Source organism: Triticum urartu, chromosome 7A (genome assembly GCF_056163025.1).
Source record: "Triticum urartu cultivar PI428250 chromosome 7A, HENAU_Tu73, whole genome shotgun sequence".
In the NCBI taxonomy this organism is placed as follows: domain Eukaryota; kingdom Viridiplantae; phylum Streptophyta; class Magnoliopsida; order Poales; family Poaceae; genus Triticum; species Triticum urartu.
This window is the reverse complement of record NC_141879.1, coordinates 301253407-301325495: the sequence shown is the minus strand read 5'-3', so window position 1 is coordinate 301325495 and position 72089 is coordinate 301253407.

Genomic DNA, 72089 nt, shown 5'->3' with positions numbered 1-72089 from the left:
GTGTAGATTCACTCATTTTGCTCCATATGTAGTCCATGGTGGAATCTATACAAAGATTTGTATTTAGGAATGGAGAGAGTACATATTAAAGAAGAACGAAAGAGGAACATGGTAAAGAAGAGCAAGCAGATTTTGGATAATAAAATGTTGGTTGCGCAGTGCCCACACATGATGAACCAGAGCGCATTAAGAATGCAACTCTTCTTCTTCCCTTCAGGCGGTTGGATGAAGATCCTATGTCTCCTAACCCTTCTTCTTCCTCGTCTCTGATTCTTCCCATACAGAACACTGCACGGGCCGCTGGCCAGACCACCGGCCCCCACCGCCTGTGTTCCTCCGCCACCCCCACCCCACCCCCACCCCAACCCCCACTCGCGTCGAGTTTTCTTCGTTCGGCGAGGCCCCACAACCACCCGAGCCCCTTCGATCGCACCGGCGAACTCCGGCGAGCTCTGAAAAATCGACTGACCCAATTTTGAAATTTAGTCTACTGTGATTTAACTAGTGTGGAATATAAAAGGGGAAAACCATAAGCATTGCGAGTATGATGTTGAGCGTGCCATGGCGGATCTGAAGGTGCAAACGGATAAAGGCAACTTCGCAACCAAGACAAGAAATCAGAGTAAAGCAGTGGCGATCTATTTTCTTGCTGCGATAAATAAGTTGAGCAGATACAAAAGAGTACCGCCTTTGGTGCGGCGCCGTGTAGGCATCTGCTGAGAATTTGATGGTGCTGCCGTAGCGATGGATGTCGGCGGCGTGGAAGCAGATCTAGGAGGGTAGACGGTGGCGGTGGGGTGCGGTGGACGAGACAGTCGTAGGAGCGGCGCCGGCAAGGTGGACGACGGCGGGGATGAAGCGAGAGGACGGGATGCAAGGATCCCGGTCCGAAGCCGTGGATGAGAGAGGTCGATCTCTTGTAATGGACGGCGGCTTCGGGGTATCAGCTCCGACATGGTGGAGGAAGACGGCGGTGGATGGGGTGGCGGACGGCGGCGGACGGAGGAGGGTGGGGTGGAGAGGGTGTTTTGGCTCCCACGGAGTACGAATGGGGAAAAGGGAGGTAGAGAGGAAGGGGGAACCATGTATTCAGGGCGCGCTTGTCTCAAATGCGAGGAAATTTACAAACTTAGCCCCCGTTTCAAATTTCTACTACATCACAGCAACACTAGTTGGTCGGGGATAGGATGGTAATCTCGCATACACCGAATATTTGCCGACGAGAGTTTGTTTTTGGCGCCCACCATGTATGAATATGAATTGGGGAGGGAGTCGATTTCGGCCGAGGACACACTGTGTTTTGGCGCCCACCGTGTATGAATCTGGGTGAGAGGCGGTTACGTCACGTTTGGGTGAAATTACAAACCTACCCCTATCGAAACCTATAGAAATCTAGCATATAGGCTTTGCGTGGCAGGGATAGGCAGCAGTGATTTCCATCTCGCAGATTTTGGTTCCAGGCGGTTACTGCGACTTTCCCCGCTTCGTTCAAATTTTGCAGAGTGCACGTTTACCGTGCCAACTCAATTCGAATTCCGTTTGTATTCTATTTTTTTCGGGCGGGATCCATTTTCAATTGGAATTACATTCTATATACATCATTTTTTATATATAGTTTCAAAAGCACAACACCATTTATACATAAATATGGTTTACAAATGGCATGATCTCAGATTCATAAGGTTGTATCCATCAATTTGGATTTTCAAATATTTGAAACCACTTTATGTTGAAATCCAATGTATGCATTCCTCGCCAACTGTCTCCAATTAATGTGTGTTTCATGCGGTTTTTTTTTACTTCTCAAACATGTATAATGTGTTTCACACACGCAACATATAGTGTAATCCCATTTAGACATTAATTGCATATAAACCATGCATTGTTTGTAATTGAAGAATCTATGGATCACCAATATTGATAAACTATATAACATTACACGTGTGCCCAAATTCAAATGAATATGCATGTTTGATACACCAATTTGCGTTATGATATTATCGATGTCGTGATCTCCAGTTTAAATATTTGAATCCCCTTTAATCCAGATATTCGTCTCATATAGCTATCACTCATGCTTATATAGGACTATCTCTCCGGACCTATACACATTCATCGTCTCTCAGGTATCTCTCGTGCTACCTGTATGTCGACAATGATCTTTTATCTTCGTAACACACTGACGGTACTCTCTCCCTCGACCTTCATCACTCTATCTCTCTCTAAGTATATCTCGCTCCCTGCTATGTGTCTCTAACTATGATTCTCCATGTGGAATCTCTTTCTCTCACACAAACACAAAACTTTGTCTCCTGGGGTCTCATTTCTCTCTACTATTCCCATGTGTGCCACTCGCGCACCCCTCATACAGAGATGTCTTTCGCTCCTTAGATATGAGAACCTACGACTCTTCCTCTTCAATATCTCTTTCTCACACACAAACACAAACTCTGTCTCCCAGGGTCTCATATTTCTCCATTGTTCTCTTGTATTTCACTCACACACACCCTCTCTCCCTAGAGATATCTTGCGTTCCCTCGTATGTCTCTCTAGCTATCACTCTCGTTGTGAAATATCTTTCTCTCTCGCAGACACAAAACTCCGTCTATCTGGATCTCATTTCTCTCTGATATCTGTTTGTATGTGACTCACACGCACCCTCTCTCTATCTCTCTCACACCCACACACATAACCCAGCCTTCTGATCCACTCGACTCCTATCTCTAACGCACACTAGCTAGCATCTTTATCTTTATATTTATCTATTTCTCCATCAACCTTCTTTCTCGCCCTCACTCTTGATTCCTATCACGCACACTACATATGTTTCTCTCTACAGGCAGTCAAGTGCCCTCTCACACACATATATAACTTCACCCTTTGAACCACCCTACGGTCATCTCCAACACCCAAACTAGCGGATGTCCCTCTAGCTAGCATCTCCATCTCTGTATCTATCTGTAGTTTCTCCGTCAACATTTCTTTCTTGCACGGAGTCTTGCTTCCTATCACCCACACTATATATGTCTCTCCATACATATGCATTTATAGGTTGGTCTCTTTTGCACAATCGTTGCGCCTCACTCCCTCTGCTCGCCATAGATGCATGCTCCAGCCCACGCCACTATCTCTTAAAGACAAAAACACATGCTCAATTGTCGGGACTTCTTCCATGCATTCTCACATGCATGCATATTGTCATATCGATCCGTCTCTCCCATGTCGTTGATCTTATGACTTATGTCTTCTTTCTTTTATCTCGATCATGCGCGCGCACACACACACACATCCAACGTATACATGTATACCTCTCACACATGCACGTTCAAGGTCTCTATGTCTCCATACGTAGTTAATTACCCTCAATCCTAACGCCACATCGAATCATTCTCCTCTTTTGTGCACATAACTTCCGCCTGGATGGGTAAAACACACACACTCACACTTAACAATCTCCTTCTAGCTACCCCCCGCCTCTCACTCTTCCCCTATATCCTCGAAACCAATAAGACCATCCCTTAGTTTAATTCCCGCCTACATGCACCATCGATATATAGTAGTCTTCCTCGGTGTCTCTCGAACAAACACGTTCTCTCGAAGTCGACTCCTCTCACGCGCACACACCTTCTCTCCCCTCTCTACGGGAATTTTCTCTCTCGCACCCCATCGTTGGTGGCCTCTGCCTTACACATCACCTCTCTATGATGAAAGCCATGCACACTTAAATTACATCCGCCACAGAGGACCCCGCGACACACACACACACACACGCAAGCACGCACGCCCGCCCCCCACACACACTAAGACTCCATCTCTCTCCCTCTCTCTCTCACACACACAAACTAAGACTCCATCTCTCTCTCCTCTCTCTCTCTCTCTCTCGCACACACACACACACAGACTCCATCTCACACACACATGCTCTAGGCGGAGCATTTGTTCCTACCACCCTTCATCCAACCTTACCCGTATGATAAACAATCACCTTTATTTACTTGCATAACATGGACAAATTCCACTTTACTTTAGTAGTCAGCAAACTTATCATCTGTACCCTTATAAAAAAACGAGTTGGTGGTGATGGTGTGCCTGCCATCTTGTAATACAGACCGTATGATCTATATCTGAGGATAGAAAGCAAACTATGATAATTTTACAAAAGATACTGGCACCTCTATCCACATCATTATCTCTCGCAACCTCATTGCTCAACAATTAAAAAAGGAATAAGTCTCTGGAACAATCTAGCATGCATGGTGGCCGCTGCCGCCTGCCGGCGCCGTCCATCCCCATGCCTCCACCCATTCTGACCACCAGTCACCACCACGCTCCACTCCTCCTCGCCTTATCTCTCATCCTTCATTTTTTTGATGACATTCTCGAGATACCAGTTTTCCGATAAAATTCTTGAGATATCACTAGTTTTTACACATGGGATTACTCCTGCATGGGTCAATCACAACAGGTGTTTTGTAAAAAATGCATATTGATGTTCCGTGCAATGCACGAGAATCTTTCTTGTAATTATATAACGCAAATCACGAGCAGGAAGTGACATTTTTTTGACACAACCACGTTAACATGGCCAGGTAAATCACTAGCTAAAGTAAATACCATTATACTTATATCCCGATGTAAAAGGTTGAGTACATGTCCGAAGAGTAGAGTCGCACACACGCACTCTGTCTCTCAGAATCTCTCTCACACACACACCAGTTACGTGACGCCCACTTAAGCAGACGCGTATGTTACAATTTGTGCACCCGCGGGTACACGTGATGCTGCACATTTATTTAAGCCGGAAGGCGAACCCAAACAGTAGCTGCATTCATTCCCCTCCCGCCGCCTCTTCTCTGGTCGCCGTCGCCTGGTAGCCATGGGACGACCGAAGGTAACAACATACGCCATACTCCCGCCGGAGCGGCGCTTTAATATGGAAATTTTAGTGGTTATGCATGCATCTTTTTGTGCTAGCACTCCTATATAAGGGTTGACCGGTTGCTTTCCGCGGACGTGCGCGGGCGGTGGAAGAGGAAGGAGAAGGGAAAAGGGCTGTGGAGTAACGTTTTTTTACCACAATTTCTTAGGAAACTAAGTGCAATAATTGAGTAGTTTTGCAAACTACCAGTACTACACCTGAAACGGTTCAAAACCTATACTCCCTTGCCAGCGCGCGCTTCCCGCGTGGAATGGTTAGCGTCCCCCTGGAGCGTCAGTGCCGCATTAATGCCCAGCCAGAGCGGAGGCACCTCTCACTGGCGCCGGCTTTGAAGTGGCGCGACGGCCGAGAGAGCGCTGCTTCCCGGTGCACGCGACTGCTCCGCGTCGAGACTGGCCATAGGCCCTATTTGGATCCATGGGTTAGAGTTAGTTTGAGCTAGTTGGGGCTCAAATAGCCCTAAACTATCCAAGCATGAGGGTTTAAATTGGAGCAAGTTGCACCGAACCCACCAAAAAAACTATCCCACCCAAGAGGTGCTAACTGGAGATAGTTCTCATTGGGACCACTGAAAAATCACTTTTCTCTCTCCATGAAGTGCATTTATTGTCAATCTAACCCTGTTACCCAAACACCTCTTTGGCTACAGTTAGTTCAGGGTTAGTTATGACTTAGTCTAACCTCTAGCTAAGTTAGAGTATCAAACAGGAGCAGTATAGGACATGCAAGTTGCTCAAAGCATACATGCAAATTCGTACGTGAAAGGATTTTTTTTGTTTTTGAAAACGGAACGTGAAAGGAATTTTTTTAGAATGCTCTTGGCATGTCGCTAACATGTGATAGTTAACCGACCTCAATAGACGGCAGAAACACCAGCCCGCCGCACTTTGATAGAGACGAGGAGGGAGAAGCGATACAGGCTGCTGGATTTCTAGAGATAGGTGTCGCACGGAAGCCAAGAAATATGGTGATAGCGTGGGTTAGCCATGTACTAGTATGATACTACACTGGGCTGCCGTGTTTCATACTCTTCCAGTCCACTATGGAGATGATTGGTTAATTTTATATCGCTGAATAATATTAAATATTATGAGTGCAGACGCTCCACCACGAGGTTCCTTACTCCTTCTCGGTCGTCCGGAATCTATGTTCTTCCACTCTATTTTTTTTACGTGAGCTTTGTTCATCCTTTTTCCAACACACGAGACATCTAGCATCAAGGTGCACGTGTTATGCAAGGATCATTCCATCTATATGAAGAACACGTGGGACTGGAACTATGAGACGAACATGTACCCAGGAGTGGACGTACGAACCTGAGTAATGTAGCGCAGTAAGTGAAGTAGAAAGGCACAAATGGTATGAACATGCGTGGCATATAGGGTGTGTTTGGTTGCGTTCTCGTCTTAGCATAGTTGTTCCCTCTTCATGCATGCTCAACTCAACACCCCTATTCATGCATGCTCTCTTCATGCATGCTTCTAGTGTATTTGTGCTAAACTAGTGTGGACTCATGCACCCCCATACACTCTACCAAACACCCAAAAGTAGGTCGAGAAGGGAACTCTTGGGCGACATTTGTCTCTTACTACGTACTACCACTAAATGTTGTACGTGTAATGCACGGTGATGTTATGGAGTATGTGCCTAAGTACTCTACTACTACTATATTAGTTGGAGGCACACATTAACTTTTATATTTGTTTACGTGTATGCCTCGAGACCTTCCAACTAGATGTGTCTTTGTCTCCAGGTTGCACTTTGAATCGTTCATACCACTAAGTACTACTACGTGTGGTCTCCGACCCAGAAGTGGAAGAAGTGGAGACGCTCTACCAAACTGTTTTTTTACGCTGGGCTCTACCACGCTGTTCATGTCCCACTCCTTTCGCTGACGTGTGGGACATCCAACACATGCCGTGTTTGGCACCCTTCGTTGTAAGAGTTGAAACGCTAGCATTCATCAGAAATAAAAAATAATTATAAATAGGCAGTGATACTATTTTTTTGCGAACCAATCAGCAGTGATACTATACCACGCGGTTTCCTTGCTCCTCGATATCGGAAAGAATACTTCCGTTCGCCAACATGTGGGACGTCGACCATCCTGGTCCACTTGCCATGCACGCAGAACTCCAAGGGAGTCACACAGGTTGTCGCGCCGCATTAACAATGACTAATGAGCCGTCAAATCACAGGCCCACTTCCCACTTTGAAGTTGCTTGGACGAAGGAACCATCATGACTTCGTTGAATTCCGCTTCTTGAAGAAAACTACTGTACCAGCAGTACTGCTAGCTACAGTGTTACTCCAACAGAGGCCTCCTTTCGTTCATAGGATAGGAATATGAAAATCATAGGAAGTGAGATGACATGCATCTCAATTCCTATAGAGAAAGAGATGCCATTTGATGCTTAGGATAGGAATTTTTCCATTTAGTCTAGGCTAATGTACTGGTAATTTGCTCTAAAAACTACAGTAGTAACTAGTAGTACTGGTACATGCTCGTACTCAGACACACACACACACACTAACTACTAGTACTACTACTTCTCACATGCTGGCCAGACGCCATCGTTCTCCTTCCCGGCTTTGTCGGCGACACCCCACCGTGCTTGGATCTCCGCCGACCTCTCCACAGCAGCGCGTGCATCCTTTTCTTTCTTGTGGCGGCGGCCTCTCTTTTCTTGAGTGCTTTCTGACTTTTCCGCTCCCTTTGTGCGGCTTTGGCCGCCTCTTGCTCTACCGCCCATTCGGCCTTGGCATCTTCAAATTCCTCCCACATAGTTGTGAGGTCGCGAACGGCGATGAACTCGGCATGGCGGGATGCCATCGCTTCCCTACCATTTTGTGTGCGGTCATGGGTGGCGAGGAACTTGGTGCGGCGGGATGCCATCGCTGCCTTACCGGTTAGTGTGTGGCGCGGTGGCATGAACGACGCTTGGTGAGAGCTCTGGGGTGGAGTGGCCGGACAACCGTATAGTGCATTGGTTTGTCAAGAGCTCAAGGACAGAAGATGAAGCAAATTTGGATTCCCCTTCAATCCTGGTCATTTATTACCGAGTAAAATGCATTGGCGGTCATCGAACTTGTCTTGATAGCTCACTTTTATCATTGTATACGAGATATGGTGATTATACGGTCACTGGCTCAGGGTATAGCTCCGTATTTGTCTGGTTGACCAGTCAAACAGTCTGCATGCGCCTCATCAGCTCGTGTTCTTTATCTATCTATGCGGGCCTACCTGTCAATGGAGAAAGAAATACTGTAAAAACCAAAATTATGCTAGAGTCCGTACCGCTTCCGGAGCCCGCTCTCACCACCCTGGCCCCTCAAGACGCCAGCTGCCCGCCGCATGCATGCATAGCAAGTAGTAGTACTCCTTATGTGGAGGAGAGAGAGGCATTGACAAAGTCAAGGAGTGGGCTCTGCAAGAGCCCGTCTCTACACGTGCTCCTAGGTATAAAAAATAATTCTAAAAAAGGCATAAAAACAATTGTGTCTTAAAAAAAGAAAGGTAAAAAACATTTGAGAGGAAATAGATAGAGAGAAAGTGAGAAAAAACTGTAACCTGGGCATTACATGAGGAAGGAGGGAGTGGTGCACATGCCAAGTTCACTGGGCTTCCGTGTTTCACACTCCTCCGTCGTAACAGTGGAGACAATAGCTTTCATCAAAAATAAACAATGAATACTCGTTGCTCGTCCTCTATATCGGAAAGAATACTTTCATTCGCCGACATGTGAGACGTCGACCATCCTGGTCCACCTGTCATGCACAAAATTATCCTGGTCTACCCCGGTCGTATCGCAAGCCCAACCTTTCCCACTGTAAGTTGTTCAGACGAAGGAACCATCATGACTTCGTTGAATTCTGCTTCTTCAAGAAAACTTACTGTACCCGCAATATTGCTACCACACACGAAGACTGGACGGCACTGTACCACGTCATATCACTGAATCCCACTAGGGCAAACTAGCCCGCCTAGGTCATCTATTTTGGAACGGAGGGAGTACGTCTCTGCACTGCTATGATTTTGTGTTGCACGTCATATCACTGAAACCCACTAGGACAAACTAGCCCGCCTAGGTCATCGATCGCTAAGCCTACAATTTTAGGAGCTAGGGCTATTGGTCGATTGACGAGGGATAAGTATAAGCGTACCACAAGCTCATCAGCCCCAACGTTTCTCTTTGGTGATTGTTTTGCAAGTACTATAGCTCACACAGTAGCTAGCCTACTAACACAAAGAATCATCAAACAAGCCCTGCTGATATGATAAACAGTTCAAACTTACATCTAATCATGCCATATATTACATCAAAAGCTGGTGAGGATACATCTGTTTCCATAACTCGGAGAGGGTTCACATGATTCATCGCATGATTCACTATCAAACAAAAGTAGCAAGATCCGCCCACACAAGACAGTGCACTAGCCCTAAGATGGTTTGATAACACGCATCATTCTGGTAATTAAACACTGGTCAATGCAAACTACCCTGAAGGATTAGCCCGACCAACTATTTCTGGTCATCGATCTCTCGGGCAATGACCACAGCACGGACAGCGGCATGGGAATCGATTTCTGGGGCGATGTCCGCAGGACTGACCGCGACATCGGAATCGATCTCTGGGGCGATGTCCACAGGATGGACAGCGGCATCGGAATCGATCTCCGGGGCGATGCCAACAAGACGGGCCGCGACATTGGAATCATCAAGGACGTCCACCGGCACCTGCACAACCCTAACATATTAGCAAGCACATTGCAAATAATCAAAAACCACAACTATGGTAATAAGCCATTATTTTTTACCTTGTGCAGCTCACCGGGGGATCTCATCCCTCCGGGGGCCATCTCCTCGTCCTCGATGGGGGCCATCACCTTGCCAGGGGAATACTGCTTCTCAACGGCGACTATCTCCTCAAACTCGGTCTTGAGCCTCACATAGGTGGCAATCAGAGTTCCTGGGGTAGGCACGGTGGGGCCCTTGCCATTCTTCCAACTTCCTTTGAGGAGTTCGTTTGCCAACGTCCTCAACTCTTTGGCCAATGCTTGTTTCTTGGAGTTCTTCGTCTCCATGGGTTGGCCCGCCAACATGGTCAACTCGTTGGTCGATGCTCGCTTCCTGGAGATCGCTGTCTCCAGTGGGTTGTCCGCCGGCAACTCTTTGCCTAGTGCTCCAGGATCCATCAATGAACTGGTAAACAAAAAGCAATCGAAAGGAAACCACAATCGCAATGAAAACGAGAAAAGAACAGGATGTGAGAATCGGTCGGTGCTTCGCAAAAAGAAGATTCTTGGAATGAAAATATAGCAGCATAACTGATTCGCCCACCTTTCCTTCGTCGGTACAGAAGAAAAATGGCAGAAGTGAGTAGCCTGGAGTGAGGTTTTCTTCAAGAAAGGGAAGAAAGGGCTTGAACGAGCGTTCTAGTGAAATGATGGTTGCTTCGTCCAGTCCAGCTTGGAGGCCACCTTACCACTGCTGGTAAAGGTGTGGGTTTTGTGATATGACGATTCATGAAGGCCACACCGAGGTTACAGGTGAGTCTCGACTGTAGTACCTCGCTATGATTTGGTGGATGGCACGCGGGCCCGGATGCTTTGAAATGTCCCGCATGTAGATAGAGCGGCTAGTCATATAGGAGTGCTCAATATTGTGCACCGCGACCAAGGCGGAGAGGAAAACAAGAGAACTACGTAATTAATGCATGAGTTTAATTAGGGTAGTTTTGTAAAGTACAAGATACATTCCTCCAACCGCAAAATGCCTTGGTTCATGAGATTTGAGATTTGAGCCCTATAAACCGGAAGGGAGGGAGTACTGCACACGGTGTAGTCTAGTCACTTGTTGAAATCTCTAGAAAGGCAAATACTCCTTTCCGGTTTACAAGGCTATACTATTCCCTCCGTCTAGGTGTTTAAGTCATCTTAGGCTAGCCATAGTGGGAGTAACTTAGGCATGCTTTTAATGACTTGCAATGGCTAGTTCATTGCATACAATGCTATTAATTAGCAAATAAACATTGGTGATCCCAGGAGGAAACGGTGCTAAGCGCGTGGACCTATGCAGAATGAGTATCAACCAATGGATAATGGAGTTTAATTGTTAAACAATAGCAATTTTGTCTCATGCAAGAGTCTGGCTAGTACTCCAAGGAACCGCACCACGTGAGCGTTCACAACTGCCACGTTCGGGTTGCGCTTGGCTCTTCGCCTCTTCGAGAAGATGAACAATAATGATTACTCCTACTTCTACAGTATCGAATGCACTGCTGCATGTCCGTCGACCTCGTGCGGGAGGGATAGCGAAAGCTTCAACTTACTGCTCCTGCCTTTGCGTCCATGACAGGTGGGCCCAACAGGTGGTTGGCCCTCCTGTCATGCAGCCAAAGGCAGGTGCAGTTAAGGCACCGGAGCTCAGTCCGCGAGGGAGAGGGCGTTGTAGTAATGAAATTTCTCGGTCTTGTACGAGTTGACGAAGATAGGGGTTGCTTGCTTGCTAGGGTTGCTCACTACGTATATATAGGCTGGAGCCTCCGCGCTTGCTTGCTAGGGTTGCTCTATTCACACACTCTCATCCTCTCCAGATTTAAACAAGATAGGGGTAGTAACACCGTCTTTCTCCCTTCAAAAAACACTGGCTTTCTATCCTCACCGCTGGTTACATATCTGGACGTATCCCCCTCCGCCGGTGAAGGGGAGGAGGGGCAGTGTTTAGGCCGTCGTCGACAGCCAAGGAGGAGACCCACTGTCGGCCGCACCGTTATCTCTGGCCGAGCGCTGGCGCGGGAGGTCCTTCGATCCCTTCATCATTGCCTGCGGATCCGGCCTCCTGCCGCCCACCTATCCACATCCCGACGACCTTCAGGTATATCTTCGTCCGAAACCGCCTTAGCTCTACTTCCCCAGCTCGCTACGTTGCTGCATGTGCATCATTTTCTACCTCTCAGCCCCTCTCGATCGGATGGTCCAACGTCACATATTTTTTTCTTCTATTGTTAGAGGTAAAACTACTTCATGGAGTCGAATCTTGTACTCCCTCCGTCCGAAAATACTTGTCATTGAAATGGATGTATCTAGATGTATTTTAGTTCTAGACACATCCATTTTGATGACAAGTAATTCCGGACGGAGGGAGTACTTGGTTCAAACAAGAAATAAAGTGGGGGTGGGGGAATTTAGTATGTACATCCAGTGGCAGAGCTAGCACAGGATCATTGGGAGGGGCAATGGCAAAATATGGCTTTATGAAGGGGTAAAAGTCCCTATTTTTCTCAATCTATGACATCTTAAACTACCAAGTTTGGGGGGGCCACAGCCCCCTCAGCCATACACATAGCTCCGCCTGTGTGTACATCGGACTTGGTACAAACAGGAAGGAAAGGGGGTGAAAGTAGTACAGACTGGTCATCCAACCGGTCTCTTGGTCGAAAAGGGAAATATAGGGGTAACGCTGTACACAGTGGTATGACCAGGACTAGATTTGCTATCCACACATAGGAGTAGGTGGCTAGAGTGAACAAAAATGGGACCAACCCAGATATGTTTCTTGGATGTTTGTTTCTCGGGGCAACAAACTATGAATCACCACTTTATGCCCATGTTTACGTACATGGTGCTGGACTACTGGTGCACCCACTGTTATAAGCCATGACAAGTTTAGCCAAATGTTTTTGCCTGTAATTGTTTGAGACTCTGACTGTTTCCTCTGTGCCTTTTTGCACAAACAGGGATATCCAATTCACCTGGTTGCTGTTGTGACCTTTTGGTGCACTGCACAAAACTCTTCTTAAAAGAAGTGACTTTTGTGCTGTTTAACTGGAATGTCAGAATGGAACAGTTGGTTCATTTTGGTGGAACTGCACAAAGGGAGATCTGTGTTCCAATCCTCATCATCCATATTGGCGCCATAACCTTCCTTTAGGTAAGAATGATATTTAATGGATGTGTTCATCTCTATTTTCCGACTGCCATGAGAAAATAATGTTGTTTTTTACTAGTACACTTGTACTCCCTCACTGACAAAACCAATTCTGAATTAGAAGGCCAATCATGTACTTGGTTTCACCAACTGGTGAGGAGAAAGAGAAACAGAGCATGAAGAGGAAGAATAAGAAGAATAAACAGTGCCAAGGCGATCTTGCTGAAGCCAGAGGCCTCAGTTGAGGCCATTCAAGGGCTCCGGCAACGACTACCTTACATGTGAGACGATCCTCCAGGGAGCCCTTCCACTTCTGCTGTCTCACTTAATTAATTAGGAGTACTTAAGTACCACTAATTTATTACTGCCTAATTTTCCTGTTGGAGTTAAACAAATCTTTAGTAGGACCCTATGCTGAATCATGTACGTGTGTATGTTTGTCTATGGAGGTGAATCATGTGGTGGAGCAGGGAGGGAATATTATTAGTGTCATGACATAATAGTGCTATTGTTTTGCATGTCAATTTATTGCCATTGGTTCAATGAGGCAATGTTTTGCATATTGTCCATCATGAATTTGATGCTACTGGTTGAGTAATATGCTAATGTCTTCCTATCCTTTCTCACTAAGCTAATGAAGATTTCACCTTGTTCCTACTTGTGCAAACAGCGATCATGTTGTGACAATCATACATTAAATGGAACTACACAAGACAATACAATGAACTGTATCCCAGCCAGTGCTTTAACTCTGCTAGAAGTTCTTGATAATCTTTCGATATAATCTCAGCACTGGTAAACAAGAGTGATTTCAACCATACATTTGAAGTGCACAAAAATATATACTATTGTGTGATTCCAGTGAGTGCTTTATCATATCTTATGGGACTACATGAATAAGCTTTTTTTCTCAGGTTGGTATGGGCCTAAGGCCTTCATCCATATTAGTTTGTTGTCATCTCTATTTGTATCGTGCTACTTTCATGAGAAACTCCTTTATCTTTGCACATTAAAGTTTTGCAACCTATGATAAATGGCAATGCTTTGAGTGTTGAGTTGAGCTAATTGGCACTGATTAAATAAACTAATACCTCTCTTTAAGCAAGACTACTATGTTGCTAACTTTACCCATTAAGATAATGAGGGTGCTTCTATTTGTTAGTGTATGTTTCATAAACTAGTCCCACTATTACAGTAATCTCACTCTCTCAATATATGCGCCAATAGGGATGCTCAATTTTGGTGGAACTGCACAAAAACTTTGGGTGCTTCATTGCCTCGACAGCTTCCGTCCTTTGCTATCAGTTGCTAAACTCCGCATGCTTTCTTCCTTTGCTGTCAGTCGCTTGGCTTATCTCGGCTTCCAGTCAAAGGAAATATTAATTGATATGCTACCTCACACAGGTTGGTACTGGTCTTTATCCTGATTATTGTGCCTGTCATATGTATTGGTAATTTGGTATTGTGCTACTGTTTGCCGATTTCATAAAGGAGTAATTTGGAGCCTGAACTCGTAGGCAAATCATTACATCGGGTGATTTCAGTAGAACTGCACAAAATGATCAGATGGACAAGTACTTATGCTGCTGCTATGTACTCCAAAGTTCACTCAGACAAGCATCGATGTTGACAAGAAGTGCCTATATTCATTCGAGTATCAACCGACGTCAACCAATTGTCAAACTCCAAGTGTTAGGAGAGTGAACGCCAAAAATATTGCTTGGTGCATAGCCCAGAAAAACGCAGTACAGTCTTTGGTCCCAACTTGTGCCTTTTGGTTATCGGCACATATGGTAGCGAACTATATGGCATGGAGTCTAAAGATTCCAGACAAGTTGGTTGACGCGTATATTCATCTGGCACTTAATCAGTCTGCACGCCAAGGATGCTCCATTTCAGTTGAACTGCACAAAAAATTTGGGTGGTTCATTTTCTCAACCGCCTCCTTTCTCATCTTCAATGTAGAATTTTGGCGAGATACAGGACCAAGATGACCCAGTAAACTGGTTGGATGAAAGTAGTGGCCAAGTTGCTCAAACCTCCCTGGGCACGAGGCCACTATTTGAGGATAAACCTACAAGCAAAGTTCAGATTGTCTGTGTTGCCTCTTATGTTCTCGAAAGTTTACTCATACAAGAACTAATTTTAGCAAGAAGTACCTCCGATTGAACACCATTTACCAGTCTGTACCCTAGGTAATTAAAGTTCATCCATGGATCATATTGGCTGTGATCTCAATCATTTGGATGCATAAACATACTGAACATGCGTATATCTGAATCTTTTTGTAAATAATGTATGAATATTGTCGTGTGATCTATCAATCATTTGGATGCATAGATATGCTGACCTTGTGTATATATGAATCTTTTGAGTTGTTGATTGTCAATGTTGGCTATGGATATGAACGTGTCCTGTGAACCTGAGTTTGATATGAATGTTTACCTTTTCTGCTGTATTTTTGTGTGAACTTGTTAGTATGCCTACTTGTCGGTGTTCTGGGAATGGGGGTCCCCAGACTTGCCTGCCTGCGGCCTGCGGCGTGGCTCAAGCGGGGGCCCAGCGTGGCCCATCTTCATCAGCTCAAGCTCAAGACCCTCGCGAGGGGCCAAGCCTCGCTGGCCGGACAACAGGAAGCTTCCTCAGAGGTAGCCTCATCAGGCAGGCTCGCGAGGAGGCGAAGAGATCAATGCAAGGGTACCTCGTGAGGAACCCGTGATGCAAGCCATGACGATCGAGACCACGCGGGCGCCAGGCGGGGGCCGGCCTGCGCAGTGTCCTTGTTTCCCCTTTGGTGCAAAGGGGGCAAGCACAGGCCAAGGCATCAGGCAAAGGTTACCATTTCGGTGCAACGAGACCAAGACCAGCCGGACGGCAGGACGGAGGTCACCGTGGAGCCCAAGACGGCATCATCGCCAGTGCTTTTGGCAGCCGAAGACCACCTTTGGTCAGGATAACTTGTACTAGATGTTCCCCTTCGAAATGGCCAATTGTTGGCGCCCTTCCCGCTCAATTATTCGGGGAGAGGCCCAGGGCCTCTATAAATAGAGCTAGCCACCACAGAGTAGAGACATCCAGAAAAACCTCGAGACATCGAGAAGGGACGGACACGACGGCTGGAAATCTGGTAGTACCATAGAACAGAGAGAGAGAGGCGACTGAACTCACCCTAGCAGTTCATCGCACCAGCTCAAGAACACCTCTCTCGAGGCTGTTCTTCCCTTGTAATGTTCATCACCAGCCCCAGAGGCAATCCACCACACCACACACTGGAGTAGGGTATTACACCACAATAGTGGCCCGAACTAGTATAAACATCGTGTCCCTTGTGTTGTTCATCATTTTCATCTTAGTTCGCACGAGAGGATCGGACGTAGACCGGTAGGGGGGAGATCTTCGCGTGCACCCCAGTGTTTGAACCTCAAGGGTCTGCCGGAACCTGAAACCCGACATTTGGTGCGCTAGGTAGGGGGGCACCGGAATCTTCCTTCCGCTGTTCACGTGTGATCTTCCGTCATGTCCATGGCTGACGCTCGCCGGGCTCGTGCCGAGCGCCGGGCTGCTCACGCCGCTTGCGTCGCCCAGACGGCGCCCGTCGGCGGCCCCCCTCTTCGTTCCCCGTCGCCAGCCGCCAACGCCACCACCGGCCCGGCGGGGAACGAGCAGCAGGCCTCGTCCTAGCACCCATCGGTGCGGCGGAATGGCCGCACCGCCACCACGTCGCTGACTCCAGCTGGCTTGTCGTCCCACACCCGTCGCGCACCCATGGATGCGCATGCCTCACTGCTCTTGGCGTGGGAGCTCCTGCACTATCTCCCTATCGACGACCTCTACGAGGACTGGCTCGCCCGCATCACCGAGCTCATCAGTGCCGCAGGGGGCTCCCCCTTGCGGTCCCTCTCGCTGCCTCGCCCTCCGTCCCGTGCAGGGGGCGAGGATCAGGAGGCACCTCCGCCGCCTCCTCCCCAAGAAGGTGCCTTGGCTCCAAGGCACGCAGCACCAGGGCGAGACCCTCCATGTCCGGTGCCCGCGCAGCAAGAAGGGAGCTGCCAAGAGATCCCACGTCCCCGAGAAGGTGCTCGCGCGCTCCCAGCGCCGGCGCGCCAAGATCGCGCCCCAGCGCCTCCACGACAAAACCCCGCGCTACTCCCAGTGGCGGCGCGTGGTGACCCGCAAGAACGAGTCCAGCACCAGCAAAGGGCGCCGGTGGCCATGGCAGGCTCCCTCGTCTTCACCCCCGAGCTGCGCGGCGTCACATGGCCAGGCAAGTTCAAGCCTGACTTCCCTCCCCGCTACGATGGCACAACGGACCCCGCGGAGTTCCTGCAGCTCTACGAGCTGGCCATCATAGCCGCCAACAGAGACGAGAAGGTCATGGCGAATTGGTTCCCCATGGCGCTCAAGGACGGCGCCCGCACCTGGCTCCTGAACCTGGCTCCCGGCACGATCTCTTCCTGGAGCGAGATGCGCGCCCGCTTCATCGCCAACTTCCAAGGCACTCGCAACCGGCCCCCGGCCATGAGCGACCTGCGCCGCATCAAGCAACAGCCAAGAGAAACCCTGCAGAAGTACATCCAGCGCTTCAACTACGCTCGCCTCAAGATCCCCAAGGTGACTAAAGAAGCCATCATCTCAGCCTTCTCCGACGGCGTGCGCGACGTCAAGATGAAGGAAGAGCTAGCAATCCATGAAGACCTGCGCACATCCCTGGAGCTGTTCAACTTGGCGACCAAGTGTGCCAGGGCTGAGGGAGGGCGTCTCTCCCTCCTCGAGCTCCCGGCAGCCGACCCGGAAGAAAAGAAGCTCAAGGCCAAGGACGTGAAGCGCAAGGGGGCTGCCGTGCTAGCAGAGGAACCGGACACCAAGCGAGGCAGGGATCAGCCCGAGTCATCCAAGGGCGGACGGTACTGCGTGTACCACGACCTCCACACCCACAACACCAACGAATGTCAAGAGCTCAGAGCCGTGCGAGATGGGCGAATCGGCCGACGCCCAGAGCGCAACGACAGGGGCTATGGCCGAGGAGGAGGAAGAGGCGGTGGACGATGGGAAGACCGTGATCTTCGCCAGGGATGGCATGACCGCCCTCGCGAGGACCACTGGCAAGACCAGCCTCGCGAGGGAGGCTGGAGGGACCAGCCTCGTGAGGACCGTCCCCACGGCAACGCAGGCCTCCCTCCTCTGCCACCTCCACCAAGGAGGAACAAAGACCAACACCAAGACGATGGGGCTGGGGGTTCCAAGAGCCACGTGAAATTGCTTGCATCTTGGGCGGCGCCTAGGCCCCAGCCTCACAGCGCATCTTCAAGCAGTTTGCTCGCGAGGTGAATGCAGTCCTTCCCAAGCTTGAGGCCATGCGCCCTCTCAGGTGGTCTTCGTGCGCGATCACATTCAGTTCCGCAGACCAGCTCAAGTGTGCGGCAACAGCAGGAGTCCTCCCGATGCTTTGCTCCCTAGTCACCAGCAACGTGCGGGTCACCAGGACCCTCATCGATGGCGGGGCAGGACTCAACGTCCTATCCGTTGAGACGTTCGACAATCTCCAAGTGCCATACGACCAGCTTCAGCCAACCAAGCCTTTCTCAGGAGTCACCGATGGTTCCACTGTTCCAATTGGGCAGGTTCTCCTTCCGGTCACCTTCGGGCAACGCAACAACTACCGCACCGAGCTCATCGACTTCGACGTCGCTCACATCCTCCTACCGTACAACACCATCCTTGGGTACCCAGCCCTAGCCAAGTTTATGGCAGTGACTCACCATGGTTACAATGTCCTCAAGATGCCAGGAAGCGGTGGAGTCATCACCGTACCCTGTGAAGAAAGGGACGTAGTGTGCTCGCTCGAGCATGCGTTCCAAGCCGCAGCAATCGAAGACCCAGATCGCAGGAGCGGGGGGCCTCCCGAGGCGGCCCTCAAGAAGAAGAAGTCCTCACATGGCCAGAGCCACAAGGAAGCAGGCACCTTCGGAGGTATTGCGTCAGGATTCGCGCCTGATCAGGGAGCGCCGCCCTCTCGCCCATAGGAAGGCGCGCCCGGCGCCCTCCTCAGGCAGGGCTTGGGGGCTCTCTCTTGGAGAGCCACCGACCTTGCCAAGGTCGCGGGGGAGGCGCTCGAGTACCACTTGGAGGGGTGCTTTCAGGCACGCTTCCCTCAGAAAGGTACAAGTCAAAGGAGACGAAACCCTTAGGAGTTCATCGCAAGGAATACCCAAGAGCTACAAGAGTCCAGAGTCATGCGCGGCAGCCGCCGCTTACCTGCCGTGGCCCCGCATCCAGGCGAGAATGGAGGACTGCGCGTCTGCGTCGACGTACCAGGGCTCAACCGAGCTGCGTCCCAAGAGCGCCTGTGGCCTTCGGCCGTAGGGCGCTGCGTGGGACCACCCCACAGCTATGTTCGCATGCCCTTCGGCCTGCCGAGTGCGGTCGCCGCACATCAGCGCCTGTTGAGGAGCATTCTGGAGGCTCAGGAGGTCAGGCATCGTGCGATCCTGGCGGAGGTGGCGATGATCCCCGAAGACCTGCACGTGCCACTAGAGCCTCCCGAGGCCCCTGGGCCTGGGGGCTCATGAGGGCCGACGTCTTCACCGCGCATCGCTCACTTCCTCAGCATCACTTCATCTTCAACAGCACCAGGTGACATCTTTTAGAGTTTTACTTTCAGCTGGGAGCGCCCACAGGGCTGCACCATTCCTAGGCCACATGGGCCCGTCCCCGCGGCATGTATCCATTTTGGTTATGCTCTTTACTTACCCTGTTGGGGGCGCCCCTCGGGCTGCATCATCCCCACACTGCTCGGGCCCGACCCAGCGGCGGTTGCTTTTACCCGCGCTTGCTTGAAATTGGGTTTCCTCCTATGTTCTTAACATACCTGACCTAATCACCTGCTCGATCGACACCTATTTGAAGAGCCGCTCGCTCTGGCACGGCGCGTGCGCACGGGTCCGTCCCTGCAGCGTTGATAAACCTGAGTGGTCGAGCTTTGGCCACGACAGCCCCACACGGCGCCACCTCACCAAGCCCTCAGTGCCCTGACCGCTCCCTCGGAGTGACCATAGGCTGGCCGACGACCGTAATGATAGGCCTTGTTTCTCCTCATGATTGGTGTGCAGGATCTACTCGAGGAGCAACATTGGGGGCATCGTGAGCTCTCTCTCCCTCTCTTCGGCACGGACCGCTTGCACGTTAAAAGGGGGGGGGTACCTGAGCATCGCGACTCATGGGCTCTTACTGGCTCTCCAGCCCTCACCCCCTGGCCTTGACCCACGGCATCGCGACCTGTCATACCAGCGGCGGCTGAGCTCGCTCGAGGGCCGGGACCTAAGGACGTAGAGCGTTAAGGAAAGTGCGGGGGAGTGGGAAGAAGCTCGCGAGGGCCTAGCCCAGCAGCACCTCGACCGTCGCCTCTCGGGCCAGGCGCCTCTCCGAGGAACTATGTCAGACACACAAGATAAGTCGCGCCATCGCAAAAGCTAGACCAACGCAGCGCTAAATCCCCGCCCAGTGCAACTCTGTCACGGCGACATTACCTTCCTTTCTCGCCCAGCAAGGATTGCTTGAGCGCTAAAGGGGACCTCCCGAGCATCGCGACTCGGGGGCTCTTACCGGACCTCGGGCTGCTCACCTCCTGGCCTTGACCACGGCATCATGACCTGGCATACCAGCGACGGCTGAAGCTTGCCTGGGGACTGGGACCTGTCAGCGTAGAGTGCCAAGTCCTCGTGAGGATAGAAAGGGGGAGCTTAGCCGGAACAGAACAGACACCTCACGCTAATTCATATTAAGGATATAGTAAAATACAAAAGCATGGCAAACGCCCTACATACCCCCGCGGGATGTTGCTTTAATTCCTTGCAGGGAGCAAAAGGTGCTAACCCTAAAGAACGCTACTTGCTAGCACCTCCCCAGGCGACGCCATCATCAATAGTGGGCTGCCGAGTGCCGGCGCCAACCACATCCAGATCAGTGGCGTCGGCGGCCCGAGGCAGCTGCCTCACTCCGAGCGCAGCATGAGCTCAGAGGCTCGTAGCTGTCGTCGCTCATATCCGGGGTCGCGAGGAGTTCGGGGGAGCCGCTGAAGCCCGCAGTCCCTCCACTGCTGCCTGAGGAGCTGCAGGAGGACCAACGGGCGGGGCTGGTCCTCGCCAGTTTGTCACCACTACCGCTTCCCTTTGGGCAGCATTCTAGCCGGCGTCCTTCTGCATCAAAGACCTTGAAGAACATCAAGGAGGCGCCGTCGTATTCAAGATGGATCACCAAGGCGCCGTCCGCGCGACAGACCCGGGCAATCTCACCCCAGCCCCGGGTCATGAAGACCTTGCCCGGAGCGACGACCGCGACCTTCGCTCCGGTTGCAGGGGTGCCACAGTTGGCGTGCTGCAGCCAAAGCTCCAAGGCCCTGCTCAGTGGCATCTCGAAGGCGAAGGAGGGAGGAAGGCGGATCCACGAAGTTGGAGGCATGGCGGCGTGAAGCACAAGATCGCGAGAGGAGCGCTCCGCGTGGAGTCCAGGGGGGACGACGCGCACCACTATGACTCGCCGGCGATGGCGGCGACGCTGTCGGTGTTGCTCGGCACCCTCCCCCCTGGGGCCTATGACGGGGCGTGCAAGGGAAGCGGAAACCCAGGCAGCGGCCGCTCGTACCATGGCCTCGACACCACCTGCCAGGCGCCTTCGTCCCGGTGACAAAGGATTGGCCGCTTCTTCGGCGGGAGGGGGTCAGGACCCTCTCTGGGGGCCTTTCCCTTTTCCTCAGCTGAAAACCGGTGGATCGGTGCCATTGGTGCAAGAGGAAGCAAGGATGAGGAAGAAGAAGAGGAGGAGTGACGGAAAGGAGTGAACCGGCGAAGCTCACGCGGCCCCGTACTTATAGCCGGGGAAGGCCAACCGCCGGGCATCATGACCTCAGGTAATCGTGACCCATATCTTTGCATGCAGGGACTTGTCAAGTCGTGTAGTTGCCGAGGCATCATGGGGAAGCGCAGTCGCCCATGTCCAATCAACCGCCACGCGGTGCCCAAGGCCGCAGGCTATTAGGGCCCGCGGCGCTTCGCGCTTGACCCTTCGCTTCTCTGCTAAGCCAGGCCCGCGCGCGCCTTGGGTTCGGGGGCTACTGTCGGCATTCTGGGAACAGGGGTCCCCAGACTTGCCTGCCTGCGGCCTACAGCGTGGCTCAAGCGGGGGCCCAGCGCGGCCCATCTTCATCAGCTCAAGCTCAAGACCCTCGCGAGGGGCCAAGCCTCGCGGGGCGGACGACATGAAGCTTCCTCAGAGGCAGACTCATCAGGTAGGCTCGCGAGGAGGCGGAGAGATCAATGCAAGGGTACCTCGCGAGGAACCCATGACACAAGCCATGACGATCGAGACCAGGCGGGCGCCAGGCGGGCGCCGGCCTGTGCAGTGTCCTTGTTTCCCCTTTGGTGCAAAGGGGGCAAGTACACGCCAAGGCATCAGGCAAAGGTTACCATTCCAGTGCAATGAGACCAATACTAGCCGGATGGCAGGACGGAGGTCACCGTGGAGCCCAAGACGGCGTCATCGCCAGTGCTTTTGGCAGCCGAAGACCACCTTTGGTCAGGATAACTTGTACTAGATGTTCCCCTTCGAAATGGCCAATTGTTGGCGCCCTTCCCGCTCAATTATTCGGGGAGAGGCCCAGGGCCTCTATAAATAGAGCTAGCCACCACAGAGTAGAGATATCTAGAAAAACCTCGAGACATCGAGAAGGGACGGGCACGACGGCTGGAAATCTGGTAGAACCATAGAAGAGAGAGAGAGGCGACTGAACTCACCCTAGCAGTTCATCGCACCAGCTCAAGAACACCTCTCGCGAGGCTGTTCTTCCCTTGTACTGTCCATCATCAGCCCCAGAGGCAATCCACCCCACCACACACTGGAGTAGGGTATTACACCACAACGGTGGCCCGAACCAGTATAAACATCATGTCCCTTGTGTTGTTCATCATTTTCATCTTAGTTTGCACGAGATGATCGGACGTAGACCGGTAGGGGGGAGATCTCCGCGCGCACCCCAGTGTTCGAACCTCAAGGGTCTGCCGGAACCCGAAACCCAACACTACTATGGGGTATAAAATGCAGGTCTCTTATAAAAGTAATGCCGTGTCCAATTTATGTTTTCCCTTCTAACCACCGCAGCTGTGCTGCCGCGCACCCGAACCAGTGAAGTTTCCCACTCCTCTCCATCTGCGACTCCACTGCAGCTTAATAAATAGTAACATCTTCGGTTTTAGCCCGGTTTTCCGTAGACTAACTAGGAAATTCTCTTCTTAATTAATCGACGAGGCAATTCTTTTGCCTCCGTTTCGAAAAAAATAGTAACGTCTAACTGAGCCAGTTAGTTAGATGCGTACACTTGGTGTAGTTGGATCTTTATTTAGTTGGATGCATACACTTGTTCTTTTTTGGTAGCCCTTTTGTAATGATGCTGATGTTTGGTTTGGAAGAGAAAGCTGCGTCTTCACTCTTCTGGCCTGCTTACTGCTTTTGTTGCACCCCCAGCCCTGGTTGCTGCTGCTGTTTTCAATGTACAATCGGTAGTATATTTCGTCTGTTGGTTGAATAAATGTGTTGTTAGAACGACAAACACAATGTTTTGGAAGTCGTTGCACGGTTCGATCCTTTAGTGCCCCGTACCGTACGTAGCGCATACTATTTATCGTACATAACACATTTTTTTGAAACTCGGAACACATTTTCCACTTGTTGATAACATGCAGCCCACTGATGAAGGCCCAATAGAGAAGCCCATAATTAACTGGAAGGGAGGCTCTCACATGAATCCGGCCCAGGTACATGCTCATGGTCCCCTAAACATAAATAAGTAAATAAATAAATAAATAAAGATAAATGCTCATGCACCAGTTCTTTGGGAAAATAGGTAGCCCAATATTTCTTTTTGAAGAATACCCAGGCTAGGCCTATTTGCTTTCTCCGAATTACTGGGCTGCAAATCTTTCAAGACGAGGAGGGATGCATTCCGGACTGGCTTAAGAGTATGGTCAATGTCTGTTAAAAGTAATATCAAAAGGGGTTGAAAATTCCAAAAAAATTATAGCAAATGGGATATAAGTTTCTTTTTTTGTTTTTGTTATTCACTGATATCTTATACGTATTTCATTGGATTTAACATGACATAGTACTAATTTATTTTTAAATTTTTTTAGTATGGCTATTAATTTTTGGATTAAGAATATTTCGTTCCCCAGCAAAAATTTGTGAATTTTCAAAATTTCCCACATATTTAGTTAATTTTTTTGACCCTGGTACTGACCAGAAAATGGCCAACAATTCTAAAAATGGAAAACGGGCTGCAATAAATTCCATATGAATTAGAAAATGAGTAAAAATATAAAAATAATAGCAAATGGGCTGTACACGCCACAGATTTCGAGGCTGACTTGTTTACACAAGGCTTTGTCAGTGAACACACGATTCTAGTAGTAGTTAGTGTTGGATGTCCATCCAACGACCGACGTGCTTCTTCAATCTCTGATCTTCTTGCTCCAGCCGCCTAAACTAGCGCCGGCGGGACTGCCTGCTCCCTCCTCTTGTGGCCCGCTGTGATGCCGCGCAGGCTTCCCTGGCCCACCCTACTCCCTCCGCTGGCCTGGCCGCACGTAATCAACTGCCTCCTTATTACACGAAAAAAATGATTCCTCCCACTGACATCTGGGGCACACCGGTTGGGAGGCTGACCTGTGGGCCTACTAAGTTGACGCGTACGCAGGGATTGTCAACTTAGTCAACAAACGATTCTAGCAGCAGTAACCGTTGGATTTGAATTGAACAGTCCTGCTGCTTATTCAATCGCTGCTCTTCTTGCACCAGCCGCCCAAACCAGCGCCGGGGAGACCGCCTGCTCCTGCCTCCAGTGGCCGGCTGTGCTGCCAATGAGGCATCATCGCCCCTACTACTCCCACCGCTAGCCAGGCCCTGTGGCGATGGCAGCCTCACACCGCAGCCGAACCAGTGAACCCTCGTACTCCTCTCCGCGTGGGCATCCACTGCCGCGTCTTCCTTGGCTCCGCGTCGTCCCCTTCCTAGGCCTCACCGTCGTCCACCGCCTTGGTGCTCTTGGTGCGGTGTGGTCAACGTGGTCAACGACATTCCATCGAAAGAGTACTGTACATGGAGAGGCTGACAACTGGGTCCATGGCCACAGCCCAGTTTTTTTGTGATTTGCCAAGTAAGTCGCTTTGTCAGGCCTGTTGTGCTGCAAATCTTTCAAGACAAGGAGAGCTTTCATTCGGCTGGCTGAGAAAATGGCCCATCAGTAATGAGAAATGGGCTGTACATTTTTAAAACACATCAAACCGACAATTAGTTTCAATTATCTTTTCTTCATTTCGAGATTTGAAATTACATTAATATTTATGCGTGGAGAATTTGTTGGATTTTATATTGATATACATTTATTTTTAAAATCAGTTTGAATGTGACTCGAAATTTCGGGATTAAAAACAGTTCGGACCGCACCGAAATATGCAAAATTTCGTATAATTTTTTAACCGTGGCCACAATATGGGCTGTAATGCTAACAAAAAGAATATGGGCTCCAAAAACATTAATAATTAGCAAATGGGCTGTAAATTATTAGAAATAATGGCAGATGGGCTATATGCTATTTTCCACAGATTTGAGGCTTTCCTAAAAAAAGGTTGACGCACAAGCAGTGACTGTTGGATGGCCATCCAACGGCCGTCGTGCTTCTTCAATCTCTGCTCTTCCTGCTCCAGCCGCTCAAACAGGCGCCGGCGGGACTGCCTGCTCCCTCCTCCCCGCGGCCGGCTCTACTGCCGCGCAGGCCTCACCGCCCCATCGTACTCCCATCGCTGGCCTAGCCATCGCTCTACTCACCCACACCTACTGTTATTCTCCGGCGACGGCAGACGAACCAGTAAACCCTCGTACAGTCGTACTCTCCTCCGCGTGGGAAACAACTGCCGAGTCTTCCCTGCCTCCGTGTCGTTCCCTTCCTAGGCCTCGCCGTCGCCCACCGCCGTGGTGCTCTCGGCGTGACCTGGTCAACGTGGTCAACGACCGACATGCATCTGAAGTGGACTGTACGTGGAGAGGCCGAAAGCTGGGTCCACGGCCGCACGCAAGGAAATGCCTCCTTATTACGTGCAAAATAATGATTCCTCCACCTGACATCAGGGACCCACCGAAAGGGCCTCTGTATTTCGCAAAAAAAAGCGTTATCGCCGCTGACAGCTCGGACCCACCAGCTATATCTTCGCACGCAAGGAAGTGCCTCCTTATTACGCTCAAAAAAAGAATACCCCCTGCTAGCTGGGACCCACCTTGGTGGGAGGCTGACTTGTGGGCCTACTAAGTTGACGGGGACGGAGGGCTTTGTCAACTTAGTCAATATGCACGATTCTAGCTCTAGTGACCGTACGATGTCCATCCAACGACCGTCGTGCTTCTTCAACCTCTGGTGTTCTTTCTCCAGCCGCCCAAACCAGGGCCGGTCGTGCCTCGTGCTCCTGCCTCCCGTGGCCGGCTGCGATGCGGCGGAGGCCTCACCGCCCCTACTACTCCCACCGCTGGCCAGGCCATCCCTCTACTCACCCACACCCCCTATTATTCTGCGGCGACGGCAGCCTCACACCGCAGCGAACCAGTGAACCCTCGTACTCCTCTACACGCGGGCATCCACTGCTGCGTCTTCCCCGGCTCCGCGTCATCCCGTTCCTAGGCCTCGCCGTCGTCCACCGCCCTGGTGCTCTCGGCGCGACATGGTCAACGTGGTCAAGGAACGGCTTCCATCGGACGTGGACTGTACATGGAGAGGCTGACAGCAGGGTCCACGGCCGCAGCAAGGAAGTGCCTCCTTATTACATGCAAAATAATTATTCCTCCACCTGACAGCGGGACCTACCGTACGGGCCATCGTATTTCGCCCCCCTGACTGCTGGGACCCGCCAGCTACATCTTCGCACGCAAGGAAGTGCGTCCGGGCAAAAAAAAAACGATTCGCCCCCTGACTGCTGGGACCGACCAGCTACATCTTCGCAGGCAAGGAAGTGCCTGACTGTCAGGACCCACCTCGTCGAAGCGTATGTAGCGTTGTCATTCTGGTCGCGAACGTGTACGTACATACTGGTCGATGTAGAGGCGCGCACGTGTCGTAGTAGAGGCGCGCACGTGTCGTAGTAGAGGTGCGCACGTAGCATTTACACGTACGTACAACGGCCAGGGTGCAAGAAAGAAAATACGGCCACGTATGTGTACATACTGGCGGGGTCTCGAACGCCTACTCGCGCATACGTACGGCCAGGGCTCGTGTACATGGCTGGGTCAGAACGGAGAAACAGCATCGTCGTCGTGTTCATGGGGAGGCAACGGAATGCGTCGTGTTCATGGGGAGGCAACGAAATGCGTCGTGTTCATCGGGAGGGCTTGGACGGAACAGGCGATGGAAACGAGGCCTGGCGTACCGCAGAACGGAGGAAACGGCCTTGTGTTCGACCGGCCACGTTTGAAACGGGATCCTGTTGATCGGGAGGGGTCTGGCGTATCGCAAAACATAGGAAACAGACCTCCTACGGTCGAAACGGGGGTCCTGTTCATCGGGAGGGGTGTGGTGTACCGCAAAATGGGACTCCACGGGATACTGTTCATCTCCACCGTCGACCCCCTCTAGCCTCCACGAGCTACTATTCATCCACCGTCGACCTCCTCCAGCCTCCACCTGTGACTGTTCATCCACGGGCTCCTATTCATCCAGCCTTCACCACGCGCTACTCCACCAGCTACTGTTCAACCACCCCTCCACCGGCTACTGTTCATCCAGCCCTCCACACCACGGGGTCCTGTTCAACCACCCCTCCACGGGCACCCCTCCACCGTCTACTGTTCATCCAGCCCTCCACACCACGGGGTCCTGTTCAACCACCCCTCCACCGTATATTGTTCATCCAGCCCTCCACACCACGGGTTCATGTTCATCCACCCCTCCACGGGCACCCCTCCATCGTCTACTGTTCATCCAGCTCTCCACCACACCACGGGGTCCTGTTCATCCAGAGGCAACGCCACCACTCACTGTTCATCCAACCCCCCTCCCCCCCGCAACACTCACTGTTCATCCCATCGATCGGCTTCAGTTAGCAGCAGTAGCAAAGGAATCACTCGATCGGGTTCAGTTAACAGCCATCGATCGATCGCTCGGGTTTAGTAACGCGTAGCCTGCAGTGCAATCGCTCGGGTTCAGTTAGAGCCCAACGCCTCGCTCGGGTCCAGTTAGAGCCAATGCCTCGCACACACGCGGGTACGTGTATGAGAGAAACACGCATTGCTCGGCCCCCGACCTCCCACCGTAACCGGGAACTCCCCGAAATTTTCCTCCCCCTCGCTTCTACCACGTTTTTTTCCGTCATGGACGGCCCAAAGAATGTCATGCAGTTGCGTCTCCGGCCCGCCCAGGACGAAAAGCCCATTTTCTGTCATGATTTTTTGTCATAGAAGTAGGAGCCCACCACATCTACAATGATACCGGGTTTTGTCACAATTATCGTCATAGAAGTGTCCTATGTATGACTGAATTTTTTTTCGTTCGGCCCAAAATGTCACGGATGTGTCTTTTTTTTGTAGTGCCAAGTACTAGATACTCAAGATGTCCATAACCGGGGACACGGCTAACCATGATTAATTTGTACACTCTGCAGAGGTTTGCGCACTTTTCCCCACAAGACTTGATCTCCTCCATTGGATTTCTTGCACTACCTGGTGTTTGAGAAACGGATGACTGAGACACAGCCTTTCAGAAGCATTAGCTCTAACCCCGGGTAGACAGTACCAACCTATATCCCTCTACATCTGCTAGCCTACCATTGGAAGAGGTCATGCAACTTACTGAACTATGCTAGAGCCCATAATAGCTTGTGGCTGCACACAGAAGTTTCTAGCATGAAATATCTCAGTTCCCTTTGAGTCTGGGTGGCAGACCTTAGGATTATCACACGGGTACTCCAGGATATCCTAGGACAACACTGGATTCTCCAGGTGCCCGACAAGCAATCCACCCAGATGTGTATTAAAGTTGCCACCTTAAGTTGAACCATTAATTAACAATAGCACATCTATCATGGATTCACTCACCCAAACCACGTCTACGAGCATAGCATGGCAATATAAGCAATACATAGAAGTAACTCCCAAGGCTTTGATAATAACAGGGTAATAGGTTCTACCTCATAAACTACTTCCCAATCCCACATGTTATCAAGTCCTAACCATGCAATGTTTGAGGGTTGAAACTAATGCATAAAAACTGGGTGATAAAGGGGTATGATCAAAGTGTTACTTGCCTTGCTGATGATCCGCAAAACCTAGAGACTCGTAGTAGCATGCTTCGCACTCTGGGTGTTCTATCGCAAACAAACAATAGCATACATAAGCAATCAAGCAAAGATGCACGGGTAAAACATGAATAAGAAGATCTAACCAGAAAGTTCAACTTAAGAACTCCAGTTTGCAAAAAGAATCAAATCGAATGGAGCAACGAAACTCAAACTGCGAAAGAAACAAGATCCGATTACTAATCTGGACTAAATTCGAATTTTACTGTATCAAAATCTTGTTCAAGTTGGTTAAAAGGAAAGAGGGCTTCGAGACGAAGATCTAGGCACTTGAATCGTCTGATTCCGATAAACGAGCGAAAAGATAAACTCAAACGGAAATCGGATCAGAAATCGCGATCGAAAATAATCACGGAAAATCCGAAAAAAGAAAAAACTAATGAACAGGCTAACGAATGAACGTTCGCTGTCTGTGGCTAACGAGTGAACACCATCCGTTAAAACAAATGTACGGACGAACGTCAACCGAGAAAACCGGCGAACCGTTCTAAAAAACCGAAACTAGGGTTTAAAAAACCGACGGTTTTACCTAAACCGAAAAAACGGACGACGAGATTCGAACTCCGGCGCGGCTTCGGCGGCTTCCGATGAGCGGGGCGGCGGCGCGGGCAACGGCAGGGTGCGGCGGGGCGGCGCGGGGTGGCTCAGCGGCGGCGGCTTGGGGCTCTAGGGGGGCCCGGGTCGGCTTTTAAAGGGGGAGGTGGCTTGTCGGAGGGGGCGGGGAGGAGTGGCCGGCTCGGCCTCGACGGGCGGCGGTGTGCTGGTCGCGGTCTCCGCGAGGAAGATGGCGGCGCAGCGGCAGCTGGGCCAACTGGGCCTCGGCCCAGTTCGGTCCGGCGGGCTTCTCTATCTTAAAAAAAACGTTCTGATGAAAATAAATCCTAGAAAAATAAATAAAAATCTAAAAAATACCAAAACAAATTTTCACCGTCTAAATAAAATATTTAGAACAAGATGGACATTTTCTTGGCCCTAAAATGCAATTTTGAAAACGTGCAATTTTTCTAATGCAAATAAAATTGCAATAAAATCCGAATAAAAGCAAATATTTGATTTTAATATTTTTCCTCCAATATTTCATTTCTTTTGGAGAAGCCATATTATCTTCTCTCATATATTTTAACATGAAATATTTTCGGAGAGAAAAATAATTAAAACCAAAAATCCTCGTTTCAATATTTCATAAAATTCAAATATGAAAACAGTGAAATCCCCAACTCTCTCTCCAAGGGTCCTTGAGTTGCTTAGGAATTTGAGGATCAAGCCAAAATGCAATAAAATATGATATGCAATGATGACCTAATGTATAACATTCCAAATTGAAAATTTGGGATGTTACATAACGATATCCACAGGTGCCCTCCATACCAACACTTTCCAAGGAATTTATTATTTGACAACATAAAGTAAATTCTTTTTTTCATTTCGGGACTGGGCATCCCTAATACCTTTGCCTTACACTACTGCAGGATGCTGCTAACGCGACACTACGATCAGAGACGCTTCAACGAAACTGTGTGCAATGCTATAATCGCAAATGGTGGTGTAAAAAAACCGTCAAAAAAGTGCAAAACATTTGCGGTGACGGTTCAGATTTTAGTTGTGTGTGTGATTCAGGGCATACGGTTCAGATCAATTAACCATTTTCGATGAGGAGGAACAAAACAAACAGGCAGCCAAATGAAGGCGTGTGCGATGTACAGTATATGATTCACTCAGAAGAACTGTTTGTGATTAGGCAACACAAAAGAAACGGGCAGCCAGATGAAGGTGTGTGCGATATACAACATACGGTTCACTCGGATGAACTGTTTGTGATTAGGCAACACAAAAGAAACGGTCAGATAGATCAAGGCGTGTGTGATTGAGGGCATATGCTTTAGAAGGATTAATTGTTTGTGATTAGGCAACAGAACAGAAACGGGTAAGCCAGATTGTCGGGTGGTAGGTGCGACATATGCCAACGGGTGGCTTATCATTGTGGGAGCCAGTAAGACGTCGCCGGTGCCTGGAAACGGGATGAGGCGAAGACATGCACGCCGGCGAATCTTACCCAGCTTCGGGGCTCTCCGTGGAGATAACACCCCTACTGCTGCTCTGCGGGGTCTCCGCATGATCACTAGATGGACAAGTAGCTACACAATGCTCCTTGAGCTGTTCGGTGGGAGGAGGAAGAAGGGCACGGCTAGCTTGCTTCTTCTCCTTGTGTGGTGTCTAAAACTAGCCGGGGGTCCAACCCTTTGCATGGGCGCCCCGGGGGGTTTATATAGGCCTACCCCCCGGGGGTACAATGGTAATCCGACTGGGCGCGGGGCCCAGCCGTCTGTGACTGCGCTCGCCGGCTTCTGCGCCGGCTGCTGGGGCCCGCCGACTGGTGGGTCCCGCCGGCTGCCGGCCCCTTGGTCGACAGTCAGGCCCCACTGTCCAGGACCTGGTCGGCGGCTGGTTACTGTTGCTGTATCTTGGTGACGTGGGCTTCGTCGTGGTAGGCGTGGCTACAGTGCCGCCGCCCAGCGGGCGATCACTGTAGCCTCACCGCGTCTTCTCTCCTTAATGGGGCGTCTCCTTCGAGGGAGGCGGCAAGCCGGCTGCGGGGAGCCGGCTCTGTCTTGGGCCGACTGGGGGAGGCGTGGCCGCCTTCGGGTGTCTCTCTGCCCGAAGGGGCCCCCGCCCGTGGGCCGCGCTGGTAGTCCGTCGTGGATGGCGTCAGGGTCGGCATGGCAACAGTGTTGCCCCAGGCGGGTCACGGTCACCCGTACAGCGCACTGTGCCGATCGTGCTCCGGGATTTGGGGGTGGCAGGCTTTACTGTAGCCACGCCCCGTCTCATCGCCGCTAGGTGGATGCAAACTTTGAGGGTACGGTCTCGACCACTTTATGGGAGCCGGCTTCTTGGAGTCGGCCCCCTCGCGGCCGGCTTCTCGAAGTCGGCCCTCCCATGGCTTTCTTCATGAGGGCTAAAGTCGGGCCGCCTTCTGAAAGCCGGCCTGGGTGACAGCCAGCAAGGGGAAGGCGGCCCCATGTCTTGGATTCTTGAGAGCCGGACGGGCTCGTAATTTTTTCAGAAGGGCCAGGGGAAGCCGGCTAGGCTACCCATGGCTATTTACTCCGACAGTAGTCCCCGAAGCTGATCGAGCTTCAAGGCGGACAAAGGGACAAGAAGCTTGGTCAGCTTCCTACCCTGAAGAGCCGGCTTCGAGCTCAGGCCGCCCTGCTGCAGTAGTACACCCAGGAGTTCCTGTCGACGCGGGCTGCCATCCGGGTGAGTCTTTCATTCTTGGCCGCTTTGGTCACTTGACTTCTTCCGTGGGGGCGCGTCAGCGCACCCACTGGGTGTAGTCCCCGAGATTCGGGCCGACTGCTGAGCAGTCGGGTCGGATCTTTCTTGACGACTACCTTATTTTTGCTTCCTGTCTGAACTTCCAGGAATATCATAACTCCCGTGCTGCCGCCTTCAACTCCCAGGCTCAGGAGTTGGGTCGGAAGACCGACGACCTGGCCAACAGCCGAAGTAAGTGCTTGATCTTGTCTGTCTCCTATGGGGGCGCGTCAGCACACCCACTGGGTGTAGTCCCCGAGATTCGGGCCGACTGCTGAGCAGTCGGGTCGGATCTTCCTTGACGACTTTTTCCTTATTGGGTTTTTTTCTTTCATCTTTCGTGCTTTCAGGGGCCAACGCCGACTTGAGGAGGGAGCTCGGCGAAGCGCAGGCCGCCCTTCGTACCAAGGATGCTGAGTACGCTGCCTTGGTCCAGGAGCGTGACCGCCTGGCCAAGAAGCTGGCTGACCAGGAGGAGAGCCACAAGGCGGCCCTGCAGAAAGCGCAGGATAGCGAGGCCGCCCTGAAGGCAGAGTTTGAGACCGAGGCGGCGAGCTGGGCTGAGACCCGGCGAGCGCTAGATGAAGGCTTCGGCCGCATCGAGGACTTGATCGACGGTAAGCCGCCTTCCTCGCTCCTCTCCTGCCCCTTGCCGCCTGGTTTTTGGCCTGACTTGTGCTGCTGCCTATTTTCTTGTGCAGACTACTTTCCCGGCTACTCCGCCTTCGCCGCCCAAACCATCGAGGCCCGTCGCGAGGCGCGCCGTCAGGCGGGGGTCAACATCGCGCCGGACGCGAATCGGACGCTTGAGGAGCAGCTCTTGGCTGTCCAAGCGCGGCTGCGGCCGGCTCACCGGATGCTTCGCCGGCTCCAACGTGCCGGGGCGCAGGTGTTGGCCGCCCTCTGGCCCGGCGAGACGATCCCCCACACCCCAAGCCGGACTGCCGACTGGCTGGAGGTCACAGTCGGTCGCTTTAAAGCTTGGAAGGAGTCGGCAGCCCGTCTTGGAGCCGGGCGGGCGTTGGAGTTCGTTCGAGCTTGGTACCCAGGGCTGAACCTGGACCAGCTGCGCACTTGGCGGCTGGAGGCCAATGTGGAGCTGGAGGAGGTGCGGCCGGCTATCACCCAGCGTGCTTCGACGATCGCCGAGTGCACCGACATCAGCATTTTTGCACCTGAAATCAATGATGACGGCGTTGCCCAGCCAGAGGAGTGGTTCGGGCTGAACCCGGCGGTGGGCGAGGACTCGGCAGAGGAGATCGCCTCCAGCACCGTCATCGTAGTCCAACGCCCAGAAGAAGGCCGAGCCCAGCCGGTCCAGAGGCCGGTGTATTATTTAAGCGAGGTGCTGTCCGCTTCAAAGCAGAACTACCCGCACTACCAGAAGATGTGTTACGGCGTGTACTTCACCGCCAAGAAGCTGAAGCCCTACTTTCAAGAGCATCCCGTCACGGTCGTATGCACCGCCCCGCTGGCCGAGATCATAGGCAGCCGGGACGCATCCGGCCGGGTGGCGAAATAGGCTCCTCATTGGGTTTGACACTCTTACTTATCAAAAGAGGCTACAATTGATCCCCTATACTTTTGGGTTATCAAGACCTTTTTCTGGCGCCATTGCCGGGGAGCAATAGCGTGGGGTGAATATTCTCATGTGTGCTTGTTTGCTTTATCACTAAGTAATTTTTATTTGTTGTTCTAAGTTTTTCTCTATCTTTAGTTATGGATATGGAACACGAAATACCAAAAGTTAGGTTTACTTGCTACTCATGGAGATGGGGAACCTCCTAAAACCTCGATGCTCATTATGTGAAAGATATTATGTATTACTTTGATAGTCCTAATAAAACCCCATTCAACTTAGTAATGGGAGACACGTTGGATCAACGTGAATAATTTAGGGATTATCGCTTGACTCAAAAAGGGAAACTATTATGGGATCAAATTCATATGTTGCATTGGTATGCTTGGGAACTATGCTTGAGATATGATTATACTTGTTGCTCTAGGATGAAGGCTCCACACCTTCCCTTTTCATGCAAATTTAATGATGGTAAAACCTTTGCTTCTTATGCTAGAGGTATATATGATTACTATGATGTGGAACAAATAGAAGAATTTGTTGCTTTTATGTGTGCTTATGAAATCAAATCTTTGTTTAAAGAGTGTGAAAATTTTGATGATTCAGTTTATAGACCTGAAAATTTAGCTATCCTTAAATATTGCTATGAGAATTATGAATTCAATTCCGATATTGATGATTTTATTGATAGAGTCTCCACTGTCCAAGAAGAGACTAATATTTTGCAGGAGTCTATGGAAGAATAAATTGATGAAACTGTGAGCTCATTGGATGAAAAATATGACGAGGAGAGCGAAGAACAAAAGGAGGAAGAGCAGATTGATCACCCGTGCCCACCTTCTAATGAGAGTAACTCTTCAACTCATACATTGTTTAATTTCCCTTCGTTCCTACCGAAGGATGATTGCTATGATGACTGTTATGATCCCGTTGATTCTCTTGGAATATCCCTTTTTGATGATGCTTGCTATGCTTGTGGCCAAGATGCCAATATGAACTATGCTTATGGAGATGAACTTGCTATAGTTCCTTATGTTAAACATGAAATTGTTGCTATTGCACCCACGCATGATAGTCCTATTATCTTTTTGAATTCTCCCAACTACACTATATCAGAGAAGTTTACCCTTATTAATGATTATATTGATGGGTTGCGTTTTACTATTACACATGATGATTTTGATAGATATAATATGCATGTTCTTGCTGCTCCTACTTGCAATTATTATGAGAGAGGAACTACATCTCCGCCTCTTTATATTTCCAACACGAAAAAATTGCAAGAAACTGCTTATACTATGCATTGGCCTTTACTTTGGGTGCATGAATTGTTCTTTTATGACATGCCTATGCATAGGAAGAGAGTTAGACTTCGTCATTACATGATAAATGTTACTTTGTGCTCACTACTAAATTACAAATCATTGTTAATTAAAATTGGCTTTGATATACCTTGGGATCCGGGTGGATCCATTACTTGAGCACTATATGCCTAGCTTAATGGCTTTAAAGAAAGTGCTGTCAGGGAGACAACCCGGAAGTTTTAGAGAGTCATTTATTTCTATTTTTTGCTTCTATAAAGTTTAAAAACAAAAAAATAAAGAGGGGAACCCAAAACTTTTTCAAAAAGGAAAGTGAAAGTGAGAGAGACAAGCATTGTTGAAGTGGGGGAGCTCCTTGAACTTTGTTCATGGTCACGGAAACTTTGTGAATCTTGATTACAGAAACTTTTCAACAAAAATAAGTATCCCCTAGTACAATTCCATTGTATTATAAAAATAATGTGCCAAGGTTTGCCTTTAGGATGTTTTAGATTACTTGTTGGTTTGTACGGTGCAGGACAGAAACTTTGGCTGTAGTGCGCGATTTTACATTTTTTACTGGAACATCAAACGGTTCTGAAACTTTTTGAAATATCTTTCTATACAATTTTTTTATTTTTCCTAATTTTGGTAGAATTTTTGAAGTACCATAGGTATGGTGAATGTTCAGATTATTACAGACTGTTCTGTTTTAGACATATTCTGTTTTTGATGCATAGTTTGCTTGTTTTGATGAAACTATCGATTTATATCAGTGGATTAAGCCATGGAAAAGTTATATTACAGTAGCTACAATGAAAAAACAAAATATGCATTGGTTTTAAACAGTACTTAGAGTAGTGATTTGCTTTATTATACTAACAGATCTTACCGAGTTTTCTGTTGAGTTTTGTGTGGACGAAGTGTTCAAAGATCGAGGATGTCTCGATGTGAGGAGAAGAAGGAGAGGCAAGAGCTCAAGCTTGGGGATGCCCAAGGCACCCCAAGTAAATATTCAAGTAGACTCAAGCGTCTAAGCCTGGGGATGCCCCGGAAGGCATCCCATCTTTCTTCAACAAGTATCGATATGTTTTCGGATTCGTTTCATTCATGCGATATGTGCAAATCTTGGAGCGTCTTTTGCATTTAGTTTTCATTTTTATTTTATGCACCTTGCTGGTATGAGATAGTCCTTGGTTGATTTATAGAATGCTCTTTGCACTTCACTTATATCTTTTGAGTATGGCTTTATAGAATGCTTCATGTGCTTCACTTATATCATTTGAAGTTTGGATTGCCTGTTTCCCTACACATAGAAAACCGCCATTTTTAGAATGCTCTTTTGCTTCACTTATATTTGTTAGAGCGTGGGAATATCTTTTATAGAAATAATTAAACTCTCTTGCTTCACTTATATCTATTTAGAGAGATGAGAGGAACTGGTCATTCACATGGTTAGTCATAAAATCCTACATAAAACTTGTAGATCACTAAATATGATATGTTTGATTCCTTGCAATAGTTTTGCGATATAAAGATGGTGATATTAGAGTCATGCTAGTGGGTAGTTGTGGATTGTAGAAATACTTGTGTTGAAGTTTGTGATTCCCGTAGCATGCACATATGGTGAACCGTTATGTGATGAAGTCGGAGCATGAGGTATTTATTGATTGTCTTCCTTATGAGTGGCGGTCGGGGACGAGTGATGGTCTTTTCCTACCAATCTACCCCCTAGGAGCATGCGCGTAGTACTTTGTTTCGATGACTAATAGATTTTTGCAATAAGTATGTGAGTTCTTTATGACTAATGTTGAGTCCATGGATTATACGCACTCTCACCCTTCCATCATTGCTAGCCTCTTCGGTACCGTGCATTGCCCTTTCTCACCTCGAGAGTTGGTGCAAATTTCGCCGGTGCATCCAAACCCCATGATACGATACGCTATATCACACACAAACCTCTCTATATCTTCCTCAAAACAGCCACCATACCTACCTATTATGGCATTTCCATAGCCATTCCGAGATATATTGTCATGCAACCTCCATCATCATCATATACATGACTTGAGCATTTATTGTAATATTGCTTTGCATGATCGTAAGATAGCTAGCATGATGTTTTCATGGCTTGTCCGTTTTTTGATGTCATTGCTATGCTAGATCATTGCACATCTCAGTACACCGCTGGAGGCATTCATATAGGGTCATATCTTTGTTCTAGTATCGAGTTGTGATATTGAGTTGTAAGTAAATAAAAGTGTGATGATCATCATAATTAGAGTATTGTCCCATGTGAGGAAAGGATGATGGAAGCTATGATTCCCTCACAAGTTGGGATGAGTCTCCGGACTTTACAAAAAAAAGAGGCCAAAGAAGCCCAAAAAAAATAAAAGAGGCCAAAGAAGCCCACCAAAAAAACAAAAAAAGAGAAAAAAATGAGAGAAAAGAGAGAAGGGGCAATTTTAATATCCTTTTACCTCACTTGTGCTTCAGAGTAGCACCATGTTCTTCATATAGAGAGTCTCTTGAGTTATCACTTTCATATACTAGTGGGAATTTTCATTATAGAACTTGGCTTGTATATTCCGATGATGGGCTTCCTCAAATGCCTGAGGTCTTCATGAGCAAGCAAGTTGGATGCACACCCACTTAGTTTCCAGTTTGACCTTTCATACACTTATAGCTCGTAGTGCATCCGTTGCATGGCAATCCCTACTCCTCACATTGACATCAATTGATGGGCATCTCCATAGCCCGTTGATTAGCCGCGTCGATGTGAGACTTTCTCCCTTTTGTCTTCTCCACACAACCTCCACCATCATATTTGATACGTCCATTTTGCATCATGCTTTTATATCGATATTTATTGCATTATGGGCTATTATTACACATTATGTCACAATACTTATGCCTATTCTCTCTTATTTTACAAGGTTTACATAAAGAGGGAGAATGCCGGCAGCTGGGATTCTGGGATGGAAAAGGAGCAAATATTAGAGACCTATTCTACACAGCTCCAAAAGTCCTGAAACTTCACGGAAGACATTTTCAGAATATATAAAAAATACTGAGCGCAAGAAGTTCACTAGGGGGGCCACACCCTGCCCACGAGGGTGGGGGGCACGCCCTACCCCCTTGGGTGCACCCCCTACCTCGTGGGCCCCCTGGTGGCCCTCCGATGGCCATCTTTTGCTATATGAAGTCTTTCGATGAGAAAAAAAATCATAAGCCATCTTCTCGGATGAAACTCCGCGCCACGAGGCGGAACCTTGGTGGAACCAATCTAGGGCTCTTGCGGAGCTGTTCTGTCGGGGAAACTTCCCTCTGGGAGGCGGAAATCATCGCCGTCGTCATCACCAACACTCCTCTCATCGGGAGAGGGCAATCTCCATCATCATCTTCACCAGCACCATCTCCTCTCAAAACCCTAGTTCATCTCTTGTATCCAATTCTTGTCTCCAAGTACGGGATTGGTACCTATGGGTTGCTAGTAGTGTTAATTACTCCTTGTAGTTTATGCTAGTTGGTTTATTTGGTGGAAGATCATATGTTCAGATCCTATATGCATATTAATACCCCTCTGATTATGAACATGAATATGCTTTGTGAGTAGTTATGTTTGTTCCTGAGGACATGGGAGAAGTCTTGCTATTAGTAGTCATGTGAATTTGGTATTCGTTCAATATTTTGATGAGATGTATGTTGTCTCTCCTCTAGTGGTGTTATGTGAACGTCGACTACATAACACTTCACCATTATTTGGGCCTATAGGAAGGCATTGGGAAGTAATAAGTAGATGATGGGTTGCTAGAGTGACAGAAGCTTAAACCCTAGTTTATGCGTTGCTTCGTAAGGGGCTGATTTGGATCCATATGTTTCATGCTATGGTTAGGTTTACCTTAATAATTTTGTTGTAATTGTGGATGCTTGCAATAGAGGTTAATCATAAGTGGGATGCTTGTCCAAGTAAGGACAGTACCCAAGCACCGGTCCACCCACATACCAAATTATCAAAGTACCAAACACGAATCATATGAACGTGATGAAAACTAGCTTGACGATATTCCTATGTGTCCTCGGTTGCGCTTTTCTCTATATAAGAGTTTGTCCAGGCTTGTCCTTTGCTACAAAAAGGATTGGTCTAGCTTGCTACACTTTATTTACTTTTGTTACTTGTTGCTCATTGCAAATTATCCTATCACAAAACTATCTGTTACCACTTATTTCAGTACTTGCAGAGAATACCTTGCTGGAAACCGCTTATCATTTCCTTCTGCTCCTCGTTGGGTTCGACACTCTTACTTATCGAAAGGACTACGATAGATCCCCTATACTTGTGGGTCATCAAGACTCTTTTCTGGTGCCGTTGCCGGGGAGTGAAGCGCCTTTGGTAGGTGGAATTTGGTAAGGAAAAATTAATATAGTGTGCTGAAATTTACTGTCACTTGTTAGTATGGAAAGTAATCCTCTGAGGGGCTTGTTCGGGGTGTCTTCACCCCGACCAGTAGAGCAAAGAGTTGCTCCTCAACCTACTGAACCTACTAAAAATGAAAATGAAAATCTCTGCTTTGAAATTCCTTCGGGTATGTTAGAAAAACTGCTAGCTAATCCTTTTGCAGGAGATGGAACAATGCATCCTGATGAGCACCTAATATATGTTGATGAAGTTTGTGGATTATTTAAGCTTGCAAGTGTACCCGGAGATGTTGTTAATAAGAAGGTCTTCCCTTTATCTTTGAAGGAAGATGCATTGACATGGTATAGGTTATGTGATGATACGGGGTCATGGAACTACAAACGATTAAAATTGGAATTTCATCAGAAGTTTTATCCTATGCATCTTGTTCATCGTGATCACAATTATATATATAATTTTTGGCCTTGCGAAGGAGAAAGCATCGCTCAAGCTTGGGGGAGGATTAAATCAATGTTATATTCATGCCCCAATCATGAGCTCTCAAGAGAGATGATTATTCAAAATTTATATGCTCGGCTTTCTGATAACAATCGCACCATGCTCGATACTTCTTGTGCTGGCTCTTTTATGGCGAAGACTATTGAATTCAAATGGGATTTATAGGAAAGAATTAAACGCAACTCTGAAGATTGGGACCTCGACGAAGGTAAGAAGTCAGGTATGACACCTAAGTTTGATTGTGTTAAATCTTTTATGGATACCGATGTTTTCTGTAAATTTAGCACTAAATATGGACTTGACTCTGAGATAGTAGCTTCTTTCTGTGAATCTTTTGCTACTTATGTTGATCTCCCCAAGGAGAAGTGGTTTAAATATCATCCTCCCATAGAAGTAAAAGTAGATGCACCTATTAAAGTTGAAGAAAAGACTGTCACTTATAATGATCCTATTGTTCCTACTTCTTATGTTGAGAAACCACCTTTCCATGTTAGGATAAAGGATCATGCTAAAGCTTCAACTGTGGTTCGTAAAAGCAATATTAGAACATATACACCTCCTGAGCAAGTTAAAGTTGAACCTAATATTGCTATTGTTAAAGATCTCTTGGCTGATAATATTGATGGGCATGTTATTTATTTCTGTGATGAAACTGCTAGAATTGCTAAACCTTGTGCTAAAGATAAACCTAGACCAATGGTAGGCATGCCTATTATTTCTGTTAAAATAGGAGATCATTGTTATCATGGCTTATGTGATATGGGTGCCAGTGCTAGTGCAATACCTATTGACCTATATAGAGAAATTATGCATGATATTGCACCTGTTGAGTTAGAAGATATTGATGTCACAATTAAACTTGCCAATAGAGATACTATTTCACCAATGGGAATTGTTAGAGATGTTGAAGTCTTGTGTGGGAAAACTAAATATCCTGCTGATTTTCTTGTTCTTGGTTCTCTACAAGATAGCTTTTGTCTCATTATATTTGATAGACCCTTCTTAAACACTGTTAATGCTAAGATAGATTGCAAAAAGGATGTTGTTACTATCGGTTTAGATGATATGTCTCATGAATTTAATTTCTCTAAATTTAGTAGACAACACCGTGAAGAAGAATTACCTAGTAAGGATGAAATTATTGGTCTTGCTTCTATTGTCGTACCACCTACTGATTCTTTAGAACAATATTTGCTAGACCATGAAAATGATATGTTTATGAATGAAAGGAGGGAAATAGATGAAATACTCTTTAAACAAGAACCTATTCTGAAACACAATTTTCCTGTTGAAATCCTAGGGGATCCTCCTCCACCCAAGGGTGATCCCGTGTTTGAGCTTAAACCATTGCCTGATACTCTTAAATATGCTTATCTTGATGAGAAAAAGATATATCCTATTATTATAAGTGCTAACCTTTCTGAGCATGAGGAAGAGAGATTATTGAAAACTCTGAAGAAGCACCATGCTGCTATTGGGTATACTCTTGATGATCTTAAGGGCATTAGTCCCACTCTATGTCAACATAAAATAAATTTGGAAGAAGATGCTAAACCAGTTCACGATCATCAACGACGGCTGAATCCTAAAATGAAAGAAGTGGTAAGAAAGGAAATACTAAAGCTCCTTGAGGCAGGTATAATTTATCCAGTTGCTGATAGTCAGTGGGTAAGTCCTGTCTATTGTGTCCCTAAGAAGGGAGGTATTACTGTCGTTCCTAATGATAAAGATGAATTGATCCCTCAAAGAATTATTACAGGCTATAGGATGGTAATTGATTTCCGCAAATTAAATAAGGCCACTAAAAAGGATCATTACCCCTTACCTTTTATCGATCAAATGCTAGAAAGATTATCCAAACATACACATTTTTGATTTCTAGATGGTTATTCTGGTTTCTCTCAAATACCTGTGTCAGCCAAGGATCAATCAAAGACTACTTTTACTTGCCTTTTGGTACTTTTGCTTATAGACGTATGCCTTTTGGTTTATGTAATGCACCTGCTACCTTTCAAAGATGCATGATGGCTATATTCTATGACTTTTGTGAAAATATTTGTGAGGTTTTCATGGACGATTTTTCTGTCTATGGATCTTCTTTTGATGATTGCTTGAGCAACCTTGATCGAGTTTTGCAGAGATGTGAAGAAACTAATCTTGTCTTGAATTGGGAAAAGTGCCACTTTATGGTTAATGAAGGTATTGTCTTGGGGCATAAAGTTTCTGAAAGAGGTATTGAAGTTGATAAAGCCAAGGTTGATGCTATTGAAAAGATGCCATGCCCCAAGGACATCAAAGGTATAAGAAGTTTCCTTGGTCACGCCGGATTTTGTAGGAGGTTCATTAAGGACTTCTCAAAAATTTCTCGGCCTCTGACTAATTTATTACAAAAAGATATACCATTTGTCTTTGATGATGATTGTGTAGAAGCATTTGAAATACTCAAGAAAGCATTGATCTCTGCACCTATTGTTCAGCCACCTGATTGGAGTTTACCCTTTGAAATTATGTGTGATGCTAGTGATTATGCTGTAGGTGCTGTTCTAGGCCAAAGAGTTGATAAGAAATTAAATGTTATTCAATATGCTAGTAAAACCCTAGACAATGCTCAAAGAAATTATGCTACTACTGAAAAATAATTCTTAGTAGTTGTATTTGCTTGTGATGAGTTCAGACCTTATATTGTTGATTCTAAAGTAACTATTCACACAGATCATTCTGCTATTAAATATCTCATGGAAAATAAAGATGCTAAACCTAGACTTATTAGATGGGTTCTCTTGCTACAAGAATTTGATTTACATATTGTTGATAGAAAGGGAGCTGAGAACCCCGTTGCAGACAACTTGTCTAGGTTAGAAAATGTGCTTGATGACCCACTACCTATTGATGATAGCTTTCCTGATGAGCAATTAAATGTCATAAATGCTTCTCATACTGCTCCATGGTATGCTGATTATGCTAATTACATTGTTGCCAAATTCATACCACCTAGTTTCACATACCAGCAAAAGAAAAGGTTCTTCTATGATTTGAGGCATTACTTTTGGGATGACCCACATCTTTATAAAGAAGGAGTAGATGGTGTTATTAGACGTTGTGTACCTGAGCATGAACAGGAATAGATCCTACGCAAGTGTCACTCCGAAGCTTATGGAGGACACCATGCTGGAGATAGAACTGCACATAAGGTATTGCAATCTGGTTTTTATTGGCCTAGTCTCTTCAAGGATGCCCGTAAGTTTGTCTTATCTTGTGATGAATGTCAAAGAATTGGCAATATTAGTAGACGTCAAGAAATGCCTATGAACTATTCACTCGTTATTGAACCATTTGATGTTTGGGGCTTTGACTATATGGGACCTTTTCCTGCCTCTAATGGATATACACATATTTTAGTTGCTGTTGATTACGTTACTAAGTGGGTAGAAGCTATTCCAACTAGTAGTGCTGATCATAACACTTCTATTAAGATGCTTAAAGAAGTTATTTTTCCAAGGTTTGGAGTCCCTAGATATTTAATGACTGATGGTGGTTCACATTTTATTCATGGTGCTTTCCGTAAAATGCTTGCTAAATATGATGTTAATCATAGAATTGCATCTCCTTATCACCCACAGTCTAGTGGTCAAGTAGAATTGAGCAATAGAGAGCTCAAATTAATTTTGCAAAAGACTGTCAATAGGTCTAGAAATAATTGGTCCAAGAATCTTGATGATGCATTATGGGCCTATAGAACCGCATATAAAAATCCTATGGGCATGTCTCCGTATAAAATGGTTTATGGAAAAGCATGTCACTTACCTCTCGAACTAGAACACAAGGCATATTTGGCTATTAAAGAACTCAATTATGATTTTAAACTTGCCGGTGAGAAGAGGTTATTTGATATTAGCTCACTCGATGAATGGAGAACCAAGCCTACGAAAATGCCATGTTGTTTAAAGAAAAAGTTAAAAGATGGCATGATAAAAGGATACAAAAGCGTGAGTTTAATGTAGGTGATTATGTATTGCTATACAACTCTCATTTAAGATTTTTTGCAGGAAAACTTCTCTCTAAATGGGAAGGTCCTTATGTTATCGAGGAGGTCTATCATTCCGGTGCCATAAAAATCAATAACTTCGAAGGTACAAATCTGAAGGTGGTGAATGGTCAAAGAATCAAACATTATATCTCAGGTAATCCCATAAATGTTGAAACCAATGTTATTGAAACCATAACCCTGGAGGAATACATAAGGGACACTTTCCGGAACATTTCAGACTCCGAAAATGAATAGGTATGTGGTGCAGTAAGTAAACCGACTCCAAAACAATTTTTAAGGCAATATTTCTCCGTTTTGGAATATTTAGAAAAATAGAAAAATAAGAAGCAGTCCGGGAAGGATACGAGGCCTCCACGAGGGTGGAGGGCGCGCCCCCTACCTCGTGGGCACCTCGTGTGCTATCTGGACTCCGTTTTCTTACACGTCACGTATTTTGGTCGGTAAAAATTCATTATATAATCTCCCGGGGGTTTTGACTCCCGTATCACGCAAAAATCTCTTGTTGTTGTTTCGAGTTGTTTTCTGCCAGGGTTGTCGAAGCTAAGCATCATGTCGTCTCCCTCCTCCTCCAACAATGAGGGCAACAATGCTTGGCTAATGAAGATAGAGCTGACGAGAGAAGAATCCATGAAGATCAACAAGGATGAAGGGATCAAGAAGGCTACGGAGGACCAAGTTCTGGCAACAGAAGACATCCTTCAACTTGATCAAAATCTTCTTACCCCAACTGAGGTCGAAGCTTTCAAGATGATTGAGTTAGCTCGTATACAAAATATGTATCTCACACGTGAAAATTTTTTGTTGAAGGAGCATATCATCGCACTCAAAGGCATTATCCGTAAGTTAGAAGACCTCCTACGGTCGATGTGTGACTATCCATCATCAACAACTCCACCTTCTTCACCAACAGAGAAGAACTGAGCATCGGGTATGGGCACTCCCCCTGGCAACTGCCAAGCTTGGGGGAGTGCCCCGGTATTGTATCACCATCACTTTTATCTTTACCGTTTTTCTTAGTTTGATCCTTTTGATAATATCTTGATCTAGTAGAATAAAAGTTCTTAGTATGATCTAGTTGTTAGTTTTGTTTCATGATCCTTCTATGTAATCGAGTCCGTGAGCTATATAATAAAGATTAGTGTTGAGTCAAGGGCTTGATTATTTTGCCATGATCTTAAGTGAATAAAAGGAAAGAGAAAGAAATAAAAAGAAACAAAGAGATCATATGGATCTTATGGAGAGTAATGAGCTCACATAGAAAAAAGTATAATGAATAAAAGTTGTTGAGAGTTGACAAACATAGTTTTGGTCATCGTTGCAATTAATAGGAAGTAATAAAGAAATATAGGTCTTCACATATAAATATACTATCTTGGACATCTTCTATGATTGTGAGCACTCATTAAAATATGACATGCTAAAAAGTTGACGTTGGACAAGGAAGACAACGTAATGGGTTATGTTTTCTTACATCTGAGATAAATTATATTGTCATGGATCATCCAACATGGTTGAGCTTGCCTTTCCCCCTCATTCTAGCCAAATTCATCGCACCAAGCAGAGATACTACTTGTGCTTCGAAATACCCTTAAACCAGTTTTGCCATGAGAGTCCACCATACCTACCTATGGATTGAGTAAGATCCTCCAAGTAAGTTGTCATTGGTGCAAGCAATAAAAATTGCACCCTAAATATGTATGACTTATTAGTGTGGGAGAAAATAAACTTTATACGATCGTGTGATATGGAAGAAATAAAAGCGACAGACTGCATAATAAAGGTCCATATCACAAGTGGCAATATAAAGTGACGCTCTTTCGCATTAAGATTTTGTGCATCCAACCATAAAAAGCGCATGACAACCTCTGCTTCCCTCTGCGAAGGGCCTATCTTTTACTTTTATCTCCTACCTTGCATAAGAGTCATGGTGATCTTCACCCTTCCTTTTTACATTTTATCCTTTGGCAAGCACAGTATGTTGGAAAGATCCTAGTATATATGGCTAATTGGATGTGAGTTTTCATGAACTATTATTGGTGACATTACCCTTGAGGTAAAACATTGGGAGGCAAAACTATAAGCCCCTATCTTTCTCTGTGTCCGATTAAAACTCCATACCCATAAGTATCGCGTGAGTGTCAGCAATTGTGAAATACTATATGATAGTTGAGTATGTGGACTTGCTGGAAAGCTCTTATATATTGACTCTTTCCTATGTTATGATAAATTGCAATTGCTCCAATGACCGAGATTATAGATTGTTAGTTTTCAATGAAGTTTATGATTCAAACTTGAAATTGTGATTGAATTATTACCCTAGCATAAGAGATCATATGACAAGAATTATATAAGTTGATGTTCTAAGAATGATCATGATGCCCTCATGTCCGTATTTTATTTTTTATCGACACCTCTATCTCTAAACATGTGGACATATTTTTCGATTTCGGCTTTCACTTGAGGACAAGCGAGGTCTAAGCTTGGGGGAGTTGATACGTCCATTTGCATCATGCTTTTATATCGATATTTATTGCATTATGGGCTGTTATTACACATTATGTCACAATACTTATGCCTATTCTCTCTTATTTTACAAGGTTTACATAAAGAGGGAGAATGCCGGCAGCTGGGATTCTGGGCTAGAAAAGGAGAAAATATTAGAGACCTATTCTGCACAGCTCCAAAAGTCCTGAAACTTCACGGAAGACATTTTCAGAATATATAAAAAATACTGAGCACAAGAAGTTCACCTGAGGGGGCCACACCCTACCCACGAGGGTGGGGGGCGCGCCCCCTACCTCGTGGGCCCCTGGTGGCCCTCCGATGGCCATCTTCTGCTATATGAAGTCTTTCGATGAGAAAAAAATCATAAGCCATCTTCTTGGACGAAACTCTACCACCACGAGGCGGAACCTTGGCGGAACCAATCTAGGGCTCTGGCGGAGCTGTTCTGTCGGGGAAACTTCCCTCCGGGAGGGGGAAATCATCGCCATCGTCATCACCAACGCTCCTCTCATCGGGAGAGGGCAATCTCCATCAACATCTTCACCAGCACCATCTCCTCTCAAAACCCTAGTTCATCTCTTGTATCCAATTCTTGTCTCCAAGTCCGGGATTGGTACCTGTGGGTTGCTAGTAGTGTTAATTACTCCTTGTAGTTTATGCTAGTTGGTTTATTTGGTGGAAGATCATATGTTCACATCCTATATGCATATTAATACCCCTCTGATTATGAACATGAATATGCTTTGTGAGTAGTTACGTTTGTTCCTGAGGACATGGGAGAAGTCTTGTTATTAGTAGTCATGTGAATTTGGTATTCATTTGATATTTTGATGAGATGTATGTTGTCTCTCCTCTAGTGGTGTTATGTGTACGTTGACTACATAACACTTCACCATTATTTGGGCCTAGAGGAAGGCATTGGGAAGTAATAAGTAGATGATGGGTTGCTAGAGTGACAGAAGCTTAAACCCTAGTTTATGCGTTGCGTCGTAAGGGGCTGATTTGGATCCATATGTTTCATGCTCTGGTTAGGTTTACCTTAATACTTTTGTTGTAGTTGCGGATGCTTGCAATAGAGGTTAATCATTAGTGGGATGCTTGTCCAAGTAAGGACAGTACCCAAGCACCGGTCCACCCACATACCAAATTATCAAAGTACCGAACACGAATCATATGAACGTGATGAAAACTAGCTTGACGATATTCCTATGTGTCCTCGGGAGCGCTTTTCTCTATATAAGAGTTTGTCCAGACTTGTCCTTTTCTACAAAAAGGATTGGGCCACCTTGCTGCACTTTATTTACTTTTGTTACTTGTTGCTCGTTACAAATTATCCTATCACAAAACTATCTGTTACCACTTATTTCAGTACTTGCAGAGAATACCTTGCTGGAAACCGCTTATCATTTCCTTCTGCTCATCATTGGGTTCGACACTCTTACTTATCGAAAGGACTATGATAGATCCCCTATACTTGTGGGTCATCAATATTCTATTCCACCTATAGTGCTATATCCATGGCTCACACTCATGTATTGCGTGAAAGTTGAAAAGGTTTGAGAATATCAAAAGTATGAAACAGTTGCTTGGCTTGTCATCGGGGTTGTGGATGATTTGAATATTTTGTGTGGTGAAGATGGAGCATAGCCAGACTATATGATTTTTTAGGGATAACTTTCTTTGGCCATGTTATTTTGAAAAGACATGATTGCTTCATTAGTATGCTTGAAGTATTATTGTCTTAATGTCAAATGATAGACTATTGCTTTGAATCACTCGTGTCTTAATATTCATGCCATGATTAGATACATGATCAAGATTATGCTAGGTAGCATTCCACATCAAAAATTATCTTCTTCATCATTTACCTACTCGAGGACAACCAGGAATTAAGCTTGGGGATGCTCATATGTCTCCGCCGTATCTATAATTTTTGATTGTTCTATGCCAATATTCTACAACTTTCATATACTTTTGGCAAATTTTTATACTATTTTTGGGACTAACATATTGATCCAGTGCCCAGTGCCAGTTCCTGTTTGTTACATGTTTTATTGTTTCGCAGAAAATCCATATCAAACGGAGTCCAAACGGATGAAGAATATTTTTGGAATATTTGTGAGCTATGGGAAGAAAATCAACGCGAGACGGTGCCCGAGGGCGCCACGAGGCAGGGGGTGCGCCCCCTGGGCGCGCCCCTGACCCTCATGGGCCCCCCATAAGGCGGTTGCTGCTCTTCTTTGGCCGCAAGAAAGCTAATTTTTGGAAAAAAAAATGGGGCGAAGGTTTCAATCCAATCGGAGTTACGGATCTCCAGATATATAAGAAACGGTGAAAGGGCAGAATCCCAGAATGCAGAAACAGGGAGAGACAAAGAGACAGATCCAATCTCTCGCCCCTCCCATGCCATGGAGACCATGGACCAGAGGGGAAACCCTTCTCCCATCCAGGGAGAAGGTCAAGGAACAAGAAGAAGGAGGGGGGCTCTCTCCCCCTCGCTTCCGGTGGCGCCGGAACGCCGTCGGGGGCCATCATCATCACCGCGATCTTCACCAACACCTACGCCATCTTCACCAACATCTCCATCACCTTCCCCCCTCTGTCTACAACGGCCCACTCTCCCGCAACCCGCTGTACCCTCTACCAGCAAGAGTGATAGAAGCTTCAACCTAGCATAGAAATTGATGCATACGGGATTGAAGGGGGACCAATATATCTTAATGCTATGGTTGAGTTTTACCTTAATGAACGTTAGTAGTTGCAGACGCTTGCTAATAGTTCCAATCATAAGTGCATAGAATTCCAAGTCAGGGATGACATGCTAGCAGTGGCCTCTCCCACATAAAACTTGCTATCAGTCTAGTAAAGTAGTCAATTGCTTAGGGACAATTCCGCAACTCCTACCACCACCTTTCCACACTCGCTATACTAACTTTATTGCTGCTTTATCTAAACAGCCCCTAGCTTTTATTTACGTGCTCTTTATTATCTTGCAAACCTATCCAAAAACACCTACAAAGTACTTCTAGTTTCATACTTGTTTTAGGTAAAGCGAACATTAGGCGTGCGTAGAGTTGTATTGGTGGTCGATAGAACTTGAGGGAATATTTGTTCTACCTTTAGCTCCTCGTTGGGTTCGACACTCTTACTTATCGAAAGAGGCTACAATTGATCCCCTATACTTGCGGGTTATCAGTGAGCGATGGTAATAACGAGCATGCATGGTTGTTGGAATAAGACGTGTGCTGACATTGCCTATTGCGGTGCACCCTATGGTGCAAACGCCACGTACGCGGCTGAGAAGGCATACGTGTCCATGTTACGCCTTCCGGGAATAGTACCAAACTTATAACCGTCAGTAAATTTTGAGCATGCGTCCCGTCACATTTTTTTTAGAAGAACAGGGAGGCCGCGTCTCATCACATTCCGAATTGCAAACATGTTCACACCGATCAAAACCTAAACAGTTTCCCACTTAGGAGCGTATTACTACGCGGTTATAAATACTAATACTCCAATATGACTGCACATTCCTCCTCAACTCCTCATCCACAAAAAGTAAAAAACAAACAAGTCATTCATCATCGTTCCCTTGCGTCCGCCATGGCCAGCGTGAGTTCTGGGTCGAGAGATTCCCACCAGGGAGAGGCGAGCCTGGAAGCGGAAGCACGAGAGTTGTCCCGCCTCGCCGCGAAAGTAGCCAACATGTCCTGCCACACGGCTATAGCAGCAGAGAGGTCCTGCCGCGCCGCCGAAGCAACACGGAGGACCCGCCGCGCCGTCGATGCAGCAGACTGGTCCGGCTGCACCACGGAAGCAGAAGAGATGTCCTGCCGCACCGCAAATTCAGCAGAGATGTCCTCCCATGTCGCGGCTGCTTGGGAAAATGTCTCGCGAGCAGGCGACGACTCTTACAAGCGCATGCGTGCCCTCGTCCTTAGGCAGATGGATCAGATCTTTAGGTGGGCGAGGTTGCAGGATGACCTCAAAGCCTCGTTTGAACAGTCTACCGACGCCATCCAGCAACTAAACGAGAGCAATGCGAAGCTCCAGGCCGAGCGCGACTTGCTGAGGACGAAGATCGTCGGAAGTGCGGAGCAGCAGGAGCAGACCACTGCCTTGTTGAAGAGGACTGGTGTCATCGTCGAGAAACTTATGGACGAGAATGCCATGCTGCGCATCGAGCATAAAAGGTTGGTGGAGGAATCCGTGGATGCTCTCAAGCAGAATCTTGAGGACAAGAAAGAGCTCATCACCGCTTGCCGTAGAGACTAGTTCCCGCGGCCAGCAGCAACGCATCAAGAAATTAAGTAGAGATCAGCGAGCCAGATTGTTGTCTTCCTTCTTCTTTTGCCCTTGTGTATTTCGGGCGTTGCCGCATGTGGCTTTTTTAATTATGTTTCTAATTATATAAGACAATTATTATCGAATGTCATCGTCCTTATATTCATCATGCTTGCTATAAGTCGGAGTCGATGCTATATAGGTCCGTCGGATCTTACATCAAGATCCGTGCAAAAATTTCTTTTCAGATTTTCATTTTTCTTTCTGAAATCTTAGTTCAGTGAGACATATAGCCACGCCATAGAACAGGTGCTCGGGCGACATTGATGGAACATTGGGAGGGAGGAGCTTGGCGGGTAGCGGTCAAAGGGCTCTCCTCCCGATGAGCACGCGCATGGGTCTGATCGCACGCCTCCCATACTCAAATAGCTACCCCGCACGGCACCTCCTAGCCAATGAAAAAGGGGACGCGTGGCCGCATGTAATTGGTAAGTTGAACGCCCACGGTTTCAGTAATACTTGTGTTTCCGATTTGTAACGTGACAACACTTATTCCAAAATGACTTTGTTGATTGTTAATGTGTGCGCCTTCGCAAATCAGACAGAAAAATTACCACACCATGTTGGTGCCATGTCATGAGACCATGCCAAGTTTCATGATTTTCAGGCGTGTTTTGGAATTACAGGAATTAAAAAACCAAGTTTCTCAATCTTTTCGGCCAAGCCACGTCGCCTAGATATTTGAATTTCACTCACATCTCTTGCATGGGGCCTAGAAATTCACCCAAGGACACACATGTGATTTTTCAAATGACTTTGGTGCACTGGAGCCTGTGCTTGTAGTTCAAATTTGAATTATGCACATTAAATGCCCAGAAACTCAATTAATGTATAAAAAAGGTTAAACAAACCCGGAATAATTCTAAAATTTAGCACCATACTTCTATTTGGTCTACTCTGGCTGTGTAAAAAAATTAAGGCGGGAGAAGGCAGTGTACGTATGTCGTTTCGCACACGGAGGTGACACGTTCCCTCTTGGAACCACGAGCCTTCTTGAGGGAAGCTCCGGTTTGCAAGAAGCTTACACCAAAGCTTGTCCCAATTTGGCCAAAAAAATTACCGCATCATGTTTGTGCCATGTCATGACACCATGCCAAGTTTCATGATTTTCAGGTGTGTTTTGGAATTACAGGAATTAAAAAAACAAGTTTCTCAATCTTTCCGGCTGAGCCACGACACCCAGATGTTTGAATTTCACTCCCATCTCTTGCATGGGACCTAGAAATTCACCCAAGGGCACACATGTGGTTTTTCAAATAACTTTGGTGCATTGGAACCTGTGCTTGTAGTTCAAATTTGAATTATGCACATTAAATACCCGGAAACTCAATTAATGTATAAAAAAGGCCAAACGAACCCGGAATAATTCCAAAATTTAGCACGGTACTTCTATTTGGTCTAATCTGGCTGTGTAAAAAAATAAGATGGGAGAAGGCAGTGTACGTATGTCGTTTCGCACACGGAGGTGACACGTTCCCTCTCGGAACCACGAGCCTTTTTGAGGGAAGCTCCGGTTTGTAAGAAGCTTACACCAAAGCTTGTCCCAATTCGGCCAAAGAAATTACCATAGGATGTTGGTGCCATGTCATGACACCATGCCAAGTTTCATGATTTTCAGGCGTGTTTTGGATTTACAAGAATTAAAAAAAAATCAAGTTTCTCAATCTTTCCGGCCGCCGCGACGCCCAGATGTTTGAATTTCACTCCAATCTCTTGCACGGGACCTAAAAATTCACCCAAGGACACACATGTGATTTTTCAAACAACTTTGGTGAACTGGAGCACGTACTTGTAGTTCAAATTTGAATTATGCACATTAAATGCGCAGAAACTCAATTAATGTATAAAAATGCCAAACGGAACCGGAATAATTCCAAAATTAGCACGATACTTTATCTGGTCTAATCTGCCTATGTAAAAAATTAAGGCGAGAGAAGGCAGTGTACATATTTCGTTTCGCACACGAAGGTGACACGTTCCCTCTCAGAACCACGAGCCTTCTTGAGGGAAGCTTCGGTTTGCAAGAAGCTTACACCAAAGCTTGTCCCAATTCGGTCAAAAAAATGACCACAACATGTTGGTGCCATGTCATGACACCATGCCAAGTTTCATGATTTCCAGGCGTGTTTTGGAATTACATGAATTAAAAAACCAAGTTTCTCAATCTTTCCGGCCGAGCCACGATGCCCAGATGTTTGAATTTCACTCCCATCTTTTGTATGGGACCTAGAAATTCACCCAAGGACACACATGTGATTTTTCAAACAACTTTGGTGCACTGGAGCATGTGCTTGTAGTTCATATTTGATTTATGCACATTAAATGCCCAGAAACTCAATTAATGTATAAAAAAGGCCAAACGAACATAGAATAATTCCAAAATTTAGCACGATACTTCTATTCGGTGTAATCTGCCAGTATACAAAAATTAAGGCGGGAGAAGGGAGTGTACGTATGTCGTTTCGCACACAAAGGTGACACGTTCCCTCTCAGAACCACGATCCTTCTTGAGGGAAGCTCCGGTTTGCAAGAAGCTTACACCAAAACTTGTCCCAATTCGGCCAAAAAATTACTACAACATGTTGGTGCCATGTCATGAGACTATGCCAAGTTTCATGATTTTCAGCCGTGTTTTGGATTTACAGGAATTAAAAAACCAAGTTTCTCAATCATTCCGGCCGAGCCACGACGCCTAGATGTTTGAATTTTATTGCCATTTCTTGCATGGGACCTATAAATTCACCCAAAGACACACATGTGATTTTTCAGCAAACTTTGGTGCATTAGAGCATGCGCTTGTAGTTCAAATTTGAATTATGCACATTAAATGCCCATAAACTCAATTAATGCATAAAAATGCTAAACGAACATGAAATAATTCCAAATTTAAACACGACACTCATGTACTAGTTGTATGTTCACTGTACGTAAATGTTCTAGCAATTCAAACACCATCCTTTCCCTCCGTAACACCATTTTGTCTTTCAAAACATAATGAAAAAAATCAGGTATACCACAAATAGTTCACTAGAAAGAATCGTGTGGGATGCGATATAAAATATCTTGGGGCACCGTCTTGTCTGGCTTACATAGGTAGCTTCGTCTTCTATACTCCATCGCCCCCGCTTGAACCACACTTGCGTGCCAGTTTCTCGCGGCACCAAGAGAAATTTTATGGCCACCGCAGAAATATCTATCTCCCGCCCCCTCCCTCCTACCAAAAGCTACACTTCCACTGTTCCTCCTTGCTTTCAAAGTTCAAACCTTCACTACTGCTTACTGGCAGCTCAGCCTCCTCGCCGACGACCCTTCTTCTTGCAGCGCCTCCTCCTCGTCGGCTACCCTTCTTCTTGCAGCGCCGCCTCCTCATTGGCGACCCTTCTTCTTGCTGTGCGGCCTCCTTGCCGCCGACCCTTCTTCTTGCTGCACGGCCTCCTCGCCGCCGACCCTTCTTCTTGCTGCGCGGCCTCGTCGATATGGTTAGGTAATCCACACCCCACACACACCATCCTCCTCCTTTCCCGTCCCACATGCCCCGACTGACAGAGCGACACCTTCCACAGAAATCACTGCCCCCTCCTCCAATTAAGCGCCGCCCACAGCCGTTTTACACGCAGTATAACATGGAGCTGAGTTGCATGCGGCCACACGCGCGAACGGGTCGCTATGGCTGCCATGCGTGTCGACCGCCAGATCTTGGAGGAGCACCTCGTTTTCGAGGCCACCGTCGACACTGCCATGCGATTGTGTACTTTAAAATACAGTTCATGATGTTTTCTCGAGGCCACTGCCAGTGCCTTCTAGTGTTTTGTCCTCTGTAATGTTAATATGCAATCTGATTTTCAGTTAACAGTTTGGTCCTCTGAAATGTAATGTTCAGTTAACACTTTGGTCCAACAATTGCTACATTTCATAGTACTGTTCTCAAGCATTCTTTGTTTTTCTTAACTGTCTTCTCTTCTAGTACATGTTTCTATTCTGCAATGTCGTGCTCAGTTAACTATTTTGGTTCATTTGGTCTGTTGTCCATTTAACTATTTAGTTCAGTTCTGTAATTTGATTTTCATTTGCCGTGGGTACAATTTTGTATTTTTATGCATGTGACACAAATCGAATTTGGCTGTACTCAATACATATTCTACTAATAGTATGGCAACTCTCAGTTAACCTGATCAAGATCTTCCTTATGTGTGTTGCAGGGAAACAATGGGAGACACTGCGGTTTACCATCGAGATTTGTTCAAGCAGGGTCCTTTGGCTAATAGCACATTATTGTGAAGTTGCAGGAATCATTCTAACATTTAGGTTTCTTACAATTTGGTCTTGCACATGTAGGTCCTACTGTCAGAGGCTTAGACCCACTGTTCGACCCATTTTGCATATGGGGAAATGAGATGTCCATGAATATCAGTCAAGTCAAGAAACTCAGAAAGATTGTTAGGATGAAGAAACTTGCGACTAATAACAACAAGATCTTTGTTTACACAATGAAGAAGACATCAGTCAACTATAAGATGGTACCAACTCTTTTACCTTATTTTTACCCCTTGCGCCATTTCAAAATTTACAACAGCGATTTATGCATAGCTTTGTTTTCATTACTTTTCAAAGCAGTTCACCGATGATTACCTGTCAAACCACCTGCATGGAAAATAGGCGAGGAAGGTATTCATTCAACACCCACGGTACAATATTGAAGTCTTCCTAAAGAGGACGAAGGTTGGGCGGGTAATTATACATAGCCACTGGCCTGAAGTTGCAAGGACATTCAACATCACTGAAGGCTCAATATTTGCCTTCCGCTTATGCAGTTTCCCAGATGAGATTCATCTGTCTACTTACTGTGTATGATGCTACTTCCCAAAGGTTTTTGATGCTGCATGTGAAACTTGGTGCTGTTGTGTAATGGCGTAACTGAGTGTCGAAGCTATCTAATGTAATTCGATTATGAAATCCTGGTTGCTTTTATACGGATATGAAATATCTGGCGTGTTTTAAGAAATATTAGTTTGATTAGTACATGGATTATCAATAATAGGCTAATTACCCTGCTTATTGGGGTTTTCTATTGCAAATGGTTACTCAGACAACACCGTGGGCGATGAACTCAAACAACCCGCACGTTTTCTATAAAGTAGGTGTGTTCGATCAAATAATAATCACACACGGCTTTCGGCAGTGAACTGTTTGCGTTAAGCTACCTTGCACAAACATTTCCACACAAAGAACTGTGTGTGATATACATACCTACAGAAATGTTTTTCTAGGATTCACCGTGTGGGATGTACATACCTACGGAAATGATTTTCTGGGATTCACCGTGTGGGATGTACATACCTACGGAAATGATTTTCTGGGATTCACCGTGTGGATGTACATACCTATGGAAATGATTTTCTTGGATTACCATGTGGGATGTACATACCTACGGAAATGATTGGGGTTCGATGCCTCGCCCGATCGCACACGGCCCCAGCCTGGGTCCTAGGAGGGCCTATCCCCGACGATTTCTGGGTCGTGTGGGAAGGACACCCTATCGCACACACTCACTTGGTGACGATTCCAAATGTCATCGCGGAAAGGTGTTAAAAACCATTTGTTTAGGACGTCGCTGTACCAGTGTTACTCTCATGCAATGACAAGTGAATAAACACTCATCTTGAGAATAACACATCTAGCATGAAAAATATTAGCCACCCCTCACCGCTCCGCGAGCGAAACGAACACACAAAAGAGAAATTTATTTTTGAAAAGTAGAGATGGCACATGCAAATTTGCTTAGAACGGCAAAATAATACTGCATATAGGTAGATATATTGGACTCATGTGGCAAAGCTGGTTTAAAGGTTTTTGGATGCACAAGTAGTGATCATACTTAGTGCAAAGTGAAGGCTAGCAAAAGATTGAGAAGCAACCAACCAAGAAACGAATAATCTCATAAGCGAGCATTAAGCATAACTAACACTGAATAATGCACCACAAGTAGGATATAATTTCATTGCATAACTATTGACTTTCGTGCTTATATAGGGAATCACAAACCTTAACACCAATATTCTTACTAAAGCATAATTACTCATCAAGATGACTCACATATCACATCATCATATCTCAAAACTATTACTAAGAATCAAGTTTATTTTGTCCAATGATCTTCATGAAAGTTTTTATTGTATCCTTCTTGGATATCTATCACTTTGGGACTAATTTTCATGTGTTGCTTTTGACAAGCTCACACAAATATAAGTGAAGATCATGAGCATAATTTTTCTTTTTTCTCAAATTAATTTAAGTGAAGCAAGAGAGAATTTCTTGAAAATTTTACTAACTCTCAAAGAAATCTAAGTGAAGCAAGAGAGCATTTCTTCAACAATACTAAGCACACCGTGCTCAAAAAGATATAAGTGAAGCCCTAGAGCAAGTCCATAGATCATACAAATTTAAGTGAAGCATAGAGAGCAATTCTAACGCAAAATTCAGTGTATGTGACGAATAAAACAAGCAAAGACTCATATCATACAAGATGCTCCAAGCAAAACACATAGTATGTGACGAATAAAAATATAATTTCGAGTAAAATACCGATGGTCGTAAGAAGAAAGAGGGGATGCCACTCGGGGGCATCCCCAAACTTAGTTGGTTGCTCACTTTTGGATAATAGCTTGGGATGGCGGGGCATCCCCAAGATTAGGATCTTCTACTCCTTATTCCTTCATCCATCGTAAGATAACCCAAAACTTGAAAACTTCAATCACACAAAACTCAACAAAACCTTCGTGAGATCCGTTAGTATAAGAATAATAAGTCACTTCTATAAGTGCTGTATCAAAACAATTTATATTTCGTTCTTGCATTATATCTACTGTATTCCAACTTTTCTATGGCAAAAACTCATCAAAGAAAACCATAGAGCCATCAAAATAAGCACACAACGCAAAGAAAACAGAATCTGTGATAACAGAACAATTTGTAGCAATCTGACTATTTCGAATACTTCTGTAACTCCAAAAATTCTGAAAAATTAGGAAGACCTGGGCCATTTTTATATTGATCTACTGCAAAAGGAATGGGTATTTTATCGCTCTCTGGTAAAAAATGAAAATTATTTTTGTGAGCATAAAAGTTTCTGTTTTTTCAGCAAGATCAAACAACTATCACCCAGGAAGATCCTAAAGGTTTTACTTGGCACAAACACTAATTAAAACATAAAAGACACAATCATAACTGTAGCATAATTTTGCTAACACTCAATAACAGGAAGCAAAAAGAAAAAAATAAATTTTATTCATTGGGTTGCCTCCCAACAAGCGCTATAGTTTTACGCCCTTAGCTAGGCATAAAGCAAGGATCTAAGTTTTGTCATCTTTGGTTCGAGATCCATAAGATGACCTCATGATTGATTCATATGGTGGCCTAATTCTTGTTCTAGGAAAGTGTTTCATACCCTTCCTCAAAGGAAATTGGAACTTAATATTGCCTTTTTTTCATATCAATCACGGCACCAATAGTGCGTAAAAACGGTCTACCAAGAATAATTGGACAAGGCAGATTGCAATCAATATCAAGAACAATAAAATCTATGGGCACATAATTTCTATTTGCAAGAATAAGAACATCATTAATTCTTCCCATAGGCTTTTTAATAGTGGAATCCGCCAAGTGCAAATTCAAAGAACACGATTCAAGATCGATAAGACCAAGCACATCACATAAAGATTTCGGAATAGTAGAAACACTAGCACCCAAGTCACACAAATCAAAACACTCATAATTTTTAATCTTGACTTTGATAGTAGGTTCCCATTCAGCATGCAATTTTCTAGGAATTGAAACTTCTAATTCCATTTTTTCTTCAAAAGCTTTCATCATAGCATCAACAATATTTAGTAAAAGCTTTATTTTGTTCATAAGCATGGGGTGAATTTATCATGGATTGCAACAAATAAATACAATCAATCAAGAGAAACTATCATAATTAAAATCTTTGTAATCCAAAAGAGTGGGCACATCACTAGCTAAAGTTTTGACCTCTTCAAACCCACTTTTATCAATTTTCTCAACAATTTTTTCACCCTCCGAAATATTGGGACGCCTTCTACCTATAGTTGACTCTTCTCCAGTCCCTTTATCATCAATATTAACTTTACTAAACAAGGAATCAATAGAAGAAACACCAATCATTTTATGATCTTTATCACTTTTATCCTCTAGTGAGATTGATTTAGCGGCCATTTGATTTACTATGGTAGCTTGTGCATCGGACATTTTTCCTAAAGAACTTTAAGCAAAAGCATAATTAGATTGGAGATTGCAAACTTCTCTACTAATATCATCAAGTTGTTTTGTTATAGCATCCAGCACAATGGAGTGCTCCTTAAGTTCTTCGGTAAAATACTTATTATGCTCAAATTGTGTAGTCATATATTCCTTAGTACTTTTCTCAATTTCAAGAAAAATATTGGGGGTAAGGAACATCATAATATTTTCTTTGAGACAACATGACTACGCAAACAAGAACGCACACATAAATAGATCCGGCAAGAAAATTGCGAACAGAAAAGAGGGGCCAATAAAACGGCAAATTTTTGTGAAGTGGGGGAGGGGAAAATAAGAGGCAAATGGAAAATAATGTAAATTGCGAGGAGCTGAGATTTTTGATTAGGAACCTGGTATATGTTGAAGATGCTCCCCGGCAACGGTGCCAGAAATTCCTTTTGTTGTCGCTTGAAGCTATGTCGGTATTTTCCCAAAGAGGAAGGGATGATGCAGCATAACGGCGGCAGGTATTTCCCTCAGATATGAAACCAAGGTTATCGAACCAATAGTAGAACCAAGCAACACAACATAAACAACACCTGCACACAAATAACAACTTCTCGCAACCCGGCGTGTTAAAGGGGTTGTCAATCCTTTTCGGGGTACGGCGCCTCAAGATATGCAAACAGATGTGAGGTAAATTTTTAGTAGATTGATAGATTGAATGCCAAATAAATAAATAAGAATAAATTGCAGTAAGGTATTTTTGGGTTTTTGGTTTAGTAGATTTGAAAATAAACGCAAAGAAAAATAGATCGCAAAGGCAAATAATATGTGAAAGAGACCCGGGGGCCATAGGTTTCACTAGTGGCTTCTCTCGAGAAAAATAGCAAACGGTGGGTGAACAAGTCACGGTTGGGCAATTGATAGAACTTCAAATACTCATGACGATATCCAGGCAATGATCATTACATAGGCATCACGTCCAAGATTAGTAGACCGACTCCTACCTGCATCAACTACTATTACTCCACACATCGACCGCTATCCCGCATGCATCTAGTGTATTAAGTTCATGGAGAAACGGAGTAATGTAATAATAACGATGACATGATGTAGACAAGATCTATCTATGTAGAGATAGACCCCATCGTTTTATCCTTAGTAGCAATGATACATACGTGTCGGTTCCCCTTCTGTCACTGGGATCAAGCACCGTAAGATCGAACCCACTACAAAGCACATCTTCCCATTGCAAGATAAATAGATCAAGTTGGGAAAAACCCCAAATATCGGAGAAGAAATACGAGGCTATAAGCAATCATGCATAAAAGAGATCAAACAAACTCAAATACTTTCGTGGATATAAAAAGATAGATCTGATCATAAACTCAAAGTTCATCGATCCCAACAAACACACCTCAAAAGAGTTACATCATATGGATCTCCAAGATACCATTGTATTGAGAATCAAGAGAGAGAGAGAGAGAGAGAGATGAAGCCATCTAGCTACTAACTACGGACCCGAAGGTCTACAAAGAACCACTCACGCATCATCGGAGAGGCACCAATGGAGGTGGTGAACCCCATCCGAGATGGTGTCTAGATTGGATCTGGTGGTTCTGGACTCTGCGGCGGTTGGATGAATATTTCGTTGACTCCCCTAGGGTTTTGGGAATATTGGGGTATTTATATAGAGCAAAGAGGTGGTCTGGGGGGCACCCGAGGTGGGCACAACCCACCAGGGCGTGCCTGGGCCTCCTGGCGCGCCCTGGTGGGTTGTGCCTCCCTCGAGGCACCCCCTAGGTGCAGCCAGGGCTCGTTGTGTTCCTTTTGGCCCATAAAAATTCTCCGTAAAGTTTCGTGGCATTTGGACTCCGTTTGATATTGATTTTATGCGATGTAAAAACATGGGAAAAATAGCAACTGGCCCCTGGCACTATGTCAATAGGTTTGTACCAAAAATGATATAAAATGACTATAAAATGATTATAAAACATCCAAGATTGATAATATAACAACATGGAGCAATCAAAAATTATAGATACGTTGGAGACGTATCAGTGGACGTCGTGCTGTGCGATGCGACGACGGTCGTCATGAACTGCGGTGTTTTTTCTCAGATCTTATACGCGAGCTGGGACGAGAAACGATGGTAGGGCGCATCTAATGGCTATGCGTGGGCGCATCCGATGGATCTCGTGTGACCGGCCAAATTTTTGGGCCGGTGCGCTGGCGCCTAGTATTTGCCTAATTTTTAGTACGAAACCGTTTCATGCCGGGGCGCCGGCCGAAGCTTCGGCCGGTCACAATCGCGCACTCGCTAGCTGTTGCTGCTAGTAGGCCCACCTCACATCCTTTATCCTTCCGCAATTATTTTCAAGCCGCTCACCTTTTGCTTTCCTTCCTCCTGCATCTAGGCTTCCTCCCCAACCCCAAGCACTAACCGGTAATGGCCCCCCACCACACACCAGCTACCCCGGTTACTGGCAGGTGATGTCGTCAGTGTTGAGTCCCGGCAGGTTGGGACTACGCCCGCAACCGGCCACGGCGGACAGCCGCCCGCCTGGGGCGACGGCCTGGCTTTTGCCACCCCACACCATGTTGCCCTCTAGTGTCGTGTTGCACGCTCCGATGAGGCCGTGCTATGAGCGGCGACCGGTCACCAGAGAAGACGTGCCCACAGCTAGACGTGTTGCAACCGGCCTAGGTGGAAGCTGGAACCACATCGTGGCCCGCTGCATCTGGTGCCCGGGAGAGCTCCCATCATGGTACGACGAGCATGGTGACCGCCAGCTGCAAGGACGTTGGCGTTGTTCCGAGCAAACACTAGAGACGTCATGCTTTTTGTTACATGCTACAACCGGTATCACATTTTGCTACAACCGGCACAACCACTCAGCTACAACCGGCGTCGAGTTTTGCTACATCGGATATACAGAAAGTTGCAAGCGTTCAGTGCCATCGAGGAAAGCTACAGCCGTCTACAGAAAATGCTACAACCTTCGATGAAAAAAGCTTCAACCGAACGATAGAGGAAGATTTCACCCAGGTGCTACTCAAAACGAAAAAAGTTTCAATCGTTTACAGAAAAGCTTCCACTTTAGAATGGAAAAGCTTCAACCATTGAGAGAAAAGCTACAACCGTGTCAATTTTTTGCTACTACCGTCTGTGTGTTTTGCTACATCCATTCATGCGGCCATGGTGCTTTTTTATGACTGAGGTGTGACCGGGGACGATGAGCACAACATTTTTGTTGCAACAACCTCATTTTTTGCTATCACTAGTGACGTGTTTTGCTACATCCATTCACGAGGCCATGGTGCTTCAAGTGCGGCGGCGAGTTCCGACAGCGTTCACGGATTAGCTGCAACTGCGGTGAGTGTTGCATGTGTTGATGGCCGGCAGCGACGGAGTTGCGATAGCTTCATCACCAAGTTGTGGCTAACGGCGGAGGTGGCTAGCTGCCATCCACGGGGGGCGGGGGATGGGTGCTGCGAGGTCAACGGTCGACGGGGGGTGGCCCGCGGTGCGGTGTGTCGAGGGGAGTGGTGTGGCGAGGTGCATCCTACGGCGAGGGGTGGGGGCGCGGTGAGGTGCAGCCTGCGGCGAGGGGCGGGGGCGCGGTGAGGTGCAGCCTGCGGCGTGGGGCGGGGGCACGGCGAGGTGCAGCCTGCTGCGGTGCGGCGAGGGGCGGGTGCGGTGTGGGAGGGCTTTTTTAGAGGGATCTCGATCACGCAGATCTGACGGCTCTGGCTTGCACATCGGACGGCTAGTGCTCGACCGGCCCAATAGTTGGGCCGGTGCACCGGCGCAGATCATCGCCCTTTTTAGTACTGGAATCAACGGACAGATGTGCGCGTACTCGGTGCCGTACAATCAAAGCTTTTTGAGTAAATTATATTTTTTACCCCTAAGTTTCACATTTGTGACAAAACAAATACTCCGATTAGCAAATTTGCACAATATTTGTTATCTAATTTAATCAAACTGCCTCGTTTTACCCTTTTTAAGTTTTTCCCAATCACAAGTCTGCCCCATGTGTCAGTGCTGGTTTGGCTTGCCAAGTAGATGACTTAATTATTATGGATTTTTTCATTTGATTCACTTTGATTTTTCTCGTTCTGTTCCCGTTCACCAATTGTCCTACGGTACCGCTTTAGCCGCCACTTGTTGTACTCGGCGAAGATGTACATCGGGTCGCCAAGCATGGCACTCGAGCATGTCTAGTACACTGATGAGATTTGGAGGAGAGACCCGCGGGCGGTGCCGACGTTCACCCACTAGATCCATAGGTGACCTTCCGGATGGGGTCAAACCTAGCCGCATGTCGTGGGGCGCTACAAGTATCCTGTGACCACAGAGCCCCTTAGGCAGCGACAATGACTACAAAGTCGGAGTGGGTAGGAGGCACCAATGGATGCTCTCGTGGGAGTGGCTACCTCGATCGCGAGGCTCGTTGGATATGGGCCGAGCAGGTGATGGGGGCAAGATCCGCTAAAAAATCGGCCAGGGAGGCGATGTAGTGTCGATTTGAGCCACCACCATGTCCACGCCCGTCCCGGTCCCCCTCCCCCCCGCACCCCTCTATGACCCCTTCTCTACCTGCTCCTGCCGATGTCCCCCGCCACCGTTGGGTCATCGTGCCTGCGCTGGCGCCGCCATAGATGCAGGTGCTTGAATCCAAGGAAAGCGCCGCAAGCTGAAAGAGGCAGCGAGAAAGGGAGAGGACGGCGGTAGATAATCCTGGAATTTTCGGGAGAATCACTCTGATATAGTCACTAATGATTAATGAGTGTCAGAAATTGTGAAACTATTTTTTAATGTGTTTCCATAGAAAATGGGCTCAAATATGGAGGAGTTCATCATATAGAAGGAGACAAGAAGTTTGGAGAAGAAGGCAAGTCAAAAGGAGACGCAACAAGCTTTACAAAGTGCAAGACAACACAAGGTATGAGCTCACCCACTCGTACCCACTATCATACTACACGCTACCTGCTCTAGGATATCTACCTGTTCAACATCTATAAAGGGGTCCATGTTAGAATCTCAACTGAGAGCCACCTCAAAAATTTGTGAAACAAAGAACCAGAAGTCATCTTCCCAACCTAACCGCCGCCATTTTCCCATGTCGTTTGCATAGCCACCGCCACCTGCATCACCGCAACCATTCTATCCAAGTTAGTCATATTTGCAATTGGCGTATCGCATCCGACAACTATTGTAAGACATATTATACATCAGTCGTGCATATTTATGTCATGTGCTTAATGAGTTCATCTTGCGATCCGATCGACATGCGTGAGTAATTTGGTAAGGTAATGGGTTGAGGCATGGCCTTGCAACACTAGGTATTTGTGCACGAAATTGTTGGAATGACTTTACGCATTTAACATTTTTTGTGCATGTCTGATTGCAACAAAGTTGTCTTTTGTCTTCTTCTTGTTCTAAGGCCCTGCAAGTACCCAATATACCGTAGATCGGTCAAGGAGGAGGTAAGAAGCGAGCATGCATGGAACACTATTCTAAACAGCTATGAGAGAAGGGGTTAGTACGGTAGCGAAAAGCAATTCCTTGGAGTTAAGCGAGCTATAGTCTTTAAACACCTGATGCTCTTATCTGAAGTAATTCTTAATAATAAAGGTAACCCCTCTCGTCGGAAGGACCATCGGCTGACTCTTGAGGCAGGTCGTGACCGCTCAAGACGTAATTTGGACACATCCCCCACTTCATCGTGTAGTAAACACATAATAATGGTTATCTTTCATATATATGTTTATTATCAAATTGTGATCCCACGCAAAAATGTAATGTTGTGATAGTAATACCTCCAGCCCATGCCTATTTTAATATTATTGTCTTTGTCCAAAAGGTTGCTAATGAGTTGGTTTAAAAAACTAGATTTTAATTCGATACAATAACTTGTTTGACTCTCTGGTGTAGTGCACATCCACTCATGGGTTCGATAACCCAGGGTCACTCCTTGGGGAAAATGTACAAGAACCTTCTGCTATCCAAACTGGATCTCAAAGAGCATCAGAGGATGACAAGATCCTCGTGGCAGTTGAAAGGATCGAGATGGACCTAGAGGGGGGTGAATAGGTAGAATTACAAATTTTAATTTTTACTTTGCAATTTTAGGCAATATTCCAGAATATGAAAGTGAGCCTAACAATTACAAAGGTGATTCTAGTGCTAAGCGAGGACACCAACAATAAGGTAAGCAAGCACAATATAATGAAAGTAAAGACTAAGAGAAAAGTAACCACAGGTAGGGAGATAGGCTTAGGGATAGTCGCAACTCTGAGAGAAGAGGATGTATGCTAATGTTCACTTCCTTGGAGGGAAGCTAATAACCGTTAGAGAGGTGGATGTTACCACGAAGGCACACCAACACTACGAAGGCTCACCCTATTCTCCCCTTGAGACAAGACCACAAAGGCGTTTCTCAACCACTAGTGGTAGACCTTGAGGTGGTCTTCAAACATTCACAAACTTTCCGGGGGTAATCACAATGCTTGATTCCTCACCTAAGAACTCCTACCGCCTAGGAGTCTCCACCCTCCAAGAGTAACAAGATCAAGGAGAAACACTCAAGACTTGCTCAAAGCACAAATTCCTTTGGTCACAAGAGGGAGAGGAAGAGGATCTATCTTTTGATTGGAACGACAATCACAAATGCACTCAGGATCTAGGATTTGGTGTGAGTATGAGATAGTGGGAGAACTAGGGTTCTTGGGGATCTGTTCAATGTACTGGTCAACCCTCTACTGAATTGGTAGAGGGGTATATATAGTGGAAGCACAAATGGGGCCGTTGGAGTCACTTAATCTGAGAATTTACCAGATGTCTCGAGGGTACCGGACATCCGGTGGCTAAACTACCACCGGACGTCCGACCAGATTGTCGGACATCCGACAACTAGGACTTGCAGGTGTGGTAAGTGAACTGCAAACTGGCTTGGGTGGTGATATGTCGGACGTTTGGTTGTTGCCGGATGTCCAGTGAATCAATAGGTACTAGACATCTGGTGAGTACCGGAAATCAAACAATTTGGTTCTGATGAGATCGCACCAAATTTTCTGAGAGAGCCGGTCGTCCAATGACATAGGAAGCATCGGATAACCGAGGACTACCAGACTTCCGACAGTTTGGCTCTACATAAGGAGAATCGGATTATCGGTGGAGACCGATAGACCGATGACTTAGGAAGGACGAACGTCTAAGGAGGACTGGTCACTGACACTTTGGCTCTGTATAGGAAGGAACGAATTTTCGGTGGGGAGCGGAAATCCGACAGTTTCGTTTTGTTGAAAAACAATGGATTTCCGGTAGCAACTGGATGTCCAAAGAGCTAGGAAGGACCGGGTGGCCAGTGGGTACCGGTCGTCAAGTAATACAAGAGACCAAAGATGACACAACCTAGGGTAATGAAAACAGACAATATGTTGGAGTTCCTGGGACTGTGGAGTGGGTGTAAGAGTGATAGAAGAAGGGAGTATCTATGGGTTTTGAGCAAGTCTTTCACGAGTATCGATGAGCCACTCTTAATAGTGTGAGATCCCTATACTGAGCAAACCAAAAATCCTAAGCTATTTGTCTTATTTCTCCGTTCTTGAGCATTATACTCTTAGTAGTCATGATCCACACATCACTCCTTGGGGACTAAAACATGAGGTCTACTTGACAAACATGATTAGTCCCATATATAAATATAGATTCTCATCACCATCAAAACATGATTAAGGCCATGATTGCACTTTCAACGGTCCTCCCCCACTATCTCACCATGGCGGATATCGACATGTGGTGCCTCTGCCGCAAGAACGTCCTGGTGCTCTGGCTCGCCATCGAGAAGTGAGAGTGCGAGGCAATACAGAATGCGGTGGCCAAAGCCAATGTCGCACGACTAGCGAAGGAGTAGGTGTGCGCGGTCTGTCGATTGGTCAATATCATCTCCCCCGCCGACGACACCTACATAGAGGGCTACAGCAGCAGCGGCGACCGCAAGGGCAAGGGACCGGTGCAGAAGTGGTGATGCCCCAGCACCTCTCTCTGTCTCCATTTTAGTTTTCAGTTAATTTAGTTTTTATCAATATCTGTATGTCGACGATGAACTATGTTTGTATGCCTGTATGGAATTTAATTTGAACTATGCTCATCTATGTCAGTCTATATCTATATGATGATCAACGGAGATGATCATGTTGCATGGATAGCATGATTTTTGAGAGGCCAGATTTGAGGCATCTGGTTCTGGATGTGGACATCTGAAGGGTAATCGTTCACTGTCCGCGAACGAGGTCGGACTCGTATGCGGAAGTTTACAGGGGCGGATTTGCTATGTGCGGCTATAGATGCTCTTAGTGGAGTATGGCGTTTTGGATCTTGGCCTCCATGGAGGCCGGATTTTTGGAAAAAAAACAAAATTCAATAATTTTGGTTTCACAAAAATCTGAAAAAGTTTGTACAAGTAAACAAGGATGCGAGGTGTATGTATGTAAAATTCCAAGATGGCATACGTTAAAATGTGACCTATACAAAAAAAGACAAATTCATGGTCTGGAAGGATGAATAGTATCATTGTGTTAAGAAGCCCCATATTCTTTTTTTGCACAACCCTCATTTCAACGTATTTTGTTCTGAAAACTTACACACTTGCATATTATGCCTTCATTTATATCTTTATTTTTTCAGGATTTTTTGAAATGTAAAAATATGAATTTTCATGAATTTTGAAATTTGCTTTTTGACGCCTCCATGGATGTAGTCCGCCAAAAGCAATTTCCGTTCTTGGAGCATCTACACTATACGTCCGGGCGGACAACCCGGTCACTGACCAGTCATAAGATCTCAACCCAGCCCTTAATACCGGCCTATATGTTTGGGCTGATCGGCACCCTTTATAACCAGCCCATATCTAGGCGGATATGGAGAGGCCCGAATGCGGCCGGGCACGTCCGCCACATCTGATCTAGTGGTGAAGGAAATATGCCCTAGATGCAATAATAAAGTTGTTATTTATATTTCCTTATATCATGATAAATGTTTATTATTCATGCTAGAATTGTATTAACCGGAAGCTTGATACATGAGTGAATACATAGACAAAACAGAGTGTCCCTAGTATGCCTCTACTTGACTAGCTCGTTAATCAAAGATGGTTAAGTTTCCTGACCATAGACTGGTGTTGTCATTTGATGAACGGGATCACATCATTAGAGAATGATGCGATGGACAAGACCCATCTATTATCTTAGCATAATGATCGTTATGTTTTATTGCTATTGCTTTCTTCATGACTTATACATATTCCTCTGACTATGAGATTATGCAACTCCCGAATGCCGGAGGAACACTTAGTGTTCTATCAAACGTGACAATGTAACTGGGTGATTATAAAGATACTCTACATGTGTCTCCAATGGTGTTTGTTGAGTTGGCATAGATCGAGATTAGGGTTTCTCACTCCGATTGTCAGAGAGGTATCTCTGGGCCCTCTCGGTAATGCTCATCACTATAAGCCTTGCAAGCAATGTGACTAAAGAGTTATTTATGGGATGATGCATTACGAAACAAGTAAAGAGACTTGCCGGTAACGAGATTGAACTAGGTATGATGATACCGACGATCGAATCTCAGGCAAGTAACATACCAATGACAAAGGGAATAACATATGTTGTTATTGTGATTTGAATGATAAAGATCTTCATAGAATATGTAGGAACCAATATGAGCATTCATGTTCTGATATTGTTTATTGACCGGAGATGTGTCTCGGTCATGTCTACATAGTTCTCGAACTCATAGGGTCCGCACGCTTAATGTTCGATCACGATTTGTATTATGAGTTATGTGTTTTGGTGACCGAAGTTTGTTCCGAGTCCCGGATGAGATCACGGACATGACGAGGAGTCTCGAAATGGTCGAGAGGTAAAGATTCATATATTGGAAGGTAGTATTCAGACATCGGAATGGTTTCGAGTGATTCTGGTATTTTTCCGGAGTACCGAGGGGTTAACGGAACCCCCCGAGGAAATGTTGGGCCTACATGGGCCTAAGGGAGAGAGAGGGAAGCCCGTGGGGGGGGGGGGGGGTGGCATGCGCCCCTATCTTAGGGAGTCCGAATAGGACAAGGAGGAGAGGGCGCGCCCCCCCTTTCCTCTCCCTCTCCCTCTCCTTCCTTTTCCCTCGGTGGAAGAAAGGAAAGGGGGGCGAATCCTACTATGAGTGGAGTCCTAGTAGGACTCCCCCATGGCGCGCCCCTCCTAGCCGCTGGCCTCCTCCTCCCCTCCTTTATATATAGGGGCAGGGGCACCCCAAAGGACATCAATTGTTCTCTTAGCCGTGTGCGGTGCCCCCTCCATAGTTTACTCCTCCGGTCATAGTGTCGTAGTGCCTAGGAGAAGCCCTACGTGGATCACATCACCATCACCGTCACCATGTCATCATGCTGATGGAACTCTCCCTCGACCCTCTGCTGGATTAAGAGTTCGGGGGACGTCATCGAGCTGAACGTGTGCTGAACACGGAGGTGCCGTACGTTCGGTACTAAGATCGATTGGATCCCGAAGACGTTCGACAACATCAACCACGTTAACCTAACACTTCCACTTTCGGTCTACGAGGGTACGTGGACACACTCTCCCCCTCTCATTGCTATGCGTCTCCTAGATAGATCTTGCGTGATCGTAGGAATTTTTTGAAATTGCATGCTACGTTCCCCAACAATGGTATCAGAGCCAGGTCTATGCATAGATGATATGCATGAGTAGAACACAAATAGTTCTGGACGATAATAGTCATACTGCTTACCACCAACGTCTTATTTTGATTCGGCGGTATTGTTGGATGAAGCGGCCCGGACCAACATTACATGACCACGTTCATGAGACTGGTTCTATCGACGTGCTTTGCACACAGGTGGCTGGCGGGTGTCTGTTTCTCCAACTTTAGTTGAATCAAATTTGACTACGACCGGTCCTTGTTGAAGGTTAAAACAACACACTTGACGAAAAATCGTTGTGGTTTTGATGCGTAGGTAAGAACGGTTCTTGCTAGAAGCCCGTAGCAGCCACGTAAAACTTGCAACAACAAAGTAGAGGACGTCTAACTTGTTTTTGCAGGGCATATTATGATATGATATGGTCAAGACGTGATGAGATATAAATTGTTGTATGAGATGATCATGTTTTGTAAAAGTTATCAGCAACTAGCAGGAGCCTTATGGTTGTCTCTTTATTGTATGAAATGCAATCTCCATGTAATTGCTTTACTTTATCACTAAGCGATAGTGATAGTCATAGAAGCAATAGTTGGCGAGACAACAACGACGCTACGATGGAGAACAAGGTGTCAAGCCGGTGATGATGGAGATCATGATGGTGCTTTGGAGATGGAGATCAAAGGCACAAGATGATGATGGCCATATCATGTCACATATTATGATCAACATAGTGATGTTCACCATTGAGATCTACTCGATCTCATGTGATGATCAGACATGGTTTAGTTGATATGGATCACGTGATCATTTAGATGACTGGAGGGATGTCTATCTAAGTGGGAGTTCTTAAGTAATATGATTAATTGAACTTTAATTTATCATGAGCTTAGTCCTGATAGTTTTTTTGCATATCTATGTTGTTCTATATCAATGGCCCGTGCTACCGTTCCCTTGAATTTTAATGTGTTCCTAGAGAAAGCTAACTTGAAATATGATGGTAGAAACTACATGGACTGGGTTCATAACTTGAGGATTATCCTCATTGCTGCATAGAAGAATTACGTCCTGGAAGCACCGCTAGGTGCAAGACCCGCTGTAGGAGCAAGTTCGGACGTTATGAACGTCTGATAGACACTGGTACAATGACGTGCTAAAGAAACGGTTTTAAACCCCTTTCCGCGACGGCATTTGGAACCGTCGCCAAGTGAGTGTGTGCGGCTCTGATTCTTCTTCCCTTATAGAACCTTCCCGCAAGAAATAGGGTGTCCTTCCCACACGACCCAGAAATCGTCGAGGATAGGTGTCGGTTCAATATCTGGCGTATCTCGTAGTAGGGATCCTAAGCTAGGCGTATTGGAGCGATGGTAACATGGACATGGAATTTTACCCAGGTTCGGGCCCTCTTGATGGAGGTAAGACCCTACGTCCTGCTTTTGATTGTATTCATCTGGGGTGTAGTACAGAGTACATGTATCTACCACGAGGTGGTTCTAATGAATATTAGGTGATCTATTGACTAGCCTGGCCTCGGTTTATATAATACACCGGAGGCCTAGGGTTTAGGAGAGTCCTCGTCTTGGGCGCCAAGTCTTGTGGAATCTTCCTTGTATGCGGCATGGGCTGTCCGAAGTGGCATGATAGAACCGCCACGGGGGTCCTCGTCCCGATCCACCTGGTCGGGAGACGACGTGGTGAGTACCCCCTAGTCCAGGACACCGTCAGTAGCCCCCTGAACCGGTCTTCAAGTTAGGGATGCTCCTCGATTCTTCCGAACTGTTCTTCATCTTTGGCCATCGGTCTTGAAAACTGGTTCAACAGATCTTCCCATCTTCGATCTTGAGG